The 72,089-nt window shown below is 46.8% G+C and overlaps 1 protein-coding gene and 1 long non-coding RNA gene across 2 annotated transcripts in view; one reads left to right on the top strand and one right to left on the bottom strand.

Moving 5' to 3' along the window:
- The window catches only part of LOC143817873 (uncharacterized), a 10,188-nt gene extending 9,478 nt beyond the window's left edge, over nt 1–710 (top strand). The window contains exons 3-4 of the long non-coding RNA XR_013224190.1: nt 402–556; nt 642–710. This is a non-coding gene — a long non-coding RNA (uncharacterized LOC143817873). The remainder of the gene's footprint in view (nt 1–401; nt 557–641) is intronic.
- Nucleotides 711–25,085: 24,375 nt separating this feature from the next.
- On the bottom strand, nt 25,086–65,693 carry LOC143814901 (sodium/potassium-transporting ATPase subunit alpha-1-like). The gene is made up of 23 exons (XM_077293574.1): nt 65,555–65,693; nt 50,536–50,643; nt 50,399–50,458; nt 50,118–50,321; nt 49,928–50,041; nt 49,714–49,848; nt 49,519–49,636; nt 49,170–49,438; nt 48,896–49,094; nt 48,383–48,492; nt 48,173–48,307; nt 27,799–27,991; nt 27,545–27,720; nt 27,335–27,471; nt 27,017–27,167; nt 26,769–26,937; nt 26,538–26,692; nt 26,346–26,469; nt 26,104–26,249; nt 25,895–26,025; nt 25,715–25,816; nt 25,552–25,643; nt 25,086–25,389 (listed from the first exon to the last, which is right to left on the bottom strand). Exons 1-23 carry the CDS (start codon nt 65,564–65,566, stop codon nt 25,361–25,363), a joined length of 3,069 nt encoding a protein of 1,022 aa, XP_077149689.1. The 5' UTR covers nt 65,567–65,693; the 3' UTR covers nt 25,086–25,360.
- Between the last annotated feature and the right edge of the window lie 6,396 nt (nt 65,694–72,089).

The raw sequence follows: 72,089 nt of genomic DNA, 5'->3' as shown, positions 1-72,089 counted from the left end.
TGTTGCATCTGCATGAATGCATCAGTTCTTTATGTTGTTTAAAAACGTTTTCTAAGCCTTTTGCAGACCTGTATACAGCTGTATCATACACCATTCACATGTCTTTGCAGGTGTTGTAAGGGGTTAGAAGCTACTTTGCCCTGTCCATATTTTGCAGAGGGCAAGTGGCAACTATTTCCTTTACAGTAGTTAACTGACAATTTTATTGGCCATTTTAATACTGAAAATATATCTACGCGTCAGTCACTAAAATGTATTTTGCTATATCTGTTTAAATATATACCATTATGGTATATTCTAGTTTAAAAAACAAGCACGTTATGGTGAATGGCAGCTGTATGCACACATGGTAAAAGGCATTCAAAGTCTCACTCAACTAATTTGTGTTATTTACATTATAGGTTGCCACATCTCAATATTTGCGGAATGTTTGGCCACAGTTTTGGTTTTGAGTTCAAGTTTCAGAAGTTTAGAATGTTTCCAAGTTTTTCTGTTATTTTCAAGTTTGGGAGTTTTTGCTGGGAACACCACCATTCTCTGTTGTTCAAAGTTCCAGGTAATGTTTATCATACTAAAGTGAATAAATGTTTAGGATCACACTGTATTGGGGATGGCAAATAATAATAGTTTCACTTTTTTAGGTTGAATTCATTTTATCTATTACTGCAATGCAATGCTGCTTTCTCCTGCAATGCTGCTTTCTGGTAAGTCTATTTTTTATTGCCTTCGCCATATAAATTAGTAATTGGGGGGTGTGGCTGTGGAGGGGGTGTGGCTGTGGAGGGGGCGTGGCTTAACATGCAAATTTTTGGCGCGCTACGCGCGCCACCTATTCCCCTCCCTTCTTCGGGGGGGGGGGGGGGGCCCTTTGCTCAATTTTGCTATGGGGCCCTGTGAAATCTATGTACGCCCCTGGTCCTCCTGCTTTTACTTTGACAAGTGTGCCACATTATCTGACTCTTTCTAACTTTTTGAGCCTTTGAGCTATAATGTATACATATAAAAATGTATATTCTCTTTACAAATCAGCGAGTGTGGCACACTATTGCTCTTTCTATATATATGTATTTTTGGGACAGCATTTTATTCTTGCATTTTTGCTCACAACCACTAGAGGGAATCACAGTACTTAATGGGATCAGGTCTGCACACAGATGGGCTATGCAATGTTTTGTGTCACTTCTGTTACAATTGTGGTATATGGTTAATTATGCATCTGTGCATCTATTTACTTGTATACAGGATTGATTACCACTTTTGTCTTTGCTGGAATCTCCCCTTTGAATCTGTCTTTTAGCTTATTGTTTTTATACTTTGTAAAGATTTAATTATTTTTTTAGTACATAAACTTTTGTATTTGGGCAGTTTACATTTGTTCTCCAGGAACTCCCAGGTAACTCTTTCACCCCACTTTGTGGGACCTATATTAGGACCTCATCCAGTGACTTCATTGTTCATTTGCCTATAATTATTCTCCTATTGAAGTCTGGTGTTGTCGCTTTATCTTCAGTTATAGTAATAATAATTTTATTTCTATAGCGCTGACATATTCCGCAGCATTTTACCTTTCAGAGGGGAGCAGACAATAAAGACATAGAATAACAATAATTCCCTCTTATGTAATAGTAGTAGACACGGCACTCTAGGCTTCTTGGAGGTGCTCAAGTTAGGTATCCAACCCGTCAATCATAAGCAATAAATTACTTGGCACTCAGGAGAACTTTTTGCAAGATAAGAAATTCATTTATTTAGTGCATCCAGTTCAACATGAACGTTTTCGGTCTAATCATAAGACCTTCATCAGATAAGGTTTTTTTTCAATACTGGAACTCACAAATTGTCTGTATGGGCCCACAATGGTGCCAGTGTCAGACAGAGTCCAGGAGAAAAGAAGCCGCCTTGAATAGCCTAAGGGTATAGGGGATGTGCGCTGCAGAGAGGCGAGGTACTGCAGCAGTTCCGGGTATAACGTGACCCCTGCAGCAGGGCGCCGATGCCTCCAGCGGTAACAGCGCTATTGTCCTTGCGAGTACCTCGCCTCTCTGCAGAATGGAGGGTGTGAGAACAGATGCTAAAAGGCACAAGATTGGGAAGAGAATTTTGGAGGGGCAAAACAGAAACAGTTACATAAGTAAGGTGAGGCCAGTCTAAACAAGTTGTTTTCGGGCCATGCTTAAAACTGTGGGGATTGGGAATTAATCAAATAGTCCTGGGTAGTGCATTCCAGAAAATTGGTGCAGCACACAAAAAGTCTTGGAGACGGGAGTGGGAGGTTCAGATTATTAAGGATGCTAACCTCAGGTCATTAGCGGAATGAAGAACACGGGTAGGGTGGTAGGCTGAGAAGAGGGAAGAAACGTAGGGTGGTGCTGAGCCATGGAGAGCTTTCTGGGTGAGAGTGATGAGTTTATATTGGACTCTGTGGCAGATGGGTAACCAGTGCAATGACTGGCACAGGATAGAGACATTGGTGAAGCTGCTGGAGAGGTTGCTGCATTCAACATGGATTGGAGCGGAGAGAATTTTGTAAGAGGGAGATGGATTAGTAGAGAGTTACAATAGTCCAGAGGAGAATAAGTAAGCACAACAGTAGGAGTTTTTACAGTGCAAAGGTAAGGAAAGGTCGGACTATGGAGAGGTTTCTGAGGTGCAGGTGGCATGATTGAGGGATCGGATGAGGGCGTGAAGGAAAGAATTGAGTCAAATATAATCCCAAGACAGCAGACATGTTGGGGAATTATGGTAGAACCACACATGGAGATGGTAATATTAGGTATAGCTAGGTTAGTAGAGGGAGGAAATGCAAGAATTTCTGTTTTTGAAAGATTTAGATTTAGATGGAGGGAGGACATAATGGTAGAGACAGCGGACTCACAATCCCTGGTATCTGTAGTAATGCAGGAGTGATGTCAGGAGATGGGTGTAATCACCATAGAGATGGTATTGAAAACCAAATCTGCCAATATGGGCTGTATATAGGGAAAAGAGGTGGTGATCTACAACCGAGCAGTGAGGAACACCTCAGTACGTGATAGAGGAGCCAGCAAAAGATAAAGTGCACAAGCAGAGAACAGTATCTTTGAGCCCGATGGAGCAGCGCAAAGATATGTAGGAGAATCAGCAGGGAGTAGTGATCAATAGATTTTGCTAGTTTTCCCAGCTGTGGTTCTGTAAAGTCCTTTCTAATTCTGTTTGCAAAACAATAGTAATCCATTTTAATAACAACATCTGTGGCTCAGCTCATCATACACAGGTCGGGGGAGGTGGGATGAGTTTAACTCTCATTGTTTAAGTATTTAAACAGTCTTCATCCTTCCCTGTTTTGCAGGTCAACAAACTAGCTCCTGGCATAATATGTAATCAACATACAGTATTAACAAACATCTATTGTTCAGTTACACTATGTCCCTGTCCCTCAAAGATAGCAGACAATAATCTGCAGCAAACAACATAGTTAATAAGAAATGCTGTGTCATCACAGAACCTGTCCGGATTTATATTCAAAGGGTGAGCTGATCATCTGTATTTCTTGTTCCAGCTCCAGAACTGTGTAACCCACACTGTTCCCTCTCCTCTCCAGATTGTTTCCTACAACTCCTATAGCTACTTTCAAGGACTTCCACTACCGCTTTTAATGTTCCTCAATCGTGCCCCTCCGGCCATTGAATTCCAGCCATGCTTCAGCTGTATCGCAACACACCCACATCATGAGCACATTGTGAGCTTTATGGAGGTGGCCTTGACCATACAGCCAGTGTGGAGACTCTGGGATCGACCTACGCACAGCAACAACATGAAAAAACAAATCCCACACTGAGCAAGCGGTGAACACAGCAACACCCTGAGAGGATCAATCACACACACCGTGGGAGCGGTGCACACATGAACACCATGAATGGATCAATCACACACCAAGCGAACATTGCACAAAGCATCACCATGAGCAAACCAACTCCACACCGAGCGAGAGGTGCACACAGCGACACCATGAACACACCAATCCCACACCGAACGGTGAACACAGCGACACCATGAATAATAATAATAACCTTTATTTATATAGCGCCAACATATTCCACGGTGCTTTACAGTTTAACAGTTCATACAGGACAGTCATAAGTAACAACGATAAAGATAATACAATAATTAAAGCAAAATAAGACGCCCCTGTTCATGCGAGCTTACGATCTACAATGAGGTGGGGCAGATACAAAGGACAGGAGCTTATGTACAATGATGATCCAACTATCTTGAGGAAGTCGGGGATAAAGGCCACATGAGCTGCTCACCAGCCAGTATTGGTGCTGTTGGGGGCGGTGGAGTTTGATGGAGGGTTATTCTCAGATACTGAATGGGCTATACACACACACTTACACATAAAATGACTTTGATTAGGGAATGTGATCGGCCGCTCTGAACAGATGTGTTTTGAGGGAGCGCCAAAAACTTTACAAGTTGTGGATAGAACTAATTTCTTGGGGTAGAGCATTCCAGAGGATTGACGCAGTGCGGGAGAAGTTTTGGAGTTGGGAGTGGGAGGTACGGATTAATGCAGAGGTGAGTTAAGTCGCTTGCTGAGCATAAGGAGCGGGTAGGCAGATAAACAGAGATGAAGGAGGAGATGTAGGGGGGCCGCACTGTGGAGAGCTTTGAGGGTGAGAACAAGCAGTTTGAATTGGATCCTATAATGAATGGGCAGCCAGTGTAATGACTGGCGAAAAGTGGACACGTCTGAATACCGATTAGCCAGATGGACAACCCGGAGAGGGAGATGTCAGATTTAGGGAGGTTGGTAGACAGCAGGAGCAGAAGAAGTTCAGTTTTGGAGAGGTTGAATTTCAGATAGAGAGCGGACATGATGTTGGAGACTGCAGACAGTCAGTGGTGTTCTGTAGTACAGCGGGAGTAAGGTCAGGGGGTGACATATTGTTGTGAACTCTATTTTTGGGCTCCCTCTAGTGGTCACAAGTGGTACTGTGTAGTGTTCTTTCTGCAGGTTGCAGCATCAGCTGGTTCGTTATCCTTGGTTGGTTTCCTATTTAGCTCACCTGGATACTCAGTTCCTTGCCTGCTATCAATGTATTCAGAGCTCTTCAGATTCCTTGTGTCTACCTTGCTCCCAGTCTCTCCAAGACAAGCTAAGTTTTTGTTTGATCATTTTTTGATTATCAGCGTTCATTATGTTTTTAGTCCAGCTCGCTAAAATGTGATTTCCTCGCTTCCTGGTTGCTCTAGGGGACTGAGTTTCTCCCCCCACACTGTTAGTTGGTGTGGGGGTTCTTGAAATCTCAGAGTGGATATTTTGTAAGGGTTTTTTAGATTCCCTTTTCTATTTTCTGCTATCTAGTATTAGTGGGCCTCATTTGCTGAATCTGCTTTCACCCCTGTGTATGTGCCTTCCTCTTACCTCACCGTTATTATTTGTTGGGGGCTTCTATATCTTTGGGGATTATTTCTCTGGAGGCAAGAGAGGTCTTTCTTTCTCTCTAGGGGTAGTTAGTTCCTCAGGCTGGCTCGAGACGTCTAGGATTTTTAGGCACGTTCACCGGCTACTTCTAGTGTGTTTGGATAGGTTCAGATTTGCGGTCAGTCCAGTTTGCCACCTCCCTAGATCTTGTCCTATGTTTGTTACTTAGCTGGAGTAATTTGTGATCCTCAACCACTAAGGATCATAACAGTATAGCAGGCCAAAAAGTGTTTAATGCATCGCAGAAGTGGGATAAAAAGAAGACCTGAGTACATTTTTTTTTTTCCTCCCGCTTTTCCTTTGCTGCAGTCTGTTTAGCTTCTTTCATCCCCTTGAACTCTGGGTGGTTTTGAGCTCAGCTGCAGACATGAATGTTCAGACTCTGACTTCTAGTGTGGATCATCTTACTGCACGGGTGCAAAGTATTCAGGATTTTGTTATTTGTAGCCCTATGTCAGAACCAAAGATACCCATTCCTGAGTTGTTTTCTGGAGAGGGATCTAGGTTTCTAAATTTTAAGAATAATTGTAAGTTATTTCTATCTCTGAGACCTCGTTCCTCTGGTGATTCCGCTCAGCAAGTTAAAATTGTTATCTCCTTGTTGCGTGGCGACCCTCAAGATTGGGCTTTCTCTCTGGCGCCAGGAGATCCTGCATTGCTTAATGTAGATGCATTTTTTCTGGCTCTTGGACTGCTTTATGAGGAGCCTAATCTTGAGAATCTGGCAGAAAAAGCGTTGCTGGCTATTTCTCAAGGTCAGGATGAAGCAGAGGTGTATTGTCAAAAATTTCGGAAATGGTCGGTGCTTACTCAATGGAATGAGTGTGCCCTGGCTGCAAATTTCAGAGAAGGTCTTTCTGAGGCCGTTAAGAATGTTATGGTGGGGTTTCCCACCCCTACAAGTCTGAGTGATTCTATGGCTTTAGCCATTCAGGTTGATCGGCATTTGCGGGAGCGCAAATCTGCTCATCCTTTGGCGGTATTTTCTGGACAGAGACCTGAGTCTATGCAATGTGACCGAACTCTGACCAGAATTGAGCGACAAAGTCATAGACGTCAAAATGGGTTGTGCTTTTACTGTGGTGATTCTACTCATGTTATCTCAGCATGCTCTAAACGCTTAAATAAAATCGCTAAACCTGTCACCATTGGTACTATACAGCCTAAATTTATTTTGTCTGTTACTTTGATTTGTTCTTTGTCGTCCTACCCGGTTATGGCTTTTGTGGATTCGGGTGCTGCCCTGAATCTGATGGATTTGTCGTTTGCCAGGCGCTGTGGTTTTGTCCTGGAGCCTTTGGAATTTCCTATTCCTCTGAGGGGAATTGATGCTACGCCATTGGCTGAGAATAAGCCTCAGTATTGGACGCAAATGACCATGTGCATGACTCCCGTACATCAGGAGGTGATTCGCTTTCTTGTTCTGCATAATTTGCATGATGTTGTCGTTTTGGGTCTGCCATGGCTGCAAGCTCATAATCCAGTTTTAGATTGGAAAGCTATGTCTGTGTCAAGTTGGGGTTGTCAGGGAATTCATGGCGATACTCCGTTGGTGTCTATTGCTTCTTCCACTCCTTCTGAGGTCCCTGAGTTTTTGTCTGACTACCAGGATGTATTTGATGAGCCCAGGTCCAGTGCCCTGCCCCCTCATAGGGATTGTGACTGTGCTATAAATTTAATTCCTGGTAGTAAATTCCCTAAGGGACGACTTTTTAATTTGTCTATACCAGAGCATGCCGCGATGCGGAGTTATATAAAGGAGTCTTTGGAGAAGGGACATATTCGCCCATCCTCTTCCCCTCTTGGTGCAGGATTTTTTTTTGTGGCCAAGAAGGACCGGTTCTTTGAGACCTTGTATAGATTATCGTCTTCTGAATAAAATTACAGTCAAATTTCAGTATCCTTTGCCACTATTGTCTGATTTGTTTGCTCGGATTAAGGGGGCCAGTTGGTTCACTAAGATAGATCTCCGTGGTGCGTATAACCTTGTGCGCATTAAGCAGGGAGATGAATGGAAAACAGCATTTAATACGCCCGAAGGCCATTTTGAGTACTTAGTGATGCCTTTTGGACTCTCTAATGCTCCTTCTGTGTTTCAGTCCTTCATGCATGACATCTTCCGAGAATATCTGGATAAATTTATGATTGTTTACCTGGATGACATTTTGGTCTTTTCTGATGATTGGGAGTCCCATGTGAAGCAGGTCAGGATGGTGTTTCAGGTCCTGCATGCTAATGCTTTATTTGTGAAGGGCTCAAAATGCCTCTTCGGAGTACAGAAGGTCTCCTTTTTGGGTTTTATTTTTTCTCCTTCTACTGTGGAGATGGACCCAGTCAAGGTCCAGGCTATTCATGACTGGACTCAGCCCACGTCTGTTAAGAGTCTTCAGAAGTTCTTGGGTTTTGCTAATTTTTACCGTCGTTTCATCCCTAATTTTTCTAGCGTGGTTAAACCTTTGACGGATTTGACCAAGAAGGGTTCTGATGTGACTAATTGGTCTCCTGCGGCCGTGGAGGCTTTTTGGGAGCTGAAGCACCGGTTTTCTTCAGCTCCAGTCTTATGTCAGCCAGATGTCTCTCTCCCCTTCCAGGTCGAGGTTGATGCTTCTGAGATTGGAGCCGGGGCTGTTTTGTCGCAGAGAAGCTCTGATGGCTCTGTGATGAAGCCATGTGCTTTCTTTTCAAGAAAGTTTTCGCCTGCCAAGCGGAATTATGATGTTGGTAATCGGGAGTTGTTGGCTATGAAGTGGGCATTTGAGGAGTGGCGACATTGGCTCGAAGGAGCTAAACATCGTGTGGTGGTCTTGACTGATCACAAAAATCTGATTTACCTTGAATCTGCCAAGCGCCTGAATCCTAGACAGGCTCGTTGGTTGTTGTTTTTCTCCCGTTTCAACTTCGTGGTCTCATACCTGCCTGGTTCGAAGAACGTGAAGGCTGATGCTCTTTCTAGGAGTTTTGTGCCTGACTCTCCGGGAGTTTCTGAGCCGGTTGGTATTCTCAGAGAGGGAGTGATTTTGTCTGCCATTTCCCCAGATTTGCGACAAGTGCTGCAGAAATTTCAGGCGGATAGACCTGACCGTTGTCCACCAGAGAGACTGTTTGTCCCGGATAGATGGACCAGCAGAGTTATTTCCGAGGTTCATTCTTCGGTGTTGGCGGGTCATCCTGGGATTTTTGGTACCAGAGATTTGGTGGCTAGGTCCTTCTGGTGGCCTTCCTTGTCGCGGGATGTGCGTTCCTTTGTGCAGTCTTGTGGGATTTGTGCTCGGGCTAAGCCTTGCTGTTCTCGTGCCAGCGGTTTGCTTTTGCCTTTGCCTGTTCCGAAAAGGCCTTGGACGCACATTTCCATGGATTTTATTTCGGATCTTCCAGTATCTCAGAAAATGTCTGTCATCTGGGTGGTGTGTGATCGTTTTTCCAAGATGGTCCATTTGGTGCCCTTGCCTAAGTTGCCTTCTTCCTCCGATTTGGTTCCTCTATTTTTTCAGAATGTGGTTCGCTTGCACGGCATTCCTGAAAATATTATGTCTGATCGAGGATCCCAGTTTGTGTCCAGGTTTTGGCGGACTTTTTGTGCTAAGATGGGCATTGATTTGTCTTTTTCGTCGGCCTTCCATCCTCAGACTAATGGCCAAACCGAGCGAACTAATCAGACGTTGGAAACTTATTTGAGATGTTTTGTTTCTGCTGATCAGGATGATTGGGTGACTTTTTTGCCTTTGGCCGAGTTTGCCCTTAATAATCGGGCTAGTTCTGCTACTTTGGTTTCGCCTTTTTTCTGCAATTCTGGTTTCCATCCTCGTTTTTCCTCGGGTCAGGTTGAGCCTTCTGACTGTCCTGGGGTGGATTCTGTGGTGGATAGGTTGCACAGGAGAAGGCTCAGCGCTTTGCCAACCGCCGCCACGGTGTGGGTCCCCGACTTCGTGTTGGGGATTTGGTGTGGCTGTCTTCTCGGTATGTTCCTATGAAGGTCTCCTCTCCTAAATTCAAGCCTCGCTTCATCGGTCCTTATAAGATCTTGGAAATCCTTAACCCGGTGTCTTTTTGTTTGGATCTCCCAGCATCGTTTGCCATTCATAATGTGTTCCATAGGTCTTTGTTGCGGAGGTATGTGGTACCTGTGATTCCTTCTGTTGAGCCTCCTGCTCCGGTGCTGGTCGAGGGCAAATTGGAGTACGTGGTGGAGAAGATTTTGGATTCTCGTATCTCTAGACGGAGGCTTCAGTATTTGGTTAAGTGGAAGGGCTATGGTCAGGAGGATAATTCTTGGGTTGTCGCCTCTGATGTTCATGGGGCCGATTTGGTTCGTGCCTTCCACGCGGCTCATCCTGATCGCCCTGGGGGTCTTGATGAGGGTTCGGTGACCCCTCCTCAAGGGGGGAGTACTGTTGTGAACTCTATTTTTGGGCTCCCTCTGGTGGTCACAAGTGGTACTGTGTAGTGTTCTTTCTGCAGGTTGCAGCATCAGCTGGTTCGTTATCCTTGGCTGGTTTCCTATTTAGCTCACCTGGATACTCAGTTCCTTGCCTGCTATCAATGTATTCAGAGCTCTTCAGATTCCTTGTGTCTACCTTGCTCCCAGTCTCTCCAAGAAAAGCTAAGTTTTTGTTTGATCATTTTTTGATTATCAGCGTTCATTATGTTTTTAGTCCAGCTCGCTAAAATGTGATTTCCTCGCTTGCTGGTTGCTCTAGGGGACTGAGTTTCTCGCCCCACACCGTTAGTTGGTGTGGGGGTTCTTGAAATCTCAGAGTGGATATTTTGTAAGGGTTTTTTACTGACCGCATAGATTCCCTTTTCTATTTTCTGCTATCTAGTATTAGTGGGCCTCATTTGCTGAATCTGCTTTCACCCCTGTGTATGTGCCTTCCTCTTACCTCACCGTTATTATTTGTTGGGGGCTTCTATATCTTTGGGGATTATTTCTCTGGAGGCAAGAGAGGTCTTTCTTTCTCTCTAGGGGTAGTTAGTTCCTCAGGCTGGCTCGAGACGTCTAGGATTTTTAGGCACGTTCACCGGCTACTTCTAGTGTGTTTGGATAGGTTCAGATTTGCGGTCAGTCCAATTTGCCACCTCCCTAGAGCTTGTCCTATGTTTGTTACTTAGCTGGAGTAATTTGTGATCCTCAACCACTAAGGATCATAACACATATATAGTTGTGTGTCATCAGCATAAAGGTGGTACTGAAAGCCAGATCTGCTGATGGTCTGTCCAATTGGGGCCATGTAGAGGGAGAAGAGAAGGGGGCCAAGGACTGAGCCCTGAGGTACCCCGACAGTGAGAGGAAGAGGAGATGAAGTGGAGCCAGCGAACAGAACACTGAAGAAGCGGTCAGAAAGATAGGAGAAGAACCAGGAGAGAGCAGTGTTCTTAATGCCTAGTGACTGGAGCCTAGAGAGTAGGGGAGGGTGGTCACCAGTGTCGAAAGCTGCAGAAGATAGGTCGAGAAGAGTGAGCAGAGAGTGGTCACCATTACATTTTGCTGTCAAAAGGTCATTGGCCACTTTTATGAGTGCAGATTCTGTCGACTGTAGGGTGTGGAAGCCAGACTGTGAAGGGTCTAGGAGGGAGTGAGTGGAGAGGTATCGGGTAAGGCTGGAGTAGACCAGGCGCTCCAAGAGTTTAGAGATGAAGGGGAGATTGGAGACCGGTCTGTAGGTGTTTGTGCAGGATGGGTTGAGTGCGGGTTTCTTTAGTAATGGAGTAATGATAGCGTGTTTGAAGGAGGAGGGGAAAATGCCAGAGGAGAGGGAGAGATTAAAGATTGTAGTTAGGTGAGTTGTGACGACTGGAGGAGATGTGAGGGAATGGGGTCAGTAGTGCATGTAGTCGGACGAGAAGAAGAGATGAGCCTGGAGACTTCTTCTGTGATGGGATCAAATGTGAGGAGTGAGCCAGGGGAAATGCAGGGAAGGATGGGAATCACAGCACTTAGTGGCTGGGAGCGAGTTTCCTGACGGATATTATCTATTTTCTCTATAAAGTGGGAGGCCAGGTCATCAGCACAAATGTCTGTGATAGGAGCTTGTGCTTTCAGACTGAGTGAAAGGTGTCAAAAAGTTTCTTGGGGTTGTTGGATAGTGAGGAGATCAGGGTGGTCAAGTAGGTCTGTTTGGTGAGGTGAAGGGCAGAGTTATAGGTCCATAACAAAATTTGAAGTGTATGAAGTCTTTTTGTGTGCGAGTTTTCCTCCATAAGCGTTCAGCACTTCTAGAGCATCACTGGAGAAATCGAGTTTGCGATGTGAGCCAGGGCTGTTTTACTGTGTTTGGAGGTTCTGAGGGTGAGGGGCGCTACGTGGTCCAGGGTGCTTCTGAGAGTGTCATTGTAGTAGGCTACAGCCAGGCACACCACCCCTCCACCTGTCTGTGTCTGGCACATCACCCCTGCCTGTGTCCGATGCAAAAACCCTTCACCTATTTGTCTGGAGCATCACCCCTAAATCTGCCTGTGTCCTGGAGCATCACCCCTACATCTGCCTGTGTCCGGCACATTCGCTCTACACCACCTGTGTCCAACACATGACCCCTACTCCTGCCTATATCTAGCCTACATCTACACTTGCCTGTGTCCAGCACATCGTGCCTACACCTGCTTGTGTCCAGCAAAACACCCCTACTACTTCTTGTGTCCGGCACCTTCGCTCTACAACTGCCTGTGTCAGGCACATCACTCTATACCTGCCTTTGTCTGATACATCACCCCTACACCTGCCTGTGTCCTGCACATCCCCTCTACGCCTGCCCATGTCTGGTACTACACCCCAACTTTCCTGTGTCCTGCACATCACCTCTACTCCGTGCCGTGCACCTTCCATCACTCCTGCCGCCCGTCTGAACATCACATGTATTAAGACTTTCCATGAGCCAGCCGGAGGCATCTTCACCTGTTGCCGGGAGTCACAGACCTGCAGAGGCCATTGTTTGTATGAGGCAATTACTTTACTGCAGCTGCCATAAAGCGTCTCTATGTAGAGACATGGGTGCCCCCTATGTCCCAGCACCCTCTAATACTGGACCATAGCCTGTGGCTACAGAATGATCCCTTCCCCCGCCCGGATCTCCGGTGTCTGCACACATCTTCCTCTGGGAATTTTCTCACACGTCAGGGAGGAATTTTCCGCTCCCTGGTGAGAATTGTCGCTGTCAGCGTCTGCAGCACCATTATCTGTGGGGCTCTCGGGGGACACGACAGCTTATATTACCCATAATCCCTCTGCATAGGAACCTCATGGGGTTAATCCTGCTGCTCTGTATAGGCCTCAAAAGTCGTGATGGCGTCATCCCCCCATACATGACGCCCGTCCGCAATTGTGCTCCTCCTCAGAGCTGCAGCCGGCTGACCCTGCGCATTAGGGCCTAACTCATTACTGTATTTTTGCATTTTTTCGGTGTTTTTAGCGGCTTTTGATTTGTCTACAATTTTTCTTTTAACCCCTTAACGACCGCCGTTACGCCTTTTAAAGGTGGCAGTTAAGGGTACTTATTCCTCAACGCCGCTTTTTAACGGCGCTGAGAAATAAGTGGATAGCGCCCCCCAGCGTTGGAAAGTCTCCAGGGTCTCGGCTATCGGGGGTTTGATTTGGATCAGTTTTTATATAACAGTGATCAACTTAAAAAAAAGGTCTGATTTAAAATCCATTTCTCTCTCCTCTGATATGATCTGACATATAAGCGAGGAGATAAATGGGTACCCCGGTCACTCCTCTTCCTCCTGCAAAAAGAAAATGGTGGGCGCATGCGCAGTGCGCCCGCCAAGATCTGCCTGCCTGCACCTGGCAAACAAGGAGAATTTTCTCATTGGCTGCTGACTTTTGATTACTGTGATAGACCCTATCACAGTGATCAAAAGCCCCCAATATCTGTAAATATGGCAGCACTTGGGCTGTGCTCCTCTCTTCTCTTCTTGCAGTTGTTCTGGGAGAGAAGAGCGATAACTACGTCCAAGTGCTGCCCAGCCAGAAACTAAGTCCTCAAACCCCCAAAACCTCCGATTACCCACCCCCGTTCTGCGTAATCCCCGCATCCCCGTTGTCAGGGGATTATAAAAATATATTTTTTTACAATTTTTTGCAGTTAGGGTTACGCTTATTAGGCTTAGACTTATTAGGGTTAGACAGTGTACTAGTGTTAGATTAGGATTAGTTTTTTCTTAGGCAGGCAAACAAATAAATGGCCCACAGAACATTGAGCAAGCATACAGCCTGCTTTGCTCCGGCAATGAAACAGAATCTGCCTCTGAAGTGGAGCACTTTTCAGGCAGTGACGAAGACTCTTCCCCCATGGATTTCCCAGCCCGATGGTAGCAGAGTCGGTCGTCATTGCTGAAGCTTCAGAGGCAGGACCAAGTACCGCAGTCCCCCCACCACTGTGGTATAGTGATACTTCATTTTCCCCTCAAATTCCCCCTTTTTCTGCCACCCCTGGAATAAAATTAAATGTCTCCAGTTTTACCCCCATTGATTTTTTCCAAATTTTCATTAGCCCATTAGTCCTACAATTGATCGCCCACCAAACAAACTTACCTGCTCGATAATACATTATATCTCTGAAAAACCCACTGCCTTTCATTCCCGTTCTTGGATCCCCACAAATGTCCCCGAAATAAAAAAAGTGTTGGGCCTTACCCTGAATATGGGATTAGTAAAGAAACCAACACTTCGCTCCTACTGGGCAACATAATCTGTCCACAGCACCCCATATCTGCAGCCGTCATGTCCCGAGCCCATTATGAAGCCCTGATGAGATTCCTCCACTTCAGAGATAATTCCCAAGCCCCCCAAGAACTGGCCCTAACTATGATCGGCTAAACAAATTGAGACCCTAATTTCCCTCATACAACATTCACTTCTAAATTCTTATAGCCCCGAGCAAAATGTGGAGGTCAACAAGTCCTTGATGAGTTACAATGGCCGTATGTCATTTTGCTAATTTATCCCCTCCAAGCGCCAAATACGGCGTCAAACTGTATAAAACATGTGAGAGCTCATCAGGGTACACTTCCACCTTCCTAATTTATGAAGGTAGGGACCGCCAAATCAACCCCTCAAACTGTCCCCAGACAATTGGCATCCCAGACAAAATTGTCTGGGAGGAGTTGACACGTTTTCTACATCAAGGGTACCACGGGTACACAGATAACTGCTACACCAGTATCCCCCTATATAAATCCCTCCACACTGCAAGTACAGGGGACTGTGGGACAGTCAGGAAATACTGAGTGGTGTTTCTGTCACAGTTGGAGTCCAGACGTTTGGAGAAGGGGACGTCATTCTCACTCGCAAGTGACCAACTTCTGGCAGTGAAGTGGAATGACAGGAAGGACGTCTACATGCTGACCACACTGCATGTGGACACCACTGTGATGGTCAGAAATGGGGGTGCCACCAGGGACAAACAGAAACCAATCTGTATCACAGATTACAACATATTTATGTTTGGCATTGACCTGTCAGACCAGGTTATGCAACCATACCTGGTGAAGCGGAAGACCAGGGCCTGGTACGAAAAGGAGGCAATCTACCTCATCCAAATTGCTACATACAAGTTTTTTCCTGTATAAAAAATCCCAAGGACCGCTCATTTTCCTCCAGTTCCAGGAAAAAATTGTTGATGATCTCCTATTTGAGTCTATGGCACAGGGGGAAGCCTTTGAGTCTGCCCAGAGACTTGCAGAACACCATTTTCCTTGCCCTGTCCCTGTTACTCCCACCAAAAGGTATCCCCAAAAAAGATGCCGGGTTTGTAGGAAGCAAGGTAGACAGAGCGATTCCCGGTACTATTGCCCCACGTGCCTATCCCAACCAGGCATTTGCATCTCTCCCTGTTCTGAGACCTACCACACATCTTACAGTTATTAGTTTTTTGTTCAATAATTTATATTAAGACTAACATTTCCCGTAATCCGAACCTCACACCTCCGTCTCCAAGACTTCTCTCGTGCTGCGCCAGCTCTCTGGAATGCACTTCCCCAGACGATCAGACTGATACCTAGCCCCGACCTATTCATCATCTCTACAAACAAGCCTACCACATCAACTACTCAGTAAACTAACTTTGCCCTGTTCCCTCCCTCCAAATATTACTCTGAATCTGCGCCCTACTATTCATCTGTCTCCACACCCTCCATGCACACGATAACTGCACTTGATACTGGACTATTGCACTTAAACACACAGCTGATGACCGGATCATGCAGCTTTATATGAAAATCCCGATTTATTATAATTGCCAGACCTGAAATAACGAGCACTTTTCACCTATTGTGTCCCCCCATTTCCTTGTAGATTGTAAGCTTGTGAGCAGGGACCTCACTCCTAATGTCACTGTTTAAATTGTCTTAACTCGTACTGAATTTATTGTTTGTACAAGTCCCCGCTAATTGTAAAGTGCTGCCGAATATGTTGGCGCTATATAAATAAAAATTATTATATTTTCTGCTTAGCGGCTCCAGTATAATAATTTATGGAACAAGTAATAAATAGAATATTTTCATCAGTAGATCCCATTTTACAATTAATTCCAGGAGTTGATCGATCACATACCAAACTATTATTAATACAAATTCTCATCCACGTACCCACGTCTCTACACTCCAGACTAGGGTTGAGCGAAACGGATCGTTCATTTTCATAAGTCGCCGACTTTTGGTAAAGTCGGCGTCTCATGAAACCCGACCCGATCCCTGTGTGGGGTCGGCCATGCGGTACGCGATCTTGGCGGCAAAGTCGCGTTTCGTATGACGCGTTTAGCGCCATTTTTACAGCCAATGAAGGAGCGTGGGCAGAGTGATGACATAGGGGTTAGGGCGTGCACGCCTATCATCATTTTATCAGTTGTGCGCAGTAGCGATTTGGAATGTGTAACGAAATTTTCTGTGCTGGGACGGAGGGGGGAGAGAGAGAGAGAGAGAGAGAGAAAAAAAAAAAAGTGCATAGGGTTTCGTGTTCCGGCCGATCCTCGACTTTGCGCAGTAATCGGCCGATTTCGCGCGACTCGACTTTTCCAACAGTCGGGTTTCGTGAAACATGACTCGACCCTAAAAAAGTCAAGGTCGCTCAACCCTACTCCAGACTGTGGAAACCACAAATGTTCTTCAAAAGGCAGGTCATCTGAAAATTAATCCTAGGACTTGATTATTCACAAACATTTTTAACCATTTACCGTATATACTCGAGTATAAGCCGAGATTTTCAGCCCAAATTTTTGGGCTGAAAGTGCCCCTCTCGGCTTATACTCGAGTCATGATCGGTGGTGGGGTCGGCGGGTGAGCACTGTCATATACTCACCTAGTTCCGGCGTTCCTGTCGCTCCCCCTGCCCGTCCCACGGTCTCCGGGTGCCGCAGCTCTTCCCCTGAGCGGACACGTGGGACCGCTCATTAGAGAAATGAATAGGCTGCTCCACCTCCCATAGGGGCGGAGCCGCATAATTCATTTCTCTAATCAGCGGTGCCGGTGACCGCTGACAGAGGAAGAGGCTGCGGCACCGAAGACCAGCTGTCCGGGGGAAGGAGCGGGACGCCGGGAGCAGGTAAGTATCGCATATTCACCTGTCCGCGTTCCACACGCCGGGCGTCGCGCCATCTTCCCGGCGTCTCTCCGCACTGACTGTGCAGGTCAGAGGGCGCGATGACGCATATAGTGTGCGCGCCGCCCTCTGCCTGATCAGTCAGTGCAGAGAGACGCCGGGAAGATGGCGCCGAGGAGCTGCAAGCAAGAGAGGTGAGTATGTGTTTTTTTTTTTTTATTGCAGCAGCAGCAGCTATGGGGCAATAATGGACGGTGCAGAGCACTGTATGGCACAGCTATGGGGCAATGGTGCAGAGCACTATATGGCACAGCTATGGGGCAACGGTGCAGTGCACTATATGGCACAGCTATGAGGCAACGGTGCAGAGCACTATATGGCACAGCTATGGGGCAACGGTGCAGAGCACTATATGGCACAGCTATGGGGCAACGGTGCAGAGCACTATATATATGGCACAGCTATGGGGCAACGGTGCAGAGCACTATATGGCACAGCTATGAGGCAACGGTGCAGAGCACTATATGGCACAGCTATGGGGCAACGGTGCAGAGCACTATATGGCACAGCTATGGGGCAACGGTGCAGAGCACTATATGGCACAGCTATGGGGCAACGGTGCAGAGCACTATATGGCACAGCTATGGGGCAACGGTGCAGAGCACTATATGGCACAGCTATGGGACAATGGTGCAGAGCATTATATATATGGCACAGCTATGGGGCAACGGTGCAGAGCACTATATGGCACAGCTATGGGGCAATGGTGCAGAGCACTATATGGCACAGCTATGGGGCAACGGTGCAGAGCACTATATGGCACAGCTATGGGGCAACGGTGCAGAGCACTATATGGCACAGCTATGAGGCAACGGTGCAGAGCACTATATGGCACAGCTATGGGGCAACGGTGCAGAGCACTATATGGCACAGCTATGGGGCAACGGTGCAGAGCACTATATGGCACAGCTATGGGGCAACGGTGCAGAGCACTATATGGCACAGCTATGGGGCAACGGTGCAGAGCACTATATGGCACAGCTATGGGACAATGGTGCAGAGCATTATATATATGGCACAGCTATGGGGCAACGGTGCAGAGCACTATATGGCACAGCTATGGGGCAATGGTGCAGAGCACTATATGGCACAGCTATGGGGCAACGGTGCAGAGCATTATATATATGGCACAGCTATGGGGCAACGGTGCAGAGCACTATATGGCACAGCTATGGGGCAACGGTGCAGATCACTATATGGCACAGCTATGGGGCAACGGTGCAGAGCACTATATGGCACAGCTATGGGGCAACGGTGCAGAGCATTATATATATGGCACAGCTATGGGGCAACGGTGCAGAGCATTGTATATATGGCACAGCTATGGGGCAACGGTGCAGAGCATTGTATATATGGCACAGCTTTATGTGGAGCATCTATGGGGCCATAATGAACGGTGCAGAGCATTATATGTGGCACAGCTATTTATGGGGCCATAATCAAAGGTGCAGAGCATTATATGTGGCACAGCTTTATGTGGAGCATCTATGGGGCCATAATAAATGGTATGGAGCATCTATTTTTAATTTTGAAATTCACCGGTAGCTGCTGCATTTTCCACCCTAGGCTTATACTCGAGTCAATAAGTTTTCCCAGTTTTTTGTGGCAAAATTAGGGGGTCGGCTTATACTCGGGTCGGCTTATACTCGAGTATATACGGTATCTAACTTTGACTGTTTTTACCACTGTCTTGCTACACAAAACTTTGGCTTCCATTTATATTACTTATATTTATGTTGGTGATACGGGCATGATCATTTTATTAGCGGGTCTCTAATAATGAGGCTACTTATATACTATGGGCTTTACTGTATGGTTCTTGTCGAACCTCTGGTACCAGACAATACTTTATGGACTCTGTAGAGAATTGGTTGTTTTGCGCATATAGTGGTTTCTACCTTGGTGGGTGGGAGCTTGCTATGGTGAACCACGTCTATTGGCACATTCGTCTCTCATATAGGGATTGATGGAGCTAAACGGACGTTGTACGACCAGTGTCTGAAAGTGTTGGCCATTCTAGCCCTGCTGGTGTTCTTTCATCTTTGGAACAAACTCAGCTTTGCCACATAGTTGCTGCATTTTCCTCCACATTTTGCCCTTCATTACAGTACATTTTATTCTTCCTGCTACAATTTACGCAAATGCGGGACAACTGTTTTGTTAGCAAGAGCAAGTTTTATAACCAGCCAATGTGTTTTTCGGAGCATGTCTCCCTCTGTGAGTAATAAGTCCGGGAAGGATTATCTTGTTTGATCAATGTCTCTAGAAGCGTTGAATCTGTCCTGGAACTTCAATTTTACCCTAAAGACCAAATGATATGTCATCTATTATAGGCAAAGCCGTGAGTGCAGGACTCACATAGGGGCCATATTGCATATATTACTGAACACATAAAAACTAGAATAAAATTTGAGGTTTGGTCCTCAGAACGTACAAAAAAGAATCATAAACGAGACAGTGAATGGTGGTATCAAATTACTCACTACCTCCCTAGATAAATAGATTAGAGGGTACAATTTACAGAAAAGACATTTATGGGGGATTTCTGTTGCTCTTGAACCACACAGGCTCTGCAAATATGACAATCTAATTCAAATAAAGCCAAATTTATCACATAGTGCCCCTTACTATCCGGCCCTGCTGTTTCTCCAAACAGAACTTTTTGACTGCACATAGGATATCGCCGCGTTCATAAGAAAGTGGGTAGCAAATTATAGGGTCCACTTTTTGGTGTAATCTCTGACAAACGTGAGAAATTCAGTTCTAAAACAAGATTTTTGTGAAAACATGAACTTTTTCAATATGATGATCTGTTAACAAATTCTGTGTCATACCTGTGGGTTCAAATTGCTCAATATACCCCTGGATAAAATCTTTGAGGGGTGTAGTTTCCAAAATGTGGTCAGTTGTGGGGGGGGGGGTTATGCTGTTTAGGCACATTTCCAAACCCGACATGGCATCCGCTCTCAATTCCAGCCATTTTGTGCTTGTTCCCTTCTGTGCTCTGCCGTGCACCCAAACAGTGGTTTACTCCCATATATGGGGTATCGGTGTACTCAGGACAAATTGGACAACTTTGGGGGTTTAATTTCTCCTGTTACCCTTGGGAAAATAAAAAATTAGGGACGAAAAGACCATTTTGGTGGAAAAAATGATTTTTTATTTTCACGGCTCTACGTTATAAACTTTAGCGAAACATTTGGGGGTTCGAAGTGCTCACCACACATCTAGATAAGTTCCTTAGAGGGTCTAGTTTCCAAAACGGTGTCACTTGTGGGGGGTTTCCACTGTTTAGGCACATCAGGGGCTCTCCAAACGCGACACGGCGTCCGATCTCAATTCCAGCCAATTCTGCGTTGAAAAAGTCAAATGGCACTCCTTCCCTTTCAAGCTCTGCCGTGCACCGAAACAGTGGTTTACCCCCACATATGGGGTATCAGCGTACTCAGGACAAATTGCACAACAAATTTTGTGGTTCATTTTCTCTTTTTGCTCTTGTCAAAATAAAAAAAATTGGTTCTGAAGTAAAATGTTTGTGAAAAAAAGTTGTTTATTTTTTCCTTCCACATTGCTTTAGTTCTTGTGAAGCACCTGAAGGGTTAATAAACTTCTTGAATGTGGTCTTGAGTATTTTGAGGGGTGCAGTTTTTAGAAAGGTGTCACTTTTGGGTATTTTCTGTCATGCATCATCGCACCTGTATGTCACAACCAAAGTGTTGTGTATCCGCTCATGTGACCTGTAGTGACCACACACCCCATCTAGTGACTGTGTACCTTGTAGTGAATGTTCGTCTCCCCTGTATATACCCCTCAGTAGTGACAGATTGACTGTACGTCCCCTGTGGTCACCATATAATGACTTTACACCCCTGTGGTGACCATGTACACCTTGTAGTGACCGTATGTCCCCTTTAGTGACTTTCACTCTCTAATGAAGTACGCCCCCTGTATGGACCATTCATCACTCTAACATGACCATTTACACCTTGTAGTGACTGTCGCCCTCTGTAGTGACCCATATACCTGCCCCCCAGGGTGACCGTGTACACCTTGTAGTGTCACTGTTCCACAGATGACGAGAGTTGGGTGGGGCTGCTCCACAACTCCACTTATTGGCTTTGGAGAGAGGAAGGGGCAAAATGAGTCACTGTGTTCTCCACCATTAACCCCTGCACTGCCAGCAGCCCAGGAGGTGGATAGTGGTGAGCAGGACCTTGCATGGCGTTTGTGTTGGTGGGGGGGGGGTGTTACAGGGATGTGCAGGAACACGCCGCTCAGTACTGGGCAGGAGCAGCCACTGATCCCAACCACAGGTAGAGGACTACAACAGTCACCGTCCCTGATGTACACGGGGCCGCTATGGGCTGTGGTCACCCTGTCCTATCAGTCTGTTTCTGAAAGAAGTGGCCCCCAAACAGCTGTTGAACTCAAGAAAGCCCACCCACCCCCACTGCAAATTAAAGGGCCGGCATCCAGCCTTCACCCGCTGGAAACTGTATTAATAACAAGTTATTACCAAGCAGCGGATTATAGAGACGAGACCTGCGCCAGAGAATAGAACAGGCCGAACTCTTGTTACCAGCAGCTGCACAGCTATCAACACAGCAGGCTCGATACAGTGTATCAGTGCAGTCCTGAGCATCTCTCCTTCCCTGAAGGCTCGTTACAGTTCTTCCAAATCAGTTTCACATGTACGTAAATGAGCCGATGATCACTGAACAAAGTGAAAGGAGCGCTCGTTCTCCGATTAGTGGATGAGGGCATGGAGAACAGCCACCCAGTGTGACATCCCCCCCATCGGTCTGCACACAGGCTCCTTCTCACAGTGGCACAATGTGGCTCCCACAGGAAACACAAGATGTTGGCGCTGAACAGAAGCTCGATGTCCACATTCACCAGAGGACTAATAAGCAGGTAAAATCACCATCACAAGCAGAAGTCCCACACTACAGTCTACGCCCCCCAGGAGCTGGATCTACAGTAATTATTATACATTTTTAATAGCGCCATTTATTCCATGGTGCTTTACATGTGAAAAGGGGGCAAATAGAGACAAATACAATAAACATGAGCAAAAACAAGGCACTAACAGGTACAGGAGAGAGGAGCCTGCCCGCGAGGGCTCACAGTCTGCAGAGGATGGGTGAGGATACACTAGGAGAGGGCAGAGCTGGTCGTGCGGAGGTTCAGTAGGTTGAGGATCACTGCAGGCTGTAGGCTTGTCGGAAGAGGTGAGTCTTCAGGTTCTTTTTGAAGGTTTCTTTGGTAGACAAAAGTCTGATGTGTTGGGATAGAGAGTTCCAGAGTATGGGGGAAGCACGGGAGAAGTATAGGAGAAGTCTTGGATGCAGCTGTGGGAAGAAGAGATGAGGGAAGTAGAGGAGATCTTGTGAGGATCGAAGGTAGCGTGAAGGTAAGTAACGGGAGACCATGTCACAGATGTATGGAGGAGACAGGTTGTGGAAGGCTTTGTATGTCACTGTAAGGGTTTTGAACTGGAGTCTCTGGGCGATAGGAAGCCAGTGAAAGGCTTGGCATAGGGGAGAGGCTGGGGAATAGCGGGGAGACAGGTGGATTAGTCGGGCAGCAGAGTGAAGGATGGATTGGAGTGGTACCAGAGTGCTAGAGGGGAGGCCAGAGAGTAGGAGGTTGCAGTAGTCAAGGCGAGAGATGATAAGGGCGTGCACTAGTGTTTTTGTGGTTTCGTGGTCAAGGAATCCGGGAAACATTTTTGAGTTTGAGATGGCAGGAGGCGGCAACGGCTTGGCTATGTGGCATGAAAGAGAGGGCAGAGCCGAGGATCACCCCAAGGTACTGGGCATGTGGGACTGGGGAAAGTGAGCAGCCATTGAAATTGATGGATAGGTCTGGTGGAATGGTAGAGTCAGATGGGGGGAAAGATGATGAATTCTGTTTTGTCCATGTCAGTTTTAGAAAGCGAGCAGAAAAGAAGGCTGAGATAGCAGACAGAGATTGTGGGATTTTGCTAAGGAGGTGAGGTCAGGTCCGGATAGGTAGATCTGCGTGTCATCGGCGTAGAGATGATACTGCATACCGTAGGATTATATGAGCTGTCCCAGACCGAAGGTGTAGATGGAGAAGAGTAGAGGTCCTAGAACTGAGCCTTGAGGAACACCGACAGACAGGGAGCGAGTTGAGGTGGTGTGGGAGAGGGAGACACTGAATGTTCGGTCTGCTAGATATGATGAGATCCAGGATAGGGCTAAGTCTGTGATGCCAACAGATGAGAGAATCTGTAGCAGCAGAGTGGTCCACAGTGTCAAAGGCAGAAGACAGGTCCAGGAGAAGGAGGAGGACAGAGTAGTGTCACTTGCTCTTGGCGGTTAGTAGATCATTGGTGACTTTAGTTAGGGCAGTTTCAGTCGAATGATAGGGTCCCAAGCCAGATTGTATCCGGTCAAAGAGAGAGCAGGAGGAGAGGTGGGAGGACAGTTCAAGATGGACATGCTGCTCCAGTAGTTTTGAGGCATAAGGGAGAAGAGATATCAGGCGATAGCTAGACACAGAGGATGGGTCGAGGGAGGTTTTTTGAGGATGGGTGTGATCAAGGCATGCTTGAAGGATGAGGGGAAGACACCAGTTGTGAGTGAGAGGTTGAATAGGTGTGTTAGGGTTGGGATGAAGACTGTGGCAAGGTTAGGGATGAGGTGGGACGGGAGCGGGTCAAGTGTGCAAGTGGTGAGATGTGATCTTGACAGGAGGGTGGAGCTGATCTTCTGTCATGGTGGAGAAGCTGGTTTTGGAGGAACAGGGTTGAGTAGCTAAGAGTGGCATTGGGCGCTGCGGGCCAAAGCCTTCTCTGATCGTATCAATCTTCTGTTTAAAGAAAGAGGCAAAGTCTTCAGCAGAGATGAGAGGAGAGGGAGGAAGTGTTGGCAGACGGAGTAGAAAACTGAAAGTGTTAAAAAGCTGTTTAGGGTTGTAAGACTGAGGATATGAGGTTTGTTTTGTGGCAGTGGAGCGTGGACTTGAAGCTGGCGAGGGACTGCTTGTATGCAATGAAGTGGTCGGCAGAGCGGGATCGCTTCCATCTCCGCTCAGCGACCCTGGAAGCCCATCTCAGTTCTTTGGTCAGGCTGCTCAGCCAGGGCTGCCTGTTAATTGTACGAGTTTGGCTATGCATGAGGGGGGCAGCTGAATCGAGTGTTGCTATTATTGTGGTGTTATAAAAAGTGGGGGCAACCAGGAAAGCTGATGTGAGCCATTCCATATTTATCACTCCCTCAGGGACAGAGTACCAGACTGCAAAGTTCGATATTTCTGTAAGTTTTCTCTTTATTTTATCAGTTTTTGCATGTTGGTATGTCACTTTTTATTTCCATTATTATATTCTTTTTTTTGTAAGCACAGTACCTTTTATATTAAAGCTTAAAACTTTAATAAGTCTGAACCTTGTATGCTTTAAAGAATCCATAGCCTTAGAGTGTGTGCTCCTGGTGATTGGCACATAGTAGGAGTAATTTCCGGGATTCATCCCCTGTGTGTTTGGTGAGTGGTGGCAGCGTGTATGAATGGGGTGCGTGGTCTGTGTCGGGGTGTGATTTATGCTCCCATTGCAGCATAGGACAGAGGTTGAATGCTGGACTGGGAGAGATAGATTAACCCTTGCAGGCGCAACCCAAAATCACGTGCTGAGAAGCGGGTATGTGACAAATTGGGCAATCATATGGAGATATATGGTAATCACATGGAGAAGCCTTTGGGTCATCTAGGGTTTGTCGCTTATGTCTGCAATTCATTCCTGTATTCCACGTCACCTACAGAGCTGCACTCGCGATTCTGCTGCCTGCCACGTGAAGCCCATAACTACTGGGCCAAGTGATAGTCTACATCAGGTCATCAAGCTGGAAGCTCCGGATGAGATTGGTGTAAGACACGAGGTAAGCTCCGTACAGGATTAGGATTTGTGGAGGTATACGAGGACGCAGCCGAGACCTTCGAGATCACCACAGGGGTGCAGCACATACCTCCAATACCGTCATAGGGATAACCACAGGACACGGCAGAAACCTTTGAAACCCACCTTTATTTGTAAAAATGCAGATATATATATATATAAAACATCTCTGTGGACGTGCTCCCTTACAAAAACTAAACCATAGAAGGCACAATGAGAACTCCGAACAGGACGCACACAGGCGACTCTGCGCCCCTCGCCAAAATGCATATTCGCTCAGGGGAAATAGGCCAGACAGGTGCACGCAGGGAATGAGGGTGTGCAGGCAGGCGGAGAAGGGAGGAAAGGGGTGATGTGAAATGTCAGGACAAACCGCGCTTAATACTTAGTAATAGGTTTCCTTCTCCACCCAACCTGAAAAAAGAAAAAAAAAAAAAGAAAAATGGTCAGCGACTGCGCATCAAAGGAATAAGTACTAGAGAAGAGAGGGCAACACCACATTGTCCAACCACAGGGTCTGAAAAGCGGGGCAACTCCACAATGCCAGCAGTTTTCTGACAATCAATGGACACTTACCTCCAGGGTTGCGTCTGATTATCAACTTGCGGATTTCATCATAGATGAAGATTAGCAGCGAGTACGGGAAGGCACAGAACCACCACGTCGGCCTGAAAGAATGGGGCAATTAGACGCTTCATACAGAACATGAGCGCAGCACCAGTCACCGGATATAACTTACTTCAGCGGGTACATGCGCAGCGCCTTGTCCATACCCGGGCAGTAGGACAAGAAGGCAGCCAGAGCAGTCTCCTCAAAGAGCCCAAATATCAGGATCTTGTTCCTATGGAGAAGAAGTCATGTTTCATCCCATGGCCTGGCAGCGGTCCTCCCCCACTGACCACCCCAGACCCCGACTCACTTCATGCCCTGCTGGAACACAGAGTTCCTCCGGGTCTTACAGATGATTAAGTCGGCCCACTGCACAATGACGATACTGACGAAGAACGACGTGTGACATGTGAACTCCACAATCTTCCTCTGCTCGTATGTCTGTTGGTGGAACAGAAAATGAAGATGCTGAAGCATAGAGACCACCAAACAGACTCTACATATAGAGCGAGCACTCACCCACTGCTGCCCATAGCTGTCCTCCACATCGTTCATCCAGCGGTCATCCCAGTTCATTCTGATGCCAAGCAGCGTTGACGGCAGGAAGCCATTCTCCGCCAAGATGACAAAGTAGGTGAAGAAACCTCCGAGGGCCTGGATCATACCTTAAGAGAAGAAGTGAGTGACCACAACAGAGTCTGGCCAGCAGCAACGCTGGAACAAAACTTGGACATGCAGCCATGCAACAAGCAATTACTCACCGATCTGCCCGTACGCCATGCTGATAAGGCGTTCATTCACCAGCTTGTCTGTTTTGGGGTTTCTGGGCTGACGTTTCATAATGTCACTTTCTGCTTGTTCATAAGCCAGAGAGATGGCAGGTACCTGAGCAGAAAAATATGATTAGAGACTCACAGTCAGTGGCCATTATCACCCCCATGGAGAGCTCCTACCATGTCAGTGCCCAGATCTATACAGAGGATGGTGACGGTGCCCAAAGGCAGAGGGATGTTGGCGATGATGAAGATGAGGAACGGTGTGATCTCAGGGATATTACTGGTCAGGGTGTAGGCGATCGATTTCTTCAGGTTATCAAAGATAAGACGTCCTGCAAGAAAAGAGAACGGTGAAGTAGCGGCAGGGCAACATGCTGTAAAGCTTCCTCCCAGGAGACTGGCACTCACCTTCCTCCACACCAGTCACAATAGAAGCAAAGTTATCGTCTAGCAGTATCATGTCAGCCGCCTGCTTAGAGACGTCAGAGCCGGCAATGCCCATAGCGATACCAATGTCCGCCTTCTTCAGAGCTGGGGAGTCATTCACACCATCACCAGTCACAGCCACAATGGCGCCCTGCAAGACAGACAAGCACTGATGTCCTGCTCTTGCCATATCACTCCACAACAGTGTGAAATAGGAGGATGAAAAGTACCTGCCGCTGACAACCCTCCACAATGATCAGCTTCTGCTGAGGGGAGGTTCTGGCAAAGACTATTTCTGTGTGGTATCGGAGGATGTCATCGATCTGCTCAGGGGACATGTCCTTTAGGTCTGAACCGTGGATTACACAGGCCTTGGCATCCCTAACGCAGGAGAAGATGGACATCAGGGTGAAAAAAAAAAATATATATATATATCTATATATAGTACAGGGGAGATTAGCAGCAGGCAAGCAGAAGAGCGGAGTAGAAGACAGGAGGAGACGAACTGCAGTGGCTACACAAGACGACTTGTGTCCCGCAACACGTACCTGGGGTTCACCTGGTTCACCGGGATGTTCAGTCTGGCTGCAATGTCTTCCACCGTCTCGTTACCCTCAGAGATGATACCCACTCCCTTGGCAATGGCCTTGGCAGTGATTGGATGGTCACCGGTGACCATGATAACCTGACCAAAAAAAATGAAAATAAATCCATAGAAAGGATTCATTCATGTACAAGCACATCAGCACAAGGCCCACCTTGATGCCAGCACTTCTGCACTTGCCGACGGCATCAGGCACAGCAGCACGGGGAGGGTCAATCATGGAGATTAGGCCAACAAAGCACATGCCCTCTGTGGGGAAATTCACATCATCTGTATCAAAACTGAAGCCATCAGGGAACTGGTCATCATCAAGAACCAAGTGACAGAAACCTGTGGAGAAAAGGCAAGAAATGAGACCACTACTGGCAGACAACATGGCAGATGAGGCTAGGGAGGAGCGGGCCTCACCTAGGACTCGTTCTCCCAGGCCTCCCAGCTCCAGGTACGCATTCTGGAAGGCGTCCTTCAGCTCCTCATCCAGTGGCTGCTCTTTGCCTTGCAGCAGGATGCTGGAGCAACGGTCCAAGATCCTCTCGGGGGCGCCCTTCATGACCAGCAGATAACGGGACTCGGAGGGGTTGGCATTCTTGTGTATGGACAGCTGTGGAGAGAAGGAGTGAGATAAGCGAAGCAAGCCTTTGAGGTTCGGCGTGGCCACTGAGCACAAATTACTGGCTTGTGCCAGAGAGTATAAGCCTTGAGGACTGTTCAGTACAACGCGTTTCAAGTTACTATTCAAATGCAGTTTCTCTGATTTTCCAAACTACAACTCCCACTTCCTCCTTCAATACGGTTTCCTGCTCTTTGGATGTAGGAGCCTTTAGCAAATGGATGGAGTAGCCTGTTCTGTAACAACCTCTAGAAAGAGGTACAGTGGTCCAATTGGGGGCTGAAATGTTATCAGTTTGGGAGAATCTAGATTTAATGCTTCAGTACCTACTGCTTCCTGTTTGATGTCTGGACCAGCGTTTCTCGTATCTCACATGGCCTTGCATTTCACGTTTGGGAAGCGCTGTTGCTGTGACTAGGTTGGGACGGCCGTCTTGTGAGTGAGCGATCCAGAGTTCACATCTTAGGCGTGCATGGTGTCCATCTAAACAGTATGATGCTTAAAGAATGTGTCGTGGTTGGCCGCCAGCCTTGTGTTTTGGCCTTTCAGATCTAGGGTTTGGCTTCAGGTCTGGCCTCCTGCCTCATGTTTGGCCTGCCTGAGTATTTCCTGTCTGCTTTGTAGTTGTTGAGTAGCCTGCTTTTCTACGGTTTTCTTCGGCTGCCTCACGATGTTATTTGATGGGGCCTTTGGTGAAGTAGGACTTTCAGTGGCAACTACATTGTGGGCTGTAACTTTTGTCTGACTAGCCAGCAGAATTGTGGCGTGTAGGTCTATTTTCATTATGGTCTCAAAGCTTCTATATTGTTGATATTGGCAAGGATGGCTTGCAGACGATTCTGGCTGTCTGTGATCATTCTATCAAACAAGGAGGGGCAAAAAAAATCTGGAAGGTAGCTGGAGAGTCCAGCAGATTTTTAGCCCATCCCTCATACTTAGATAGATGTTAAATGTGGACCAGTTCAATATGCAATGTCCTAGTTTGTCCTCTTGGTAGGAGGTGTAAACGGTTGTGCTAATCAGAATGAAACCATTTTAAGTCCAGTACCGGGAGTCTCAGAATGGACTGGTCAAATTAATTTAGCAATAAAATCTATGTCCCAGTTATCCTTAAAGTTGGAGTTAGTCATGATTGTGATAAGCCAGATGAAATCATTGCAAGTCCAGTTAACCTTAGAGATCTGGATTGGTTGGCATTTAAGCTAGCTATCTAGTTAGGTTCTAGGATATCCCTGTAGTTGGATTTGTAAGTTAGGCATGGCTAAACTGAACAAAACCAGTCTAAGGTCAATTCGTCCTCTTTGTCTGGTGTCATGAGATGGACTGCTCAGCAGCTACATTTCAGTTTACCATCCAAGTTGGAGGTGCAAGATTGACATGGCTACGCCAAGCTGAATTAAACCACTGTACATCCATTCAAGGCTCCTAGTTGGAGTCACAAGATGGCCTTATGAAAGCTAAGTGATTAAATTCTCAATGCCCCAATCTACCCACCTGGTATGGAGTACCAAGAGGAACTTGATTATGCCAAGTGGGGCAGCACTATACTGGTCTGCCCTCCAAATGGAGATGCAAGCTGGATTTGCCAGTATGGGGCTGATAAAACATCAATATCCCAGCATAGTCTCCTAATTGGAGTTGCATGACAGACACTTGCACCGAATCTGGTGAAAATATTCCAAGACCAGTGTATCCTCCTGGTTGCAGTTGGAAAGTGGACACATTGGAAATTATGCCAGCCATTATTCCCAATAAGTATTTCAGGAATGAAGTCACAAAACTGGTAGATTGATATAAGGGTGAGTGAGTTGGTTAAATATCCAGTCAATGCTCTGTTGGAGTAATAAAAATGGCAGCTACACAAAAAACATAAGGGGAGGAATCTATGGAGTTGAAATGTCCCCTTGCCACCTGTCAGACTCTTGTGGCGAAAGTGGAGCATCTTCACTAGTCAAGACAAATGCTTTTGCACTGAGGCAAAACCGTTCTGATTATTACACGAGAATAGGAGGAGACGTCCCTGAAATTGCGGAATAGATGCCATCATGAAATTGCGGAATAGATGCCATAATAAAAATACGATAAATTATAAGATCCCTAAATGAATGTTTGATTGTGGTTATTCTTTACATTGAACAGCTCAGATCTTTTTTTGCCTCGTTTAGTTGTATCAGCTCTTCGTACTTAGCTAGGATGAGGACCAGAAATTCCCCAAGGTGGAAATCTCAAACTACAGTTGTTAGTTTAGGCTTCAAAACATATTTCTTGGAAGGACTTACTGTTACGCTCTAAGGGACACACACACGTGAAGTTGGATTGAAATAAAATTACTGCATATAATATTCTTCTGGAAACCATTTGGCATTCTGGGATGCTCAATCATTGATGACAGAGATGAGTAGATATTTTGAACTTTTAGGCTATGTGCACTCGATGCGGAGTTGTTTAGTTTCCGCAACGTTTTTTCCACGCGGAAATGCTATAAATCCGCACTGGATTATTAAAGCAATGTTAATCAATGGCATTCCAGAATTGTTGTACCCATGCTGCAGAAAATTCTGTCCTTATTTGCGTTTTATTTTCCGCAGCATGTAAACTCTTTTTGCGGATCTGCAGCGTTTCTGCACCCAGTTACTTCCACTGAGTCAGTCAAATCCGCAGCAAAATCACAGATGTAAAAAGGTCTATGAATTTGCTGCAGATGTGAGGGCAAAAATGCTGTAGAAAAGGAAGGAGGAAGAGTGTGAGCGGAGAATATGTGCGGGTCTGTCTGTGCGGGTGTCTATGTGTGCGGTAACGCTACCGCCGGTACTGTCAGTCACAGCGCTGCTGTATCATGCTGGCAGTTATCAGCGTGACCTGCTGTAAAAAAAGCAGTCGTGGGCCGATGAGACTACTGCTCCCATCCGGCTATGTCTGCTGTCACTCCATCACTCCACTGAGACAGCCCTGACCAAAATTACTAAGGACCTACTTACAGCCAAAGCGAACGGACAATACTCTGTACTCCTCCTTCTAGACCTGTCCTCTTCTTTCAACACAGTTGACCACTGCCTCCTACTACAGATCCTCTCCTCCTTTGGCATCAAAGACCTCGCCCTATCCTGGATCTCCTCATAACTTTCCAACCGCACATTCAGCATCTCCCACTCCCACCTCATCCCACCCTCTCTGTTGGAGTCCGCCAAGGCTCTGTTTTAGGACCCCTACTCTTCTCAATCTATACACTTGATCTGGAGCAACTCAAAGTCCCATGGATTCCAGTACCACCTTTATGCTGATGACACTCAGATCTACCTCAATGGCTCAGACGTCACCTCTCTCTGCTTATCAGAATCCCGAAGTGTCTATCAGCCATATCCTCCTTCTCCTCTCGCTTCCTCAAACTCAATGTGGACAAATCTGAACTCATCATCTTTCCTCCATCTCACAGATCTTCCTTACCTGACCTATCTATCGCAGTTAATGACATCACGCTTTCCCCCTGTACTGTAAGTCAGCTGACTCGGAGTAACTCTTGACTCTGCCCTGTCCTTCAAACTGCACATCCAAGCTCTTTCCACCTCCTGTCGCCTGCAGGTAAAAAATATCTCCAGAATCCATCCTTTCCTCAACCCTCAATCTACTAAAATGCTTGTGAACGCCCTCTCATCATCTCTCGCCTTGACTACTGCAACATCCTTTACTGTGGCCTCCCTGCTAACACTCTCGCACCTCTCCAGTCCATCCTTAACTCTGCTGCCCGACTAATTCATCGCTCCTCGCTAGTCCCCTCTGCAAATCTCTTCACTGGCTCCCATTCCCTCAGCGTATCCAGTTCAAATTACTAATAGTGACCTACAAAGCCATCCATAACCTGTCTCCTCCATATATCTCTGAACTAATCTCCTGATATCTTCCCTCACGTAATCTCTGGTCCTCCCAAGACCTCCTTCTCTCCTCCACACTTATTCGCTCCTCACCCAACCTCCTCCAAGATTTCTCCCATCCTCTGGAATTCTTTGCTCCAACACGTCAGACTATCAACCACATTCGGATCCTTCAGACAGAACCTGAAAACCCACCTCTTCAGGAAAGCTAACAGCCTGCACTGACCCTGCAGCCTCCTCACCACTACCGGAGCTACCGCTTCACCAACATCAGAGCTGCTGCAACCCCCCAACCCACTGTCTCTTTCCCCATCATCCTGTAGAATGTAAGCCCGCAAGGGCAGGGTCCTCTCCCCTCTGTATCAGTCTGTCATTGTAAGTTTACTGTGATATCTGTAATTTGCATGTAACCCCTTCTCATGTACAGCACCATGGAATCAATGGTGCTATATAAATAATAATATTGTAAATTAAGATACAATAAAGGAGTCTGTGTGATTATTTCACATAAAGGACTTTATTCTTTTTGTGTGTTTACCATATAACTATAGGATTAGTAATGGTTAGTTGTCCTATAGACGCTTCTCCATTACTAAGCCGAGGGCTTCATGTCACCTAACAATACAAAGGTGACATCAGCCCCACAAATATGAACCCCACTTGCCACCGCTACAGGGAAAGGGAGAAGAGCGAGGCTAAGTGCCAGAATTAGCACATCTTAGAGATGTGCCTTTTCTGGGGCTGCTGAGAGCTGATGTTTTTAGCCTGGGCAGTATATATGGCCCCTTCCTAGGCTATTAATATTAGCCCGCAGCTGTCTGCCTAGCCTTTACTGGCTAAATTACAGCAAACAGCTGTGAGCTGATATTAATAGCCAGAGAACCTTTATGGCTACTGGCTCCTTCCCAGAATATTAACATTAGCACACAGCCGTCGGCTTTCCCTCTGGTTATTAAAATTACGTGGGAGCCCACGAAAATTTACTTTTTTTTCTTTTAAACAGGTATTGCATTTCACGCAGATTTCCGAGGGTATGTTCCCACAGTCCGTAAACGCTGCGGGTTGGAGGCTGTATACATCCACAGCATCCAAACAGCAGCGTCCAGACGTTAGGTAAAGTGGATAGGATTTCAAGAAATCCCATGTCCACTATGCGTGCACCGGCGCCCGCGGCTTCATAGCGGACACAGACATGCGGCGCATCATTCCAGACCGCAGTATGTCTATTTATAAATATCACCGGTCCAATGTATTGGCCGCGGTGATTACACACGGATCAATGAACACCTGCATTCAAAATCCAGCAGCTCTTTGGACACAGTGGACATGTGCTGCATCCAAAGCACTGCTGATTACTGAACGTGGGGATGTAGCCTAATAACAGTTGCTGTTCTGTTACAGCATATGTAGGTTAATTAAGTTAATGCTCCTACATAGGCTGCAGTGTGTGTCTCTTTTTTGTGTGTGTGTGTGATAATTAAAGGTAATTTGATATTCCCAAAACCCATTACAGCACACCATTTATTCCCTCCCGCTGGCTTATGGTTCTGAACAAGAGTAATGATAAATTGGGCGACTCCTGCTTGACTTCTTGGAAACCACATTGAAGGAGGAATTGGGATTTCCATAGGTTAAAAAAAAAAAAAAAAAAAAGACTAGGTCCATCAAGTTCAACCTTTCTCCTCCAAATAGTTTTTGGTCACTACCTTAACTATAATCCCCAATGTTCTGTGTACGGAAGAAATCATCCATCCTTGTATGACAGCTGATAGTGTTGGCAATTACTACCTCTTGTGGTCGGCATTCCACAGTCTGACTGCTCTAACTGTAAAAAACCCTTAACTATTTTGCTGCTAGAATTGCCTTTCTTCCACACGTAATCAGCGCCCCCGGGTCCTTGGAAGGAATAGGTCATGTGCTGTCCTTTGCACTGGCCACATATACACTGCTCAAAAAAACAAAGGGAACACTAAAATCCCACATCCTAGATATCACTGAATTAAATATTCCAGTTGTAAATCTTTATTCATTACATAGTGGAATGTGTTGAGAACAATAAAACCTAAAAATGTTCAACGTAAATCACAACTAATATCCCTCGGAGGTCTGGAGCTGGAATGATGCTCAAAATCAAAGTGGAAAATGAAGTTACAGGCTGATCCAACTACAGTGAAAATGCCTCAAGACAAGGAAATGATGCTCAGTAGTGTGTGCGTGGCCTCCACGTGCCTGTATGACCTCCCTACAACGCCTGGGCATGCTCCCGACGAGGCGGCGGATGGTCGCCTGAGGGATCTCCTCCCAGACCTGGACTAAAGCATCCGCCAACTCCTGGACAGTCTGTGGTGCAACGTGACGTTGGTGGATGGAGCGAGACATGATGTCCCAGATGTGTTCAATCGGATTCAGGTCTGGGGAACAGGCGCGGGCCAGTCCATAGCTTCAATGCCTTCATCTTGCAGGAACTGCTGACACACTCCAGCCACATGAGGTCTGGCATTGTCCTGCATTAGGAGGAACCCAGGGCCAACCGCACCAGCATATGGTCTAACAAGGGGTCTGAGGATCTCATCTCGGTACCTAATGGCAGTCAGGCTACCACTGACGAGCACATGGAGGGCTGTGCGGCCCTCCAAATGCCACCCCACACCATTATTTTATTATTATTTATTTATATAGCACGATTGATTCCATGGTGCTGTACTTGAGAAGGGGTTACATCAAAATACAAATATCACTTACAGTAAACAAAACTAACAATGACAGACTGGTACAGAGGGAAGAGGACCCTGCCCTTGCGGGCTTACATTCTACAGGATTAAGGAGACAGTAGGTCGAGGGTTGCAGTAGCTCCAATGGTATGGAGGTGGCCGTGTGGTCTTTACAGGCTGTAAGCTTCTTCTTTTAAGAGGTGGGTTTTCAGGTTTCTTTTGAAGGATCCAAAAGTAGTGGATAACCGGATGTGCTGGGGCACTGAATTCCAGAGGATGGGTGATATTCGGGAGAAGTCCTGGAGGTGATTGGATGAGGAGCGAATAAGCATGGAGGAGAGTAAGAGGTCTTGGGAGGACCGGAGATTACGTGAGGGAAGATATTGAGAGATTAGTGTGGAAATATATGGAGGAGAAAGGTTCTGGATGGCTTTGTAGGTCAGTGTTAGTAAATTAAACTGGATACGCTGAGAAATTGGAAGCCAGTGAAGGGATTTGCAAAGAGGGGAAGCAGGAGTGTAGCGAGAAGAGAGATTAATTAGTCGGGCAGCAGAGTTAAGGATGGACTGGAGGGGTGCGAGAGTGTTAGAAGGTAGGCCACAGAGGAGTATGTTACAGTAGTAGGAGGTGGGAGATGATTAGGGCATGCACGAGCATTTTGGTAGAGTGGGTTGAGGAAAGGATGGATTCTGGAAATATTTTTGAGCTGGAGGCGACAGGAGGTGGCGAGCGCTTGGATGTGCGGTTTAAAGGACAGGGCAGAGTCAAGGGTTACTCCGAGGCAGCGGATTTTGGGGACAGGGGAAAGTGTAATTTCATTTATTTTGATAGCTAGATCAGGTAGGGAAGATATGCGTGATGGAGGAAAGATTACATTACTGACCGACTTACTGACCGGTCATGCTGAAGGATGTTGCAGGCGGCAGATCGCTCTCCACGGCGTTTCCAGACTCTGTCACATGTGCTCAGTGTGAACCTGCTTTCATCTGTAAAGAGCACAGGGCGCCAGTGGCGAATTTACCAATCCTGGTGTTTTGTGGCAAATGCCAAGCGTCCTGCAGAGTGTTGGACTGTGAGCACAGCCCCCATCTGTGGACGTCAGGCACTCAGACATCCTCATGGAGTCGATTTCTAACCTTTTGTGCAGACACATGCACATTTGTGGCCTGCTGGAGGTCATTTTGCAGGGCTCTGGCAGTGCTCCTCCTGTTCCTCCTTGCACAAAGGCTGAGGTAACGGTCCTGCTGCTGGGTTGTTGCCCTCCTATGGCCCCCTCCACATCTCCTGGTGTACTGGCCTGTCTCTGGGTAGCACCTCCAGCCTCTGGCCACTAAGCTGACAGACACAGCAAATCTTCTTGCCACAGCTCGTATTGAGGTGCCATCCTGGATGAGCTGCACTACCTGAGCCACTTGTGTGGGTTGTAGAGTCCATCTCATGCTACCACAAGTGTGAAAGCACAACCAACATTCAAAAGTGACCAAAACATCAGCCAGAAACACGGGTATAACATACCTGGTAATGTGTTTTTTCATGAGACATGACGGCACCACGAGAGGGGATCCGCCCTTCAAGGACAGGAAACCTTCAAGATAAAAGGGGCGGCTCCTCTCTCCACATCAGTTGTTCTACAGAGTACGAGAGGAACTCTGCCGGTTAGTGTACACATAAATAATACATCCTATACAGTTCTAATCACCGACACCCGAGGGAGTGTATAATACAAATAATGTACCCAACTAATGATGTGATCAAAAGGGTGGGAATATAAGGGTGCCGTCATGTCTCATAAAAAAAAAAACACATTACCAAGTATGTAATACCCGTGTTTTTCCATCATACATGACGGCACCACGAGAGTTACAGAGATTTGTATTCTCTTTCGGGAGGGATCACTGCTTGTAACACTCTTCTCCCAAATGTGAGATCAGAGGTAGCAGATTGGTCTAACCTATAATGTTTAAAAAATGTAGACGGAGAGGACCAAGTGGCCGCCTTACAGGTTTGGTCGATGGTAGCATCTGCTCTCTCTCCGCCGATGTTACCATGGTCCTCGTGGAGTGGGCTTTTAGATCCTATGACAAGACCTGCCTGCACTACTATACGCTAGAATGGCCTAGAATAAAACAAATAAAGCCCTCTGTCTCCCACAGGATTTTGTTGTCTCTAAATACTGCAAGACACATCTCCTGACATCTAGGCAATGGAGTCTCTCCTCTTTCTTGTTGCTAGGATTAGGACAGAAAGAGGGTAGGGTTATATTCTGAGCCCTATGGAATCTCGATACCACTTTGGGGAGATATGCCGGATCTAACTTTAATACAACTCTATCGTCCATAATTTGCGTGTAGGGAGGATCTGTCGATAATGCGTGTAAATCCCCAACCCTACGGGCCGATGTAAGTGCCACTAACAAAGCTGTTTTTAATGTACTTTATCTGATGTTGTATTTAACGGCTCAAAGGGGTTTTCTGTCAAAGCTGTCAACACTAGATTAAGATCCCATGGTGGAGGAGTAGGGGATGAAACAGAGTCAGCTCTACTACAGGCTCAGATAAACCTCATCACCCACCTATTGTTTGCCAAGTTGAATAAGGCTGCTAAAGCTGAAATGTGCACTTTGAGGGTACTAACAGCTAACCCCAAATCTAAGCCCTTTTGCAGGAACGCCAGTATTGCCACTATCGGGACCTCTCCTTCCCGTATTGGCCTTGAGCTGGACAAGAATTTATTCTAAATTCTCCCATAAATCTTGGTCGTTACTGGTATTCTGCTATTAAGCAAGGTTGATATTAAACCCGCTGAAAACCCTTCTTTTTCTAACAACGACCTTTCAAATGCCAGGCTGTCAAATGCAGCCCGGAATTCTGTGGGTGGCTGAAGAGACCCTGTGTTAGAAGGTCCTGGTCCTTTGGGAGAACCCATGGGTCCGCCACTGACATCACTCTCAGCCAGTAAAACCATGGTCTTTTCGGCCAAAAGGGAGCTATTACAATCACTCTGGCCTTGTCCTCCCTGATCTTCTTCAGAACTGCTGGAATTAGACATATCGGTGGGAAGGCATACAAGAGTTCTGACGTCCATTCTATGCTGAAGGCGTCTACTGCCAACGGTCTGTCTGCTGGGGTTAAGGAGCAGAACTTTTGCACTTTTTTGTTGGCTTTTGAGGCAGAGGTCTACACTGGGTCTCAACTATAAGCTAAACAAGCCCAACTTTTCCAACGTCTCCTCATGTGAGAGGCCTCCATCCCTTGTAGGTATCTAGTTGTCTGTCTTTGAACTGATTCTAACTCTGAATATCCTTTAAATGTGGAGTTCAAGACTGGATCCCATATTCTAGATGTGGCCTCAAAAGCGATTTATAAAGGGGTAATCAGTTGAATCACGGGATTTTCTCTTTTTATACACCCTAAAATCTTGCGTGCTTTTGCAGCAGTTGCTTTTATATTTTTATGATCTCGTCTTCTTGTCCAGTAATAGGGGCAGATCCCACTCTCTCAAGTGCTGTCATGGGTTTCAGGAAAAAAAAAAAATCAAATTACCAACAAGTATCTTTTTTTTTTTTCTTTCCCAAACATGAAAGACTCAAAGCAGCAAATTCTTCTGCACAACTGAGTTTCCGCACATTTTATAGGTTGTGAAGAACTGAATTTGCAGCATTAAGAGTACCCATATACAGTATGCTAGGTTCAGTCACAAATGGCGCTGCCGCATTCAGTCACTGCTCTGGGTATAGAGACTGGCAGCGGTAACTGCGCCCCTGACTGACACAGGCTCTACATTGGGGCCCGCTGTCTGGCAGTGCCAGGGCGTGGTTACAGCTGGCCCTCTCTATACTCAGAGCAATGACTACCTACGCCGCCACGGTGAAACTAGGACGACGCTGCTGGGGAGCACAAAGTTCATTTTCTCCCCACAGTGTTTGGTTGCTTGCAGGCACCATGAGGTTCTCTCCTTTTATGTAAATAGCAGCCAATTCGGAGGTTTCTTTGCAGAGTGAGATGGGAAATGGTCAGTGTGAAAGGATTTTTGCTATGAATGACAGTTTGTACCATGGAATAAAGTGGTCAGAAACTCTATATACTTTGCCTAGGTCATTTTCACATCTACAGGGACCCTAAAAAGGCATACCGGCAAAACATAACTCCACCACCTCCTCGCAGATGTTGTCGCAGCCTTGAAGGGACATGGTGGCCATCTGCACCAACCGGGGTTGCGCTGCTTCATCAGTAAACATTGCGGTTTTACATGTATGTCGGGCCCGCTGCAGTAGTCTCTGCTTGCAAATACTCTTTAGGGGTAGCAAAATAGTAGGTTTATGAACTGGAGCCTCTGGAGGATCCTACACCTTGAGGTTTGCAGATTCCAGATGCTCCAACAGCTTCAAATACCTGTTTGCTTTGTAATGCTAATTTAGCAGCTTGTCTCTTAATTGGACGAGTATGGCAGCACCTTCTTCATCAAGCCTTTATCTGCACGAACCAGTCTGTGCTCTAAAGGTACCTTCACACGAAACGACTTTGTAACGATATCGCTAGGGATCCGTGACGTTGCAGCGTCCTGGCTAGCGATATCGTTTAGTTTGACACGCAGCAGCGATCAGGATCCTGCTGTGATGTCGCTGGTCGCTGAATAAAGTCCAGAACTTTATTTGGTCGTCCGATCGCCGTGTATCGTTGTGTTTGAAAGCAAAAGCAACGATACCAGCGATGTTTTACACTGGTAACCAGGGTAAACATCGGGTTACCAAGCGCAGGGCCGCGCTTAGTAACCCGATGTTTACCCTGGTTACCAGCGTAAAAGTAAAAAAAACAAACAGTACATACTCACCTGCGCGTCCCCCAGCCTCTGCTTCCTGACACTTACTGAGCGCCGGCCCTAAAGTGAAAGTGAAAGCACAGCGGTGACGTCACCGCTGTGCTGTTAGGGCCGGAGCTCAGTCAGTGTCAGGAAGCAGAGGCTGGGGGACGCGCAGGTGAGTATGTGCTGTTTGTTTTTTTTACTTTTACGCTGGTAACCAGGGTAAACATCGGGTTACTAAGCGCGGCCCTGCGCTTAGCAACCCGATGTTTACCCTGGTTACCCGGGGACCTCGGCATCGTTGGTCGCTGGAGAGCGGTCTGTGTGACAGCTCTCCAGCGATCAAACAGCGACGCTGCAGCGATCGGCATCGTTGTCGCTATCGCTGCAGCGTCGCTTCGTGTGAAGGTACCTTAAGCCACAATTTTTTTTTTCACAGTATGATCAAGCTTAGGTTTCCGTGAAATATCTAAGGTTTTTATACCTTGTCCAAGGTATTGCACTATGACGCTTTTCAGCAGCAGAGATCCTCTCTTTACCATATTGCTAAAAACGTATGGACAATTGAACCGTTCATGACACGTAAAGTAAATATATATATATATATATACTTTATATACACACACACATACATACACACATGTCATGGAAGAGAAGGACTTCCCCCACCAATGCAGTATATATGTACACAAGTCACGTCAATCGCATGAAGGTGCCTGCATTTTGTCAGCAGGGCACCGGAACACGTAGCCACTGATCATACACACATCACTGATCGGCACGCCCGTGCTAGCTTTTTTTTCCCCATCCTTCTTTGCATGACGTCCGTGCATGAGCCCTACAGCCCATAGGCAGGTAGGTGTATGTGTAAATATAAAATTATATATATATATATATAAATAATTTAGATGACGTGATAGGACTAGATTACGGACGGTGAGAATATAGCGTAGTAATCAGCGTTTAGTATAGTATTTTTTATTGAGTAAAAAAGTCAGAATTAGTTTCAAGCATGAAGAAAATTTTTTTTTTTTTTAATTTCTTGATAGCACAAGATTAGGGACAGTAATCCAGTTATAATATACTTTAGTAAATTGCTTATAGTACTGTGTTTTCTTTAACTAAAATATAATCACAAACTGCGTCAGATAGTTGTGGCCACTCCAATTTTTTCTGATGTCCGTCTAGTAATTGTAAATTCAGAATTTTAGTGGAAAGTTCTTGCAGTGTCCCACTCATCCCAATTACATGATTCAGCCGAGGAGGCAGATGCCTTCATTGCCTCGGTCACAGATTGCCAGGGAGGGGAGGGGATCCCACCTTCCTTTATTTTTCCTCCTCTTCAAGTGATACGGAACTGCCATGCAAACACTTCAGAACAGAAAACGAGCCCCAACGCCCGCCTTTAGTGAGCTCCTATACACCTCAACCACCTAAAAATTATATGCCACCGATTCCTGATTTGGAGGTGTAACAAGGAATCCAATTTGACACTACCAGCCCACAGAAAAAGGTTTTCTTGGACAATTTTGTAGATCTCATGGTGTCCAAGTGAAACTAGCACCCGCAATAATTTCTATCCCAAAATGCCACTTCATCATTTGCCAATTGGACCCCTTTAGAAATTACAAGGTTAAAACACAGCAAAAACCACAAATATAGAGAATATATCTCATATATATAATTCTCAATACAGAGATGAAAAAATTTTTTTGGTTTACTGTGTAGATTGGTGACCACCGCCACCTAGTGGAAGAAAAGACCCAAAACACCCTAAAGGATTACCAGAAAATATCAGAACAAAGATCTTTATTTTGAATATATAATTCATATACAGGAGTAACAACACATAGTAAAATATTATAAAAACTACATCATATTAAAACCAACCACAGGACCAAAAAAATAGTTGCATAAAATATGCAGGCCACGATATCCTAGTATATATTATCTGCAGTCCCTCACCCACACTGCTCTAAAATCTAAAGACTCAATTGCAAAGAGATAAAGTGCAAAAAAATGGACCCCCTGACGAAGGAAAAGTGTCCGAAACGCGCGTTGGGGTGCGCCATCACAGGACCCGGCCATATTTGAGGTAATACATTGGTAACTATTGTTAGTCCCCTCCAGCCTGCACATATATGTGTGGTTTAGTTGTGACACTGTGCACTTTTCTGCTGTCTTTTGGCACGATATATATATATATATATATAAACATATACCCTTTTGGGCACTATTGCACTTTCAAGTAATTGTTGTGTGCAATTTAGCACACCACATGGTGGCTATAGAAGCACTATTTTGCACTTTTAAAGAACTCTTTTGTGATTTTTCTGCGATTTTTTTGGCACGGTATAGCACAAAAAAATTTGTTTGCACTTTATCTCTTTGCAATTGAGTCTTTAGATTTTAGAGCAGTGTGGGTGAGGGACTGCAGATAATATATACTAGGATATCGTGGCCTGCATATTTTATGCAACTATTTTTTTGGTCCTGTGGTTGGTTTTAATATGATGTAGTTTTTATAATATTTTACTATGTGTTGTTACTCCTGTATATGAATTATATATTCAAAATAAAGATCTTTGTTCTGATATTTTCTGGTAATCCTTTAGGGTGTTTTGGGTCTTTTCTTCCCCTTTAGAAATGAAGTTCTGGGTCCTTGTTCTTCACATGGGGATTGAAGAAGCCAGAAATGTGTTAATATTGGAGTGTTGATGTTTTATACAACACTTCAGTGTTGCCCATGGCTAGGACCCGGCCACGCATTGAGGCCATCCACAAGTTTTTGCATTACAGTGATAATGCACAATGTCTTCCCCGAGATGACCCCAACCTTTTTTTTTTTTTTTTTTTTTTTTTTTTAAATCCGATACATTTTTTATTTAACCAAATTCAAAGGTACAATACAATAAAACAAAAATAGCAATGAGAACATCATTAACAATGGTCATTAGTTTCAGAAATTCCCTTCCTCCCTTCTCCCCCTATTACATACAAGAGCAGCGAATAATGCATGGTATAACCTAAGTTCAGGGTCATCTTCTCTCCACCCAAGGTGTCCACAATGTCTCAAATGTTCTTATGCCTTTTCTCTTAACATAAATGTTTTTTTCCATATTCACAATAGAGTCAGACTGAGAAATTCCCTCAATGTTGGCGGATCTACATTTATCCAGTATCTGGCAATCAGTTTCCGCACAATATATAATAATCTAGCTATTGCCACCTTATATTTATTATGTACCCGGACCTCCTCTACATATCCCAGTATACACAGCACAGGATCCCTCTCAATCCTACAACCATACGCTCCTCCTATGGCATTAAGCACCGCTGTCCAATATGGTTCAGACTCGGACACTGCCATAATGTATGGAGAATTCCAGCCCCGGCACCGAGGACACTCAGAAGTCTGTCTCAGGCCTGCTCTATAGAGCCGTTCAGCAGTCCTATATACTCTATGGAGCACATATATCTGCGAGATTCTGCCCGGCTCACTCAGCGATAATTGGGGTATATATTCCATGATCACTTCCATTTATCTTCCTCTAGCCTACCCAACTCCTCCTCCCATTTCCCCTGTGCTCTAATAGGATATTTATTTAAAAAAGTATGCATTGGATCCTTATAAATGTTCGACACTACCCCTTTTGTTCCCCCCTCTGCGCACACATAATCAATATATCCTTGTGAATCTCCATATTCATCGTCCTACTCTGCATGACATAGGCATGCCGAAACTGCCCATATTGAAATCTGCAGACCTCCGGTAGCCCATAATCCTCCTGCAACTTTCCACAGGGCACCAGTCCCTGCGCGTCCTGCATCTGAACCATGTACTGTATTCCCAGTCCAATTTTTACAATCTCCCATTTTAACAAATTCCGGTAGAGTCTCGTTTTGCCATATCGGGGGAAAAATTTGTCAAGTGCTCCAAACCCATAATCTTTTTAATTGCCTCCCAGACTGATGGCCCCAACTTTGACCGAATTGATTCATTGATCACTACAGCAACAAGTTTGCTGAGGTATATGTTCCTTAAAAGGGACATATGCGTAGAAGAGTCCCTAATACAGTTCAAATGTGAGCCTCAAATTCCGGCAATACCTGCCAATTAAGAAGGCTGGGTAGGGAATTAAACTCAACTGTGTGAGCGAGTGTACCTCAGGGTACACCCACATGTTTTAGAGTTTATGAAGGAAAGACACCCAAATTCAACCCCTTGAAAGACCCCCTGTCCTGGGAGCGAGTGGGAAAATTGTGCAGGACTTGGTGCACCCACTGCTGGATCAAGGTTATAACCTCTACTCTATCTATATCTCTCTTTTATACACCAGCATCCCTTTCTTCAAGTCTCTCTGTACGAGCTACGGCAGAATGCGGTACTGTCTGTACAAATCGGAGACCTTCCCAAAACACCAGTTAGGCAGTTGTTCAGTAAGGGTGAGACCAGAGCACAATGTTGGCGGTCAAGTACAAGAGGGATGTCCTTTTGTTGACTACCATACATTGTTATGGCAGCACCCCACTGCTGTATGAAGTTCCACTACTCAGCTCCCCACACCAGAGTGTGTCCTGGGTCACAAGAACACGGGAGGGGAATTAATCTCTCCGATTATGGCCTCAAGTCCTACAATGCCATACGAAAAGCTAAGGTGTTGTACAAAAAGCTTGGCCATGCACAACCTACAGATGGAATTGTGCAATGCTTTGCCAGAGTTGGAAGGGACCTCCTGGGTCATCTGGTCCAACCCCCTGCCCAATGCAGGATTTACTAAACCATCTCAGACAGATGTCTGTCCAGCCTCGGAGTGAAGACTTCCATGGAAGGAGAACTCACCACCTCTCGTGGCCATGCTCATTCATTGATCACCCTCACTGTAAAAAAGTTCTCTAATATCTGATCTGTATCTTCTCCCCTTCAGTTTCCTTCCATTGCTTCTCATGTTTCCATGCGGTAAATGAGAATAATGATGATCCTTCTACACTGACAGCCCTTCAGATATTTGTAGACAGCTATTCACCCCTTAATGACCAGGCGTTTGCTTGACTTCACTTTATGTGGTAAGGACTCTGGAATTCTTCAACATATCCCAGTGATTAAGATTGTTTTTTTCATGGAACACTATTATTTAGGATGATGGGAAATTTAGGTCAAGATGTTGTGTTTATTTATAAAACGCATCACAAATTTGACAAAAATGTAAAAAAAAAAAAACCTAGCAATTTTCAAACTTTGAACGATTATCCCTTTAAGGCTGTGGTCATACTTGCAAGTGTGATGCGAGAAACTCGCGTCAGTCTCTCGCATCAATACCCGGCCGGAGTGTGTGGCTGCGCAGAAATGCACACGGATTACAATGATACCTGGTGATGAAATCCTGTTGTTTATTTTCAGTTTTGTGTTAATGATCTGCTCGTGCCCTGATTATATATTCATAAAGCAGACAGGTCGCTGAGCCCTCAATCACTCGCCCCCTAGCTCGCATAATGAATATACGAATGTGTGCATTTGGAAAAAAAAAAGAAAAAAACAACATGTCACTTCATCAAAGTGGTGGCGCCTGAGCACGATCACTTGTCAGTTAGTGCTATTATATTGCTGTGCTGAAAAGAAAAAAACAAAAAAAAAAACCACCATCAAAATGGCATTCTCAGCTGGCCCTGTGCATTGGCATCCATCACGTACCGATAGTTGCTATTGCACCTGTGCCGGCCCCTTGTTGCTGCAGCAAAAACAAATCTTTACACTACAACAAAATGGCTCCGGAGGCGGCGCATGTGCAGCAGCTTCTATCGGTACGCAAGAGCTGCTAATGCGCAGGCAACAGCGCCATTTTGATGGCGATTTTTCTTTTCAGCACAGCAATATAATAGGCACTAACTGACAAGTGATAGTGCTCAGGCGCCGACATTTTGATGAAGTGACTTTTTTTTGTTCAAATACACACATTAGTATATTCATTATGCAAACTAGGGGGCAGGTCAGTGAGGGATCAGTGACCTATCAACAGTCTGCATTATGAATATATAATCAAAGCACCACATACACCAACCCCACCTTAGGGCACGAGAATCTCATTAAAGGGAACCTGTCACCCCCATAATCAAAGGTGAGCTGCGACCACCGGCATCAGGGGCTTATCTCCAGCATTCTGTAATGCATTCTGTAATGCTGTAGATAACCCCCTGATGTATCCTGAAAGATGAGAAAAAGGTTAGATTATACTCACCCAGGGGTGGTTCTGGTCCGATGGGTGTCGTGGTCCGGGTCCTCCCATCTTCTTACGATGACGTCCTCTTCTTGTCTTCACGCTGCGGCTCCGGCGTAGGCGTACTGATCTGTCCGGTTGAGGACAGAGCAAAGTACTGCAGTGCGCAGGCACTGGGCCTCTCTAACCTTTGGCGACGCCTGCGCGCTGCAGTACTTTGCTCTGCCCTCAACAGGACAAGCAAAGTAAGCCTGCGCCGGAGCAACAGCGTGAAGACAAGAAGAGGACGTCATCGTAAGAAGATGGGAGGCACCGGACCGCGACGCCCACCAGACCAGAACCGGACCGGGACCACCCCTGGGTGAGTATAATCTAACCTTTTTCTCATCTTTCAGGATACATCAGGGGCTTATCTACAGCATTACAGAATGCATTACAGAATGCTGGAGATAAGCCCCTGATGATGGTGGGCTTAGCTCAACTTCGATTTTGGGGGCAACAGGTTCCCTTTAAAACAAAACTGAAAATAAAGATTCAGAATCAATCGCAAGACAGATTTCATCAACTGAGATATAATTGTAATCAGTATAACAGCGCCGACCTGACATTGTGTGTACATTACTATGCACAACCCTGCAGACAGGTTCCCTTTAGCGTATGTTTCCACGGTAAGTAAACGCTGCTTGTTTGACGCTGCAGCGTCAAACAAGCAGCGTCCAGATGTTCCAGCATAGTGGAGGGGATTTTATGAAATCCCGTCTCCACTATGCGTGGAAACCCGCACGCGGCGGCCCTGCGACTCCGGACATGCTGCGCGTCTTTTCAGAACGCAGCATGTCCGTACACCTTGCGGGGACGCAGCGTCCCCGCAAGGCATATCACAGGGCCCTATGGCGAGAGGTGCGATGATCCCGGATGTGTACTGTACACATCCGGCACCATCGCGTCCCAGAAAGGGGGCGGGGCTTAGCGCCGAGCGATACCGCCGCGTAGCCTTAACGTGGAAACATACCCTTAGAATGTGGTATCCAAGTCATTTTCACACTAGCTATTGCTTAGTTCTATTCCTCCCATTTTATAATGCAATTTTCGCTGGTTTTGCCCAGATCTAGAATCTTGCATTTCTCCCTGTTAAAGAACATTCTATTAGTTACTGCCCATTATTCAAGCATATCTAGATCCTTCTGAATCCTTTCTCCATCTTCTCTAGCGTTAGCTATCCCCCCTAGCTTTGCATTGCCTGGAAATTTGATTAGTTTACCTTCAGTTTCTTTATCATTTATAGCAATGTTGAACACTGGGGCCAGGACAGAGCCTTGTGGTACCCCACTTGAAACACTCTTCCAACTGGATGTGCAACCATTTATCACCAGTCTTTGGAGTACGATCACCGAGTCAGTTATGAATCCACCTAACCGTAGCCTTGTCCATCACATACTTGGTAATTTTAATTACTGTATTCTTATCAAACTACTAACACATGCTGTTTAATAATTGGTTCAAAGATCTTTCCTGGTATAGAAGAAAGGCGCATTGGCCTGTAATTTCCTGGCTCCGTCTTCTTTCCTTTTCTGAAGACAGGGACAACATTTACCCTTCAATCTTCTGAGACTTCTTTTGGTCTTCACGATTTTTCAAAGATTCTGGCTAGTGGTTCTGCAATTTCCTCTGCTAACTCTTTCAGCACCCTAGGATGTAATTCATCTGGACCAGGAGATGCAATTTCATGTAAATTAGCTAAGTGTTCTCTCACCATCTCTGTTTATGGATAGTGTGGATTTTTTTTATTCCTTCGATGGCACCCTGAAGATCAGTTGAGGTTACAATTGCTTTCTTATAGAACACAGATGCAAAATGGTTATTTTAAAGTTCGGCTTCTCAACATTATTTTTGATCACTTCAACCTTTTCATCCTGTAAAAATCCTACAGCATCTTTGACTTTTGCTTGTGACATCCCTCCCCCAGAATCATTTTTATTGCTTTTCGTCTCCCTTGCAAGTCTCACTTCGTTACTCGTTTTCCACTTCTAACGCTTGCCCTGCAGACCACATATTCTTCTTTAGATATTCCCCCATCCTTCCATTTGATATACTTTTTTCTTTTTAGCATGTGTTTAAGTTCTGCGTTCATCTATCCAAAGTTTTTTTTTTCCTTCTTTTAAATAGCATATTTAATGCATTTTTTTTTAAATCAATTTGCCACGTTTTATGGATAGGAAGAATTCATGTGTGCACTCATATCCTTGACTCCAATGGATTACCTTTCAAAAAAATTTGTTTTTGAACACTCTAGTCTGGTACTTCAGAGGATCAGGTGGACGACTGTTACCAAGTACAGAACGGCTGCAGAGGAGCTCAGCCCCACAGCATGTTGCACCTTGGCTTGCACGTTTATTTTAAGCAGATTTGACAGCCGCCTCCTGCCCTCCTCCCAGCCAACCCGCAAAGCAGCAATCATCTGATCTGAGCCTTGGGCCTACGGCAGAGTTAGCCGTTCACACCAGCCAGCAGGGAGCCTGGGCGATTCTGTACAGATGACGTGATAGACCCAGTATACATGGCCGATGAACATCTCACCTGGTATTTGTTGGTGGAGTTGAAGGGGATCTCGGCCACTTTCTGGTTCTTCTCCCTCATGTCCCTCACAGATCCACAACAGAGCTCAATACACTTCAGCAGAGCAGATTCAGAGGCATCTCCGGCGACATCCCGCTGCAGGAGAGGAGGACAGTGAGGAGGGCGCAGATCCAGAGAACCTCAGAATAATGGACCGGGAAACAGACTCACCTTCAGGATAGGAGTGTTCTCCTGCCCGGCCTGGAACACAGCACGGTTACACAGGCCAGCAACACGGGACAGGGCGGTCCATGTGGGCGAGGTCTTATCAAAGGAGGCACCTGCAGGGTGGTTGGGGGGGGAGGGATAAGAGTTGGAGTGGGATGGGAAAACGAGCAGCACCTTAGAGTCCACAAAACTCTCACTATTAAAAGTGATAAGAGAATCCAAGAGCCAGAATCAGAGATACCCCCCTCTCTTTCTCCCCCAAAACAGCACCATCTGTTACAGCTGTGACCCCAGAACAGAACCATCTTACAATGTTCCCAGGAGCTGATGTACCCCACCACATATTACAGCAGAGACCCTGAGCACTCCACCTCCAACAGCATTCCCAAGACAACCTCCACACACGTATCATTTGTAACAGTTGTGACTCCTAGGTCAGCACCATCTTACAAAGAACCCCCAAAACTTCGAGCACTCCTCCATCCATTACAACATCCCTGAACCCAGTCATCGTACCGCTCTGATTTTCTGTGGTATCTGCTTCATGAATCTGGTTATCAAACCACATGTGTGCCACAGTCATACGATTCTGTGTGAGGGTCCCGGTCTTGTCGGAGCAGATGGTGGAGGTAGATCCAAGGGTTTCCACGGCTTCCAGATTTTTTACCAGACAGTTCTTCCGAGCCATTCTCTTAGCGGTGAGTGTAAGGCACACCTACAGAAGGCAAAAAGGACTTTAGTGGAACTGCTGAGCGGTCCAACCAGCGTCCACCTCCATTTCACTACTCACAGTGACTGTAGCGAGGAGACCCTCAGGCACGTTGGCGACAATGATACCAATGAGGAAGATGACGGCCTCCAGCCAAGTGTACTGCAAGATGAGTGACAGGACGAAGAAGGAGACACCCAGGAAAACAGCCACACCGGTGATTATGTGGATGAAGTGCTCAATCTCAACAGCGATTGGCGTACGGCCGCCCTCCAGACCCGATGCCAGGGTGGCGATACGTCCCATGACTGTGCGGTCTCCGGTGTTGATGACGATACCACGAGCGGTTCCTGTAGAGGGAGGATTGGAAAAGTCACATGTGATCTGGCAAATCCCAAACTGCATCTAACAGCTACCGGCAGATACTCACCCTCCACACAGTTGGTGGAAAAGAAGGCGATGTTTCGGGTCTCCAAGGGGTTCTCATTAGTGAAGTCAGGAGACCTGGTCTGCGGCTCAGATTCTCCAGTCAGGGAGGAGTTATCCACCTATCAGTTATTGGAAAAATCGTGAAGCAGCTCACAACAGTGAGGCAAACCATTTGTGATGTGTAGCTTCCGCTGACCTTACAACCATGGGCAGATATGATACGGAGATCGGCCGGGATTCTGTCACCACCCTTCACTTCTACCAAGTCTCCTTGGACGACATCTTCCGCGTTAATGCTCAGCTTCTCACCGTTGCGGATAACTAGGGCTTGCTGAGATAAGAGATGTCAAGTCAGGATACCAGCACATTACTAGATATAGGTTCAGCAGCCGGATGTACACAGGCCGCACCTGGGGCACCATGTTCTTGAAGGATTCCATGATCTTCGAGCTTTTTGCCTCTTGGTAGTAAGAAAAGCAGCCGGTGATTATCACAACAGCGGACAGAACAACACCGAGGTAGAGCTGTGTAGGGTAGAGGACAATGTTATACACAGAGGAAGACACACACGATAACCCTTATGAAGGCAGTGCTGCTCACATCATCATTCTGTGGTTCGTCCTCAGTCACAGATCGAATACCATACGCCATGAAGCAGAGAAGGGCACCAATCCATAGCAGCATAGAGAAGCCTCCAAACAGCTGTCGGCAGAACTTTACCCACTCTGGAGTGGTGGGGGGCGGCGTCAAGGCGTTTGGACCATCACGTGCCAGGATTTCGGCTGCTCGGGCTGTTGTAAGCCCCTGTAACAGAAGAACCTCTGTGATACAACCGCACAGAGGTGACACTTCAAGCATCACCCAGCCAGCTGCCATCTTACCCGGGTCAGATCAGTGCCATACTTGCGGTGAAGCTCATCCAAGCTCATCTTATGGTCCTCCTGTAAAGAGAAGAGATGGTGAGGGACATCATCTACAGCCCCATGTAAGGAGGCAGATAGTCAGAGTTCTCACTTACCATAGTGACTTCCTTCTTGAGCTCATCCATATCCCGGTCCTTGCTTTTTCCCTTCTTCTTGCCGCCATGTTCAGAAGTGGCAGCAGGCTCATACTTATCATGTCCGGCCTATGGGGAGACAGAGTAAGAAGCTGTCAGCTTGATCTTCTGCCTGTAACAGCTTACAACGTATAACCAGTCAGCTCAGGGTTAATGATGCTCAAATGCAACCCATCCCCCCCCCCCGCAGAATAATGTGCCATAGATATGCCCTGTTTCTTATGAATCAGCCTTTAGGACCATGCCAGCACGCACATGGTTAACCATGTCACTCACATTGCATGATAGTACTCACATGGTTAACTCCCGACTAACAGCCTCAAGGACAACTATACACAGCCTGTGCAGCCCCCCATCCCATCATAACCCCCTATGAGGACTGCAACGGATGATCAGGAGGGGAGTGGTTGCATACCTCCCAACCGTCCCGGATCCCACGGGACTGTCCTGGTTTTGACAGTCAGCCCCGCGATCCCGGGCGGGACATTAGTTGTCCCGCACTACGTGCCTAGGGCGGGGACAATGCAGGGGGCGGCACCTGAGCAAGGTTTGTGGCTGTTTTTTTTTCTTTTATAAAAGCTGGGTCACCTCCCAACCGACCCCGCCCCCCACCCACCCTCCTTGAAGACGATACTCACCCTGCTCCAGCGATGGTCTCGGTTTCTGCAGCGCTCCTGAATGAGCGGTCACGTGGTACCGCTCATTAAGGTCATGAATATGCGCATATTCATGACCTTAATGAGGTATCACCTGACCGCTCACCCAGGAAGAAGGTGCTGAGCCGGGAGTCAGGACAGAGCGAGAGGGATGGCCGCGCGGTGAGGAACAGGTAAGTATGAGGGACGGGGGACAGGGTAGGGGGGGGATGAAGGAGGACGGTAAGCCACGCCATTCAAGATGGGAGCGTGGGGGGGATGAGCCATGAATACAGGAGGGGGAAATATGAGCCATGAATACAGGAGGGGGGGAGATATGAGCCATGTATACAGGAGGGGGGGGGATATGAGCCATGTATACAGGAGGGGGGGGGGGGGAATATGAGCCATACATACAGGAGGGGGGGGGGAATATGAGCCATGCATACAGGAGGGGGGGTCATTATACAGTAATAAGCATCATGTGGGATCATTATACAGTATGGAGAACTGTGTGGCCATTATACAGTATGGAGCATCATGTGTGGTCATTATACAGTATGGAGCATCATGTGCGGTCATTATACAGTATGGAGCATCATGTGCGGTCATTATACAGTATGGAGCATCATGTGCGGTCATTATACAGTATGGAGCATCATGTGCGGTCATTATACAGTATGGAGCGTCATGTGTGGCCATTATACAGTATGGAGCATCATGTGCGGTCATTATACAGTATGGAGCATCATGTGCGGCCATTATACAGTATGGAGCGTCATGTGTGGCCATTATACAGTATGGGGCATCATGTGTGGTCATTATACAGTATGGAGCACTGTGTGGCCATATTTTTTGTTTATAATTATTGTATATGAAACAGTGTGATCAGCAGTGCTAAATGGGTGTGGTTGGGACGTGGATATGGGTCTGACTAATTATGAATGGGTGTGGTCAGAGGCGTGGCCTAAAATTTGCCACGGCGCGCTTTGCACGCTGCAAACTTTGTCCCTCTTTCCCATCTACAAAAGTTGGGAGGTATGGTGGAAGGGTAGGGACTAATGATGGTGGCATTTGTGGTAAGGTCCAGTCACCAATCTTAGAAGACATAGTGGTTGGAGCAGAAGAAGGACTAATGAGCCACCCTGTACACCCCTATAACAGACGTATACCCCGATGCCTACCACTGAACCCCAATAACAGGCGAGGGACTGAGGACTGATTTGTGGGGGCCAGAGTCTGCCATCAGGGCATGCGCCTGTTATTGGAGGTGCAGAGGCCTGACAGGCGAGTGTGCTCTATCCCTGCACCCCTACGTGGTAATCCTCTACTGCTGCCTTTCAAGGTTAATAAAATTAGTCAGACACTGGATTGGAAAATCCAACTCCAACAATGACCTTGTAAAAAGTCACTGGCACGAGTGCACAGACAGAAGACTGTGCCAACTTCAGGGCAGACGAGGTTCATCGGGCTGCACCCTCCTAGTGGTTATCAGAGCAACGACATGTACCTAACAAAGTGGGGTGGCACTAACAGTTCTGGACGTTCTGTTCTTTAATACAATCATTGCACTAACGTCACAAAAATCTATTCACTGCTGCTATGCATGGTAAGACATCATGACACCCAATATTTAGAGGGTATCTCCAACTGTTCGGGCTCATTGACACCACACACACAGGCAGGTCAGTAAAAGACTGCCGTTGTGTTCAACAGCACAGGTTCATTACATAGGTCAAAGACGGTCAAATAAAACAAATTCTTAATCTCACTGCGTTCATTAGCGCCTGTATACATAGGACGATTATTGGGGAACATTAGTTCCCAGGAGCAATAAATCGGGCAGTGTACAACTAAAAAGGAATTCAATATAGTGCTGGAAAATGTGCCCCCATATTGGAAGGCACTCAACAAGCCATGAGCTGATGGTTGACCTGGGTGTAATCAATACTATTGAAGCACCAGGATCAAAGCAGCAAGGTTGTCTTGGTGCCTGTGTCGCTTGGTCTAAGGCCAGCCTCAGGCTATGTGCACACTTTGCGGATTCCACTGTGGATTTTTCCGCTGCGGAATTCAAAAATCCGCAGTGAAAACCCGTCGAGGTTTTTCATCTGCATTTTCCTATTGGAGCAGGTGAAAATCCGCAGAAAAGAAGTGACATGCTGCGGAATGTAATCCGCTGCGTTTCCGCGCGTTTTTTTCCGCAGCATGTGCACAGCGTTTTTTGTTTCCCATAGTTTTACATTGTACTGTAAACTCATGGGAAACTGCTGCGGATTCGCAGCGGTCAAATCCGCTGTGGATCCGCAGCAAAATCCGCAAAGTGTGCACTTAGCCTCACACGTCCACATAATTCCGGTACCGGAAAAATCAGTACCGGAGTTATCCGTGTCCGTGTGCTCACGTGGCACATCAGTGTGGCACACGTGCGGCAGCCGTGTGCCGACTGAGGACCACACGGACCGTACAGGAGACAGCGCTACAGTAAGCGCTGTCCCCCCCAGCGTGTGGTGCTGAAGCCGCCATTCATTCCTTCTCTCCAGCAGCGTTCGCTGGAGAGAAGGAATGAAAAATCAATGTTTTTTTATTATTTTTGCGTTTAAAATAAAGATCCTTGTCACCTGCCGCCTGCCCGCTGGCATTAAAATACTCACCCAGCTCCCTCGATGCTTCCTCTCAGTGCCGTAGCTTGTCCTGTGTGAGCGGTCACGTGGTGCCGCTCATTACAGTGATGAATATGCGGCTCCACCCCTATTTTAATGCCAGCGGGCAGGCGGCAGGTGACAAGGATCTTTATTTTAAACACAAACATAATAAAAAAAAACACTGATTTTTCATTCCTTCTCTCCAGCGAACGCTGCTGGAGAGAAGGAATGAATGGCAGCTTCAGCACCACACGCTGGGGGGACAGCGCTTAACTCTAGCGCTGTCTCCTGCACGGTCCGTGTGGTACTCAGTCGGCACACGGACAGCATCCGTGTGCGGTACGTGTTTACACGGACCCATTGACTTTAATGGGTCCGTGTGATCCGTGCGCTCCCACGAACACTGACATGTATGTCTCCGTGTTTTTCAAACGGACACACGGTCCGTGAAAACACGCTGACATGTGCAGAGACATTTATTTTAATGTGTCTACGTGAATCAGTGTCTCCTGTACGTGAGAAAACTGTCACCACACGTACCGGAGCCACCGACGTGTGAAACAGGCCTAAAAGGGAAGATCAAAAGCAGCAGTCATCATAAAATTAAGAACCCGAAACATACAAACCAGGAACCAAGGCAGATACAACATAGTCAAAGCCGAAATGGACAGAACAAGGCTTGATTTACTCGGAATTAGCAAATTAAGATGGACTCAAGTCAGACATTTCCAGTCAAGCTCTCCTTAGGTCTACTATTCTGGCAACAATAAATGAAGACAAAACAGTGTCTTTTATTCTTATTAGCCAGAATTGTCCTGAAGTACTATGCAGTCAGTGATAGTCAACTCAATAAGACTACAAGGAGCACAAATCCATGCCAGTAATAAGTCTACTCACAATACAGAAGCCAAAGAAAAAGGGAGGACATTCAACTATTTTACAATCAAATTCAAGAGAGGAAGGGAAAAAAAAAAAAAAAAGACACCCACACACCACAAGATGCTAAAATGTATACTAATGGAGAGCCATTTGGGATAAAGAACTTAATCAAAAGATATGTACAGAGATAAAAAGCAAACTTCTTAGGGGCAAGACCAGGAGGCGCGACTAAAGATTGAAGAGATACGACAAAGGAGTGGGTAACCCAGAAGGAGCCAGGAGTGGGTAAGGTGAAAGACGCCAACAGGAACAAACTGAGCCAGAACAGATCAAGGAAAGATTTAGAGACTACATGGAACACCTCTACAACAACAACTCAATACGGGAGAAAAAAAAACAAAACTGGAAGCTAAGCAACCTGAAAAACGAAGTTGCTGCAGAGATAAAGCTTCTGTCAAAGATCTTGGATGCGATAATATTCCAATAGAGCTAATATAGTCTTCAGAAGCTGTAGTTGATGTCATCACATGCCTGTGTCAACAAATATGGACAACTGGTAAATGGTCCAAGGACTGGACAAGATGGATGTTTGAGCCTATTTTGAAGGGAGATGCTACTAGAAACTAACGGACTATTGCACTCATACCTCATGCCAGCAAACTGCTACTGAAGAGCATAAAGACTACAGCCTTACTAAGGAAAAAAGTCAGAAAAACAAGCAAGATTAAGAAAAGGCAGAGGAACAAGAGGTGATTAGCAACATTAGATGAATAATGAAAAAGGCCCTAGAATACAAGATCTATTTTCACTTCATCGACTACAGCAAAGCCTTCAACTGTGTTGATTACTGGAAACTTTGGACTACCATGAAGAATATCCTACAAAAATACGGAAGCCAATGCCAGATATCCAAATACACATACCCACATGGCTATGGCAGTAGCGACATGATTATAAATAGTCTGGGACATAATTTATTTGCACTATTGCAATTATTTATTTATATGGCACTAAGCACTTTGTATATTACCCCTATGTGACTATATCTGTATTAAGCACTGCACTTTGATTAATATATCCAGGACATATATGTATTATGGTCTTACTCTGGTCATAAGGATTAGGATTGTGAGGTTCTGCGCCTCTATCTAGACCTTGTTGTTAATTAAACTGATTGTCAGTATGTGGACTTGTATACATACCTTGCTATTATTCTATATTATCTAGTATATGGTGGTGTTAGTTCTTTGCATTTGTATCTCCGTCTTTGTGTGTATTTTAAATTTTATTATTTAATAAAGAATTTGTTGAACTTTATTTGGATATCGGGCATTGGCTTCCGTATTTTTGTAGGATTTTTTCGAGTTGTGGGAAGTGCCATATTTGTAGCCATTTCTCTATATGATATTTACCATGAAGAATATGTGTGTGCAGAAATATCTGAGCAGCCTCATTAGGAACCTTAACATCAAACAAGTAGCAAGAGTGTGAACAGAACACAACATGGTTTAAAGTAGAGCGAGGAGTCAGGCAAGGCAGCATCTTGTCACCATTTCTCTTCAATTTATATGCAAGAGTTATTTTCAGGAAGGCTGGACTTGCCAAAAAAAGACAGAATCAAATTTGCTGGAAGAAGCAACAATCTTAAAATACAAAGATGATACAACAAGCGTAGATGGAATGAAAGACTTATTAGGGTACGTGTCCACGTTCAGGAAACGCTGCGTGTTTGACGCTGCACAGAGCCGCAGCGTCAAACACGCAGCATCCAGATGTTACAGCATAGTGGAGGGGATTTTATCAAATCCCGTCTCCACTATGAGTGGTAACACGCACCCGGCGGCCCTGCGATTACGGACATGCGGCGCGTCTTAAGATCGCAGCATGTCCGTGTACCTAGCGGCGACGCTGTGCCGCCGCAAGGTAAATCACAGGGCCCTATGTGTGGGGTGCGATGATGCCGGATGTGTGCAATAAACACATCCGGCATCATCGCATCACAGAAGGGGGCTCCGTCCAAACCGCCGGCCATCCTGAAGGTGGACACGTACCCTAATGGAGTGTCAAGATGGAACATCGGACTGCTACTCAACACAAAAAAGATATTATTGACTACTGCTAGGTATGATTGGGACAGATTTGAAATGGACGGTGATAAACTGGAAGTTGTAAAGGACTTAACCTACTAGGATTGATGATACCGTATTTTTCGGACTATAAGACGCACCGGACCATAAGGCGCACCCGAAATTTGGGGTGAAAATTGCAGAAAAAAAAGATATTTTATAAGATGGGGGTCCGTCTTATTGTCCGAACTTACAGTATCTTACCTGAGGGCTGGCGGTGGCAGAGCAGGGTCACAGGAGGCATGGTGTCGGCAGAGGTGGGGTAATGCGGTGTGGCGTGCACCTGAGCAGGGTCCCTTCCTGCTTAGGTGGGCGACGCCACGGCCTGGTGTCCATGGGGGGGTTGCAGCAGTGGTGTGGCAACGGCAGAGGTGCGGGGACAATCAGCGGTATGGCGTGAGCAGGGTCCCTTCCACAGGTGAAGTGACGCAGCGGCCCGGTATGCAATGTGAGCAGCAGAGCCGGGTTAATCACCGGTTTATCGGTGGCGGCGGCCATCTTCCCGAGGCCGCGCGTGCACAGATAGAGTGCTCTGCTTCCCGGGGCTTCAGGAAAATGGCCGTGGGTGCACAGATGGAGATCGCAGCGGCCATTTTCCTGAAGCCGAGATCTAAATCTGCTTCAGGAAAATGGCCGCCGCGATCTCCATCAGCGCACGCGCGGCCTCCCGCGGCCATTTTCCTGAAGCAGAGCACTCCATCTGCGCACGCGCGGCCTCAGGAAGATGGCCACCGCCACCACCGATAAACCAGTGATCAACCCAGCTCTGCTGCTCACATTGCTGCTGCGTCACCTCACCGGTGGAAGGGACCCTGCGCACGCAATACCGCACCTCTGCCGCCGCCACCACACCACTGCGGTTAAGCCTGCATTACGACTAAGATGCACCCCCTATTTTCCCCCCTTTTTGGGGGGGGAAAAGTGTGTCTTGTAGTCCGAAAAATACGGGTAACTCAAGATGCAGTAACACCAGACTTCAATAGGAGAATAGCTATGGGCAAATGAAGTCACTGGACAAGGTCTTCAAATTGGAGAAACATTTCACTGGCGACAAAGACACGGCTCATACATAAATTGTCTTTTCTGTGGTAACATACGGATGTGAAACCTGGACATAAAAGACAAAAGAATGGACGACTTTGAAATCTAGTGTTTGAGAAGGATGTTCTCAATACCATGGATGGCAAGAAGAACAAAAATAAATTTTGTAACAAATCAAGTCATACAGGTCACTCAAAGCAAGGATCATCAAGCTACAACTTGCGTACTTTGGACTCAAGGCATGGAGAATATGTGGATACCTCACGAGCTCCAGATTACTGAAGACGTCAAATCATAGAAATGTATTATACATGTGGTTTTTATTGAACGCGTTTCAAATTGTTTAATAAATTCCTGTCAATTGACACCTTCAATAATCAGCAGCACGGGAGGTATCCACAAATTCTCCACATCCTCATTCTCATCGTTTGACAACGTGTGGATCCACAGCAGTTGAACAATGATTCAAAAAGCATAAAAAGTAATAGATCAGGTTAGCACAATCTAATAAGAACAAATTTGTAGGATAAGACCCTATTTGCGCTACTTTGTCCCCTAGTGTTTTATGCAATTTGGACTCATCATACGAAGAGACAATCAATGGAGAAGGACATCATGGTCGGAACGAAAAACAGGCAAAGTATTATACTATCAAGATAAAAAGAAGAGAAAACCCTGGTGGATCCATCTAGGCTTGCACAAGATCGATCTTACTTGAGCCAAAAGGTTTAAAACAAAAAAAAAAAAAAAAAAACACACACACACACACACACACAATCAGTTTCTGGGAATATTGGATGATCATCAATATGATTGCTATAACAATTCCTAGTGGGGCAAGCCTCAAAGGGCATCCGGGGCCACTCAAAAGCCTGGGAAAGGTCTTTGAGCAAGGAGTCAATGGCCTTGGGGCATTTTACTGGAGACATCTACTGTTCCTGTGCAAGAATAGTAGCCCAGCCCAGGAGCCCAAAGTCAGAAGGAGAGCATGATCGCAGCCTCAGGAGCCAGGACAGTATACTGTGGGAACAGTCAACAACCTCAGATAGTAATTATTATTATTATTATTATTAATTTATATAGCACCATTGATTCCATGGTGCTGTACATGAGAAGGGGTTACATACAAATTACAGATAACATTACAGTAGACAAACTTACAATGACAGACTGATACAGAGGGGCGAGGACCCGGCCCTTGCGGGCTTACATTCTACAGGATTATGGGGAAGGAGACAGTAGGTTGGGGGTTGCGGGAGCTCCGATGTTGGTGATAGTAATCTGTTCTAGCACCACGTATATGGGCTGAGCTACACCAAAGCATCACAGCACAGGCCACATGCGCTGGGGAACCATCCACACCATCCCTTGGCAAAGTTTGAATTCCACAAGAACTTCAGAGAAAATAAAGATATACAGTAACCCAAAAAATTGTGTGCCTGCTGAAATTATCCCAAGCATGAGGCCACAACACAGACACCATTGACTATCCAGGGTACAGAGTGGCAGAGAAGGGGTGGCCATGGGACAAAAGCGGCAGAGGGGGGTTGTCACGATATGGTATGAAATATAAGTTTAGTTTCCCTGCCTGTTAGCACCAGCTGAGGGATTTTTGCACTTCTGACCATGGTCCCCAAGAACACATGGCAGACACTGGGCTCAAAACCCCCCTTCCCATTACTTCAGGATTTAGCTTTCCTTCTCAGAGTGTGGGGGTTTTATGAGAGCCAAGGTATTTACGACCGGCATTTCCTGCCGTGTAAGCTCTTGTCCAGCTATAACTGGACTAGAAACTTCTAGAATCCATGAAAGTTCTTTGTTTGGTTTTTGTAAGATATTAGGCAAACCATTTAAGTTAAGAACACGACAATATATATTCTTACTTCCCCTCGGTGGAGCTATCCAGCACTCTAAAGATGAGTTTCTAACTCCATCTGGTAAAGAAGTAGGGATTTCTCTGTAAATATGCATCCCAAATAGGACATATTTGAACTCCCTAGAATGCTAGCGATAATACGAGATGAATGCTGGGTGGGGTATGATGATGACATGTTCGGTAGCGAAGTTACGGGCATCAGATATATTTAATGCACAGTTAGTAAAACTGAAAAGGTAGGAGGGTCTGGGATAGCCAGCCCTTTCTGGTGATGTCACCAAGCTGATCTATAACTGTTTTGGCCGGACTCCAGCAGTGAGTCTGTTGCTGGAAGAACATGCGAGTCTGATCTGAAGAGCTGTACCTCATGCATTGGGATTTTTGGGAGCTCCGCCCACCAGCATGGTGTTTGCCTGAACTGATATGAACTAAGAACATGTGAGTGTTATCTTTTCTCATTTAATCCTCTTTATGTTATAATTACCTTGTACATATTTGCAATTGTCTCATATTGTAACCTCTTTATAGAACTTTTTATAAACACTGCATAAACTTTATGAGTATAATATTTCATACTAGTTCATTCTCCATGCTCTAAACGTACCCTGACTCTTGAAGGGAATTTACGCTACTGTTTTGGGTTAGCTTCGGACCCGTTTAATCGAAGCTGGTGGCGGCACTACTGTGTGCAGGCCTTTGGGTGACTTTGCAGCAACTGCGGCATTGATATTTATTGTTCCTGCCTGAGTGGAAGTAGTTTATCGCCTCGCTGCAGCGTGCCCAATAGCCAGTACATAGCAGGCAGCCTTTCTGGCGACTAATTACCCTAGGTGCAGTACCTAATCCGACCTGACAGTAAGGGGGGCGCCAGAGAGCTGCAAGGTTTAAGTGGAACTGTAAGCGGGATATACACAAATCCCTGCAGTTCATGGTATATTGAAGAGCAGTGGGATACCTAAAATAAGCCCCTGCAGTAACCTAAGAGGTCAATAAACTTGTGTGTGTTTTTTTATCACATTGTGGCAGTGGAGGGATAACTAAGATAACCCCCCTGCACATGTGATAGCCGTCTGTTGGTCTAAAGTCACCCCAATCCGTGACATACTGGTGGCAGTGGTCAGGAATCCCTGGGGATTTTGTGACAAACTGCTGGCCACGGCTAAGGGATCGGGACAGGGGTGAACAAAGGATAGAACCAAGCCCCAGAACTAGGATTAGGAGGAGATCTGTTAGCAGTCGGGGAGGAGGGTCACATAATAGGAGCACCCCAACAACCGCTCACCTACATGGCACAGACATCCCCAGGGGACAGTAACTTCTGCAGGGGCTGCCCTCCACTACATAACATGGCAATGACACCACAAGGTCAGTGCAGCACTCAGGAAGAACCCAAGTACCAGAAAAGACCGTAACAGCGGCTGTTCCCATCTCCTGGCTATATATAGACTGCAGATAAAGCCAATATAAAACCATTAACCCGTGCTGAACAGGATCCTCCCATAACACGGCCTTCAGTATGTGTGGCCCCCACCCCATGCAGGCAGTACATCGCACTCCACAGGGACACGCGGCCCCGGCAGCTGCCAGTGTCAAGGGGCAGCTGAGGCGCCAACACTAATTTACAAGTGAATTAGCTGGCACACCCTTCGTTCCTGGCATCACCCCTCTGCAATGCAGAATCTTACTGCTGCCAACAGCTCACTGCCGGGAAGTCGCAGACAAGAAGGCCAAACCACTACCCACATCACTAGAGAGAGCCGAGAACGCCATCACTAAAGAGCCAGACACTGCCACACAGAACCAACAGGAGGAAGAGGCACCGAACCAGAAGGGGCACAGCGCCGAACCTGGAGGAGGAGGAAAAGCCACGCCGGATACACTAGCAGGGTTATCAATAATTCGCTTATAAAATTTCTGACGTTACCAGGCAACAAACTTTAATTAAAAGTAATAACATCTTGAACAGAGAAAATATTGTTTCAATCAGCACTCCATATATAGTTTGCAGTTTAACAAAATCAAGCAAATTATTGATAAATATATCCGTTTTGTACCAGAATGATGTTTTCAGTCACATTTTATCGAAAGGTCATAGGTGTATTGCAAAAAGGCAGATCGTTTTTTTTTTCTTTTTTATCCCCCAGCCTTTTTCATAGTACTGATACTAGCACCGGTGCACCCACTTAGCTTTCAACCAAAGGTCCTTTTAAAATGTGCTTGCAGTAAATGTAATGTGTAAGTATTCTACAAAGATGCAAGTCACTGATGGTAAATATCCCCATCAACACCATTACACAGCACGTCATTTACTGTGTTTTTTGTAACACATGTAACCTTAGATCTATAAGGTTCACCAGTCGCAAGTTAAAGCCGAGAATATCCAGAACATCAATAATAAAAATACAACATACATTATGGGAATTTAAGCCACTTTTTTGTTTGGTAAAGGTTTCTCCACCAGTTAGGGAGGGCAATTTGCAAAAAAAAAAAAAAAAAAAAAAACCTTCATTCGTGAAGCTTACTGGATTATCCAGCTAGATTCAAAACTGCCAGAAGGGGTTAAACTTTCAAAAGGACGTCATGTTTATTAAAACAGGTATACATTTACTCAAGACTACCCAATATTTTAGCAAAATACATTTTAGTCTTCATCATATATTTCTTCCATGGGTCCTAATGGTTTGACAGTTTTCTCTTCCATTTATTTTTGCCTTTATATACTGCACCACGATATTGGTACATAATCCATAACCACCGTTATTGCATTGTTGCTTTTTCTAACGTGTGTGCGTGCAGTTTCTGCTGCATTGCGCTTATCATGGCCTTTCCATTAGCCACTGTTCAGACATCATGTTTAATAAGGCCAGATCTCTTCTGTCTCAGTTGTGGCTGTCTGAATATCACACGCTCTCTCATCCTGTTTTTGTGATCTAGAAATATACCTTACTTTTGAGAACATCACTCACCTGCATCCCATCCCCCCCCCCATCGTCACTCACCTGCATCCCATCCCCTCCCCCATCGTCACTCACCTGCATCCCATCCCCCCCATCGTCACTCACCTGCATCCCATCCCCCCCCCCCATCGTCACTCACCTGCATCCCATCCCCTCCCCCATCGTCACTCACCTGCATCCCATCCCCCCCATCGTCACTCACCTGCATCCCATCCCCCCCATCGTCACTCACCTGCATCCCATCCCCCCCCCCCCCATCGTCACTCACCTGCATCCCATCCCCCCCATCGTCACTCACCTGCATCCCATCCCCCCCCCCCCCATCGTCACTCACCGGCATCCCATCCCCCCCATCGTCACTCACCTGCATCCCATCCCCCCCCCCCCCATCGTCACTCACCGGCATCCCATCCCCCCCATCGTCACTCACCTGCATCCCATCCCCCCATCGTCACTCACCTGCATCCCATCCCCCCATCGTCACTCACCTGCATCCCATCCCCATCGTTACTCACACACCATTTCCCTTGTCTCCTTTCTCAATAGCTTCCCTGTGTCTTTTGTAAACATGTAGTTCTGTATATTGTTAGTTCTCAGTTGTTTTTTACATGAATATGTATCATATGCTAATGCATGTTGTGAAGTCACATAAGGTTAACCCTTTATTTAGTGCTTCCGCTGGCATCTGGCCACATTCTATGGCTAAGGGCTTTGGCCAGAAACACGTCACAATGGGCAATGGTTTTTAAGTGTCTGGACAACTGTTTTTAATCATGTGAAATAAAGTTACAAATGTCTTATCCATACAGCCATGTGCATCCTTCTCTTCTCAATCCTCTGGGGACAGTAACTTCTGCAGGAGGTGCCCTCCACTACATAACATGGCAATGACACCACAAGGTCAGTGCAGCTTTGCCCCTTACAGTGGGCACTCAGGAAGAACCCATGTAGCAGAAAGAACCGCACCAGCGGCTGATCCCATCCCCCGGCTATATATACATAAAGCCAATATAAAACCATTAACCCGTGCTCAACCGGATCCTCCCATAATACGGCCTTCAGTATGTGTGGCCCCCACCTTATGAAGGGAGTACATCGCACTCCACGGGGACACGAGGCCCCGGCAGCTGCCAGGGTCAAGGGGCAGCCGAGTGAAGTAGCTGGCACACGCTCCATCCCTGGCATCACCGATGCCTCTAGAGAATACCCCCCTCTGCAATGCAGACTCTTACTGCTGCCGCCGGACATAGTCCAACCACTACCCACATCACCACAGAGGGGCACCCAACAGTAACAGGCCATCACTACAGAGCCAGGGACCGCCACACAGGGGGCAGAGGGGCTGTGCTGATCCTCCAGTCTCCAACCACAAGAAACATGAGTGGAGGAAAAAGGAAACAGACAGAAAAAAAAACAAATCACCCCCAATCAACAGAATCATTATCCTGCCCAAGACCACAAATCCAGCCTCCGCAGGCCACTGCCAAGACCCAGCGACCACTGCCCGGATGCCATCATCCTGCCCAGCACCCACTGACAACCGCCCAAACCCAGAGGCCTCTGCCCAGACATCATCATCATCCTGCCCAAGACCACAAACCCAGCCTCCGCAGGCCACTGCCAAGACCCAGCGACCACTGCCCAGATGCCATCATCCTGCCCAGCACTCACTGACAACCGCCCAAACATCATCATCCTGCCCAGCACCCAGAGGACCCTGCCCAGCACCCAACGGCCCCAACCACCATCATCCTGCCAAGGCCCAGCGACCACTGCCCAGCATCCATCATCCTGCCCAGCACCCACTGACAACCACCCAAACCCAGAGGCCCCTGCCCAGACATCATCATCATCCTGCCCAGCACCCAGAGGCCCCTGCCCAGCACCCAACAGCCCCAACCACCATCATCCTGCCAAGGCCCAGCGACCACTGCCCAGCATCCATCATCCTGCCCAGCACCCACTGACAACCACCCAAACCCAGAGGCCTCTGCCCAGACATCATCATTATCCTGCCCAAGACCACAAACCCAGCCTCCGCAGGCCACTGCCAAGACCCAGCGACCACTGCCCAGATGCCATCATCCTGCCAAGCACCCACTGACAACCGCCCAAACCTAGGGGCCCCTGCCCAGACATCATCATCCTGCCCAGCACCCAGAGGCCCCTGCCCATCACTCAACGGCCCCAGCCACCATCATCCTGCCAAGAGCCAGCGACCACTGCCCAGCATCCGTCATCCTGCCCAGCACCCACCATCCTGCCCAGCACCCACTGACAACCGACCAAACCCAGAGGCCCCTGCCAAGACATCATCATCCTGCCCAAGACCACAAACCCAGCCTCCGCAGGCCACTGCCAAGACCCAGCGATGATGACTGCCCAGATGCCATCATCCTGCCCAGCACCCACTGACAACCACCCAAACCCAGAGGCCCCTGCCCAGACATCATCCTGCCCAAGACCACAAACCCAACCTCCGCAGGCCACTGCCAAGACCCAGCGACCACTGCCCAGACGCCATCATCCTGCCCAGCACCCACTGACAACCACCCAAACCCAGAGGCCCCTGCCCAGACATCATCCTGCCCAGCACCCACTGACACCACCGCCCAGACCCAACCACCATCACCCAAACCCAGAGGCCCCTGCCCAGCCACCATCATCCTGCCCAGAATCCGCAGCCCCAACCTCCATCATCCTGCCCAGCAACCAGAGGCCACTGTCCAGACCATTTCCCTCCTTCCGCTGAACCTGACAAGCTACAACCATTATCTCCCCATAACCCCGGTACCGGAGGCCGAGCACCTCCCGCTCTTACCCCGTAACCCATGCTGTCAGCGACCAGATTCTCCTCCTCACCGGGGACCACGCTCTACCGCCGCCTGACTAACGGCGACTGCGCTGCCCCGAAACTTATACCCTGCGACGTCACCATACGTCACCGTCTCCATAGTGACAAGCTCCACCTCTACAGTGAGCGCGCGAACTCTGCCCGCCCACAGCGCGAGCGCGACACTGAGGGAGAGAAAGTGACAAGTCACACAGCGACACACACGGCGTGAGGTAGAATCACAGCGAGGGGGTATATAGTGTACAGGAGGGGTATATAGTGTACAGGAGGGGGTATATAGTGTACAGGAGGGGGTATATAGTGTACAGGAGGGGTATATAGTGTACAGGAGGGGTATATAGTGTACAGGAGGGGTATATAGTGTACAGGAGGGGTATATAGCGTACAGGAGGGGTATATAGTGTACAGGAGGGGTATATAGTGTACAGGAGGGGTATATAGTGTACAGGAGGGGTATATAGTGTACAGGAGGGGTATATAGCGTACAGGAGGGTATATAGTGTACAGGAGGGGTATATAGCGTACAGGAGGGGTATATAGCGTACAGGAGGGGTATATAGTGTACAGGAGGGGTATATAGCGTACAGGAGGAGTATATAGTGTACAGGAGGGGTATATAGTGTACAGGAGGGGTATATAGCGTACAGGAGGAGTATATAGTGTACAGGAGGAGGTATATAGTGTACAGGAGGGGTATATAGTGTACAGGAGGAGGTATATAGTGTACAGGAGGGGTATATAGTGTACAGGAGGGGGTATATAGCGTACAGGAGGGGGTATATAGTGTACAGGAGGGGTATATAGCGTACAGGAGGGGTATATAGTGTACAGGAGGGGTATATAGCGTACAGGAGGAGTATATAGTGTACAGGAGGAGGTATATAGCGTACAGGAGGGGTATATAGCGTACAGGAGGAGGTATATAGTGTACAGGAGGAGTATATAGTGTACAGGAGGGGTATATAGTGTACAGGAGGAGGTATATAGCGTACAGGAGGGTATATAGTGTACAGGAGGAGTATATAGTGTACAGGAGGAGTATATAGTGTACAGGAGGAGTATATAGTGTACAGGAGGGGTATATAGTGTACAGGAGGGGTATATAGCGTACAGGAGGAGGTATATAGTGTACAGGAGGGGTATATAGCGTACAGGAGGAGGTATATAGCGTACAGGAGGGGTATATAGCGTACAGGAGGAGGTATATAGTGTACAGGAGGGGTATATAGTGTACAGGAGGAGGTATATAGCGTACAGGAGGGGTATATAGTGTACAGGAGGGGTATATAGTGTACAGGAGGAGGTATATAGCGTACAGGAGGGGGTATATAGTGTACAGGAGGGGTATATAGCGTACAGGAGGGGGTATATAGCGTACAGGAGGAGGTATATAGTGTACAGGAGGGGGTATATAGTGTACAGGAGGAGGTATATAGCGTACAGGAGGGGTATATAGCGTACAGGAGGGGTATATAGCGTACAGGAGGGGGTATATAGTGTACAGGAGGAGGTATATAGTGTACAGGAGGAGGTATATAGTGTACAGGAGGGGTATATAGTGTACAGGAGGGGTATATAGTGTACAGGAGGGGGTATATAGTGTACAGGAGGGGTATATAGCGTACAGGAGGGTATATAGTGTACAGGAGGGGTATATAGTGTACAGGAGGGGGTATATAGTGTACAGGAGGGGGTATATAGTGTACAGGAGGGGTATATAGCGTACAGGAGGGGTATATAGCGTACAGGAGGGGGTATATAGTGTACAGGAGGAGGTATATAGTGTACAGGAGGAGGTATATAGTGTACAGGAGGAGGTATATAGCGTACAGGAGGGGTATATAGTGTACAGGAGGGGTATATAGCGTACAGGAGGGGGTATATAGCGTACAGGAGGGGGTATATAGCGTACAGGAGGAGGTATATAGTGTACAGGAGGGGGTATATAGTGTACAGGAGGAGGTATATAGCGTACAGGAGGGGTATATAGTGTACAGGAGGGGTATATAGCGTACAGGAGGGGGTATATAGTGTACAGGAGGGGTATATAGCGTACAGGAGGAGTATATAGTGTACAGGAGGAGTATATAGTGTACAGGAGGGGTATATAGTGTACAGGAGGAGGTATATAGCGTACAGGAGGGTATATAGTGTACAGGAGGGGTATATAGTGTACAGGAGGGGTATATAGTGTACAGGAGGGGTATATAGCGTACAGGAGGGGGTATATAGTGTACAGGAGGGGTATATAGTGTACAGCAGGAGGGGTATATAGTGTACAGGAGTATATAGTGTACAGGATGGTACATAGTGCACAGGAGGGGTATATAGTGTACAGGAGGGGGTATATAGCATACAGGAGGGGTATATAGTGTACAGGAGGGATATATAGCGTACAGGAGGGATATATAGCGTACAGTAGGAGGTATATAGCGTACAGCAGGAGGGGTATATAGTGTACAGGAGTATATAGTGTACAGGATGGTACATAGTGCACAGGAGGGGTATATAGTGTACAGGAGGAGGTATATAATAATAATTTTATTTATATAGCGCCAATATATATCACAGCACTTTACATTTAAGGCTACTTTCACACTAGCGTCGGGCACTGCATGTCGCAATGCGTCGTTGTGGATAAAAAACGCATCCTGCAAAGTTGTCTGCAGGATGCGTTTTTTCTCCATAGACTTTCTCCGCCCCCTCCTCCCCGGACCTTACAATGGGGCAGCGGAAGCTGCGACGGCCCCGTACCGACGCTAGTGTGAAAGCAGCCTTAGAGGGGACTTGTACAGACAATAGACATTACAGCATAACAATAAGCACTGTGATGCAGCGGTAGCTTCGTACGCAGTGAAGATGCAGTGACCCACAGAATTCAAACACAAAAGTCTCTTTAATGTGTTTCTTCACACATTAAGGTGCATAGCATTTCATAGTACACAACATCAAAGTTAATCGTCTCAGTGCCTGTTTCATAGCACTACATATCATACGGCTTTAGATTGCAGTCCCTAAACATGCCGGACCTCTCCATGTTCTTGGGGCGACCGCACGCCATATTAAGGCCGTGTTCACACTTTGCGGCGTCCCTCTGCGGGTTCTCCCGCAGCGGATTTGATAAATCTGCAGGGCAAAACCGCTGCGGTTATCCCTGCAGATTTATCGCGGTTTGTTCCACGGTTTCTGCTGCGGGTTTCCACCTATACTATTGATGCTGCATATGCAGCAATATGCAGCATCAATAGTAATGTTAAAAATAATAAAAATTGGTTATACTCACCCTCTGATGTCCGGATCTCCTCGGCGCTGCACCCGGCGGTCTGGTTCCAAAGATGATGTGTGAGAAGGACCCTTCGTGACATCACGGTCATGTGACCGCGACGTCACCGCAGGTCCTGTTCGCACAGCAACTCTGACCGGCCGGCCGCATGCAGCGCTGAGAGGTGAGTATAACATGATTTTTTATTTTTATTCTTTTTTTTTACCCCAAATATGGTTCCCAGGGCCTGGAGGAGAGTCTCCTCTCCTCCACCCCGGGTACCACCCGCAGATTAGCCACTTACTTCCCGCAACGTGGGCACAGCCCCATGCGGGAAGTAAGCGGTTCAATGCATTCCTATGGGTGCAGAATCGCAGCGATTCTGCACAAAGAAGTGACATGCTGCGGGTTTTGAACCGCTGCGTTTCTGCGCGGTTTTTCCCGCAGCATGTGCACAGCGGTTTGCGGTTTCCATAGGGTTTACATGTAAATGGAAACGCTATGGAAACTGCTGCGGACCCGCAAAGTGTGAACATGGCTTAAAGGGAATCAGTCACTCCAAAATTCGCCTGTAAGCTGCGGCCACCGGCATCAGGGGCTTATCTACAGCATTCTGTAATGCACTCTGTAATGCTGTAGATAAGTATAATATAACCTGTTTTTCTTATCTTTCAGGTTACATTGGGAGCTTATCTACAATAAGCCCCCAATATAACCTGAAAGATAAGGAAAACAGGTTAAGGTACCGTCACACTAAACGATATCGCTAGCGATCCGTGACGTTGCAGCGTCCTGGCTAGCGATATCGTTGAGTGTGACACGCAGCAGCGATCAGGATCCTGCTGTGATGTCGCTGGTCGCTGAATAAAGTTCAGAACTTTATTTGGTCGTCAGATCGCCGTGTATCGTTGTGTTTGACAGCAAAAGCAACGATACCAGCGATATTTTACACTGGTAACCAGGGTAAACATCGGGTTACTAAGCGCAGGGCCGCGCTTAGTAACCCGATGTTTACCCTGGTTACCAGCGTAAAATGTAAAAAAAACAAACAGTACATACTTACATGCGTCCCCCGGCGTCCGCTTCCCACACTGACTGAGCGCCGCAAAGTGAAAGTGAAACCACAGCACAGCGGTGACGTCACCGCTGTGCCCTGCTACTGCCGGCGCTCAGTCATTGCAGGAAGCGGACGCCGGGGGACGCATGTAAGTATGTACTGTTTGTTTTTTTTACATTTTACTCTGGTAACCAGGGTAAACATCGGGTTACTAAGCGCGGCCCTGCGCTTAGCAACCCGATGTTTACCCTGGTTACCCAGGGACCTCGGCATCGTTGGTCGCTGGAGAGCGGTCTGTGTGACAGCTCTCCAGCGATCAAACAGCTATCGCTGCAGCGTCGCTTAGTGTGACAGTACCTTTAGATTATACTCACCCAGGGGAGGTCCCGCTGCGGTCCGGTCCGATGGGCGTTGCGATCCGGATCCAGTGCCTCCCATCTTCATACGATGATGTCCTCTTCTTTGCTTCCTGCCGCGGCTCCTGCGCAGGCGTACTTTATCTCCCTGTTGAGGGCAGTGTAAAGTACTGCAGTGCGCAGGTGCTGGGAAAGGTCAGAGAGGCCCGACGCCTGCAGTACCTTACGCTGCCCTCAACAGGGCAGACAAAGTACGCCTGAGCAGGAGCCGTGGCAGGAAGCAAAGAGGATGTCATCGTATGAAGATGGGAGGCGCTGGACCCGGACCGCAACACCTATCGGACCGGACCGCCCCTGGGTGAGTGTAATATAACCTGTTTTTCTTTCAGGTGACGTCGGGTCTTATCTACAGCATTATAGAATGCTGTAGATAAGCTCCTGATGCCGCTGGCCGCAGCTTATATGCGAATTTTGGGGTGACAGATTCCCTTTAAAGTCTCCAAACACACAGCTTTACATGTTGCATACTCTACACACATCAGTCCTCCTTTGACTAGTTCCCATGGGTGTCATGCATCGCTGTATCTTTACTTATATAGCCCACAATATCATCCGGATAGCAGCCGGGCACCATATCCACCTGTTTGCAATCGTTACCCATGCCAGTCCTCTTTCGGGCGCATGACATCCACCTCCGAGCACAGGACTGTCCACATCTGAGACCAGTTACCATGGGTGACTTGCATCGCTGTGAAACGCTACGGGTGCTAGGCTATTCAGCTGCCCTGGGTGCTGACTCTGCTTGCCTGTGCCTCCATGCACTCAGCCAGTGCTCTGCAGGCCTCTGCTCTGCACATCAGCACACACCACACTGACACTGATGTTGCACCTCACACCTGACACACCCATACCCTTTGCTGCAGGGCTTTTGACACACAAACCTGCTGCCTTCAGCCTCATGGAAAACCCGGACCGGAAATCCGTGAGTCCCATGCACACCTATGGACTTCTTCCGTCTCCATGCCCAACCTGGGGAGAACACACAACGACCCCTACCTTTGACACGAGTCACGAGTGTGGATTGGGGATTAATCGTATTAACCTGGGTAGTGCATTCCACAGAATTGGCGCAGCACATGAAAAGTCTTGGAGACGGGAGTGGGAAGTTCTGATTATTGAGGATGTTAACCTCAGGTCATTAGCAGAACGCAGGGCACGGGTAGGGTGGTAGACTGAGACCAGGGAGGAGAAGTAGGGTGATGCTGAGCCATGGAATGCTTTGAGGGTGAGGGTAATAAGTTTGTACTGGATTCTGGAGTGGATGGGTAACCAGTTTAATGACTGGCACAAGGTAGAGGCATCGGTGTAACGGTTGGTGAGGAATATGATCCTGGCTGCAGCATTCAGGACAGATTGGAGCGGGGAGAGTTTGGTAAGAGGGAGGCCGATTAGTAGAGAGTTACAATAGTCCAGACGAGAATGAATAAGAGAAACTGAGAGTTTTTGCAGAGTCGAGAGTAAGAAAGGGTAGAATTCTAGAAATGTTTTTGAGATGCAGATAAGAAGAGTGAGCCAGTGATCGGATGTGGGGAGTGAATGAAAGCTCGGAATCAATTATGACCCCAAGGCAGCGGGCGTGTTGCTTGGGAGTAATGGAGGAACCACACACGGAAATGGCAATATCGAGCATAGGCACATTAGTAGAGAGAGGAAACACAAGGAGTTCAGTTTTTGACAGGTTCAGTTTCAGATGGAGGACATGATGTTGGAGACAGCGGTAAGACAATCACTAGTATTTTCTAAAAAGGCAGGGGAGATGTCAGGAGA

The sequence above is a fragment of the Ranitomeya variabilis genome, chromosome 3 (genome assembly GCF_051348905.1).
Source record: "Ranitomeya variabilis isolate aRanVar5 chromosome 3, aRanVar5.hap1, whole genome shotgun sequence".
Lineage (NCBI taxonomy): Eukaryota > Metazoa > Chordata > Amphibia > Anura > Dendrobatidae > Ranitomeya > Ranitomeya variabilis.
This window is presented reverse-complemented; position numbering and strand designations above follow the sequence as displayed.

Bases quoted from the DNA above. Each gene is read 5' to 3' on its own strand.
- LOC143814901 (XM_077293574.1), bottom strand. The intron at 48,308-48,382 runs GTGAGTCTGTTT...CCTCTCCTGCAG, and splicing joins AGAACACTCCTATCCTGAAG to CGGGATGTCGCCGGAGATGC. The intron at 25,817-25,894 runs GTGAGTCGGGGT...TCTTCTCCATAG, and splicing joins GTGTTCCAGCAGGGCATGAA to GAACAAGATCCTGATATTTG.